The 72,089-nt window shown below is 36.8% G+C and overlaps 4 protein-coding genes and 2 long non-coding RNA genes across 6 annotated transcripts; 2 read left to right on the forward strand and 4 right to left on the reverse strand.

Moving 5' to 3' along the window:
* Positions 1-3,649: 3,649 nt before the first annotated feature.
* On the reverse strand, positions 3,650-4,626 carry LOC104232836 (uncharacterized protein At4g13230-like). The gene is made up of 3 exons (XM_009786117.2): positions 4,462-4,626; positions 4,196-4,321; positions 3,650-4,121 (listed from the first exon to the last, which is right to left on the reverse strand). The coding sequence occupies exons 1-3, from the start codon at positions 4,576-4,578 to the stop codon at positions 3,915-3,917; spliced, it is 450 nt and encodes a 149-aa protein (XP_009784419.1). The 5' UTR covers positions 4,579-4,626; the 3' UTR covers positions 3,650-3,914.
* Positions 4,627-12,972: 8,346 nt separating this feature from the next.
* Positions 12,973-17,865, forward strand: LOC104232833 (uncharacterized). The gene is made up of 4 exons (XR_712459.2): positions 12,973-13,147; positions 14,026-14,097; positions 14,925-14,983; positions 17,226-17,865. It is a non-coding gene; the product is annotated as an uncharacterized lncRNA (long non-coding RNA).
* Positions 17,866-22,189: 4,324 nt separating this feature from the next.
* On the reverse strand, positions 22,190-23,851 carry LOC138876832 (uncharacterized). The gene is made up of 2 exons (XR_011402095.1): positions 23,767-23,851; positions 22,190-22,486 (listed from the first exon to the last, which is right to left on the reverse strand). It is a non-coding gene; the product is annotated as an uncharacterized lncRNA (long non-coding RNA).
* A 14,931-nt stretch (positions 23,852-38,782) lies between these two features.
* Positions 38,783-39,163, forward strand: LOC104232837 (glycine-rich protein 5-like). Its single transcript, XM_009786119.1, has one exon. The coding sequence runs from the start codon at positions 38,783-38,785 to the stop codon at positions 39,161-39,163; it is 381 nt and encodes a 126-aa protein (XP_009784421.1).
* A 6,416-nt stretch (positions 39,164-45,579) lies between these two features.
* On the reverse strand, positions 45,580-47,437 carry LOC138877654 (uncharacterized). The gene is made up of 4 exons (XM_070157281.1): positions 47,333-47,437; positions 46,468-46,587; positions 45,960-46,296; positions 45,580-45,845 (listed from the first exon to the last, which is right to left on the reverse strand). Exons 1-4 carry the CDS (start codon positions 47,435-47,437, stop codon positions 45,580-45,582), a joined length of 828 nt encoding a protein of 275 aa, XP_070013382.1.
* A 10,651-nt stretch (positions 47,438-58,088) lies between these two features.
* On the reverse strand, positions 58,089-58,607 carry LOC138877655 (uncharacterized). Its single transcript, XM_070157282.1, has one exon. The coding sequence runs from the start codon at positions 58,605-58,607 to the stop codon at positions 58,089-58,091; it is 519 nt and encodes a 172-aa protein (XP_070013383.1).
* Positions 58,608-72,089: the final 13,482 nt, after the last annotated feature.

Genomic DNA, 72,089 nt, shown 5'->3' on the forward strand with positions numbered 1-72,089 from the left:
GATTTCATTTCTGAGGTCGCTTGAGCTGTTTAAGTTTGAGTGTTCTGGTTTTAACTGGTTTCAAATCCACCTGGGTTTGCTGCATATGTTACTGGGCTGTTGGTGGATTGTTGTTTGTATTGCTGCTCGTATTACTGTTGTGCTGCTGCTGACTGCACTTCCTTCTTTTGTTCTGTTTTTTTTTTTCAATCCAGGTACATATCCTGTAACCTCGAGTTTGTGGACATGAAGTAAAATGCTAAATGAATCTCTGTTGATATGACTTTCGTGATCCATGTAGTATAAAATTCCAGTAGAATTTTCGTTTGTAACTATGGTTGATTTCTCAGGCATGTTATATTTCATATAGGCCTTAGACCTTCACTAGAGTTTATTTGTAACTAAAACTGGACTGTTTGGATTATTGGACTATGGTTATTCATTAGCCTTAGTATAGTTTAGTTTGCTTTTGTGTAGTTTAACTTTTTTTAAAAAAATTAAAAATAGCTAGAACAGGAAACTTCTCTTAGGAGCTATGATTTTCATTCGTATTCACAATTGGAAATTCAAACTATTGTGAGTAATTAGCAGAAAATATCGGTTGTAGTGTTAAGTAGATTCAGACCTGATAAGTAAGTTACTGATTGGAACTTGATTTTAAAATGGATTATGGGCTCCTACTAGTGTAAGATCAGGCATTCTTTGTTTTTTTAAATGAATTAGATAGTTCATTTGCGGATATAAGTCACATACAAAGAAATCCTTAGGATGTAGCGATCTGAAATTGATATGGGTTTTAGGAGTACGAGTTCAGTATGTTTGGTCAACCCTACATAACTCAGGTGACTATGCGTAGGATAATTGAACTCGAAAGTTGGCATGTTAATTTGAATTTAGAATTAATCATTTGTTTGCCAATAATTAGGCCGTTGTGAATAAAATCAGTAGGCCAAGATTCAAATAAAATCAGTGGGAGATCAGGGATCAATTGAGGGCCTAAACGTGACTGCTTCTGCTCAAATCGGACTTGGTCCTGACTCTACTTAAGGCCCAACGTCAGTTAGCCCTCCCCTTTCTTAAAGTTGACAATTTTTCCTTCCTTCGGGCTGCCTTTGAGGCCCAACCTGCTGAAAATCTTAGTGTGCTCACTAAAGCTTTTTATTCGATATTGTGATGTAATACTTTCAATGATGGTTTATTAATAATGCTAATTAATTAGGACCTTTCTTTTATCTTTAGAGACAATAAAGGTAGAAAATCATAGTCTCTTTAGGATTGACCTTTAAATAATAGATGAGACGAGCCTCGCCAAATAAACGCATAAATTGCGGGGACCTCAATAAATGGTAAAAATAAAACATTTAGAATTCGGGATGGGCACATTTATGTGACCCAAATCCAAATTTCAACGGAGTTGAAATGTGTCAATAACCACGGGTGCATTGATGCGACGTGGTTCGAGATGTATTTTCACGACGTTACAATTCTCGTTAAAATAATAATAATAAAAGCGGTAAAAAAGTTAAAATTTGCACATAGGTTCAACATGTATTAAAATCAGATAAATAAGCCGAATATGACAGTTGAGCGACCGTGCTAGAATCACGGAACTCGGGAATGCCTAACACCTTCTCCTTGGTTAACAGAATTCCTTACTCGGATTTCTGGTTCGCGGACTGTAATACATAATCAATCTTTTCCTCTATTCGGGATTCAACCGGTGACTTGGGACACCATAAATATCCCAAGTGGCGACTTTGAATTAAATAATAAATTTCGTTTCAATTGTCCTTTAATTGGTAAAACTCCGCCTACACCCCTTTACGGTGGCGCGGTGAAAAAGGACGTGTGACAATGCGTGATGTTTCGCATTCGAGGATGGTCAACCGGCAGCTGACACGTGTCCGAAGTCAGAACGACACAACTGATGGGATGTTTCATTGTGTATCGACCCGATTACAGCGTATAGAGGAAGGAACTGGTTTCAACTAATCACTTCTCGTCACTTTGATAAATCTGCTCTTCGGAAAGTGAGAAGACTATCCGTGTACGGGTAAAATCCTGAATAATGTTACCCCTGATTTCTCGGTAAAGAAAAGAGAGGGATGTACGATCTAACACAACCTCGGGTAAAGCCGAAGGGTTCTTCGTTTCGAAGCCCGGGGAGGACGAACGGCGCGTCCAGGATCGGACAATACTGAACATCTGGTCTCGGCAGAGTGAAGGTTAGAAACTAAGGACAATGAGAAATGGTTAAGCACGATAAGAGGGGAGACATAATATCCGCCCTCAACCGGATGTTATGCAGTAAATCCTACCCGATATCAACTACAGAGCAACCTTTACTGGGAAAAGAAGATTTTTACCTTGTTTAGACTTGTACTATGATTGAAATTCCCCTACTATATAAAGGAGAGAACTTTTTCATTTTAAAATCACTATTGATATGCATACCAAAGCAATAAAAGTTCACTTTGTTCTCTAGCTACTGTTCATATTGTTTTTCAGCTGTTTAATTATTCGGTTACAACCGAGCCAGTCTCGAGGGCTCGATCGAGGTCGATTTTCAGTGTTCATCCAAAAGGCCAGGTTGAATTGTTTATTATGTTCGGTTTGATTATTTTTCTTATCTTTACTTTAATTAATTTTTGTTCATAAATCGTTCGTGTTAAATTAAATCATGTATTCTTTAATCGCGTATAAATTTAACTGTTACTCCAGGGTAAACATAGTTATAATTCATAATTTAATGTAGAGTGATGAATGTTATTACCTTTTTTTCCAACGAAATTCAAATGATTGATTGTTTTGTTATAAGTCAATTCCAGTGTAAAAATACTCATTGGTGTGAATTTGTTACTACACTAACAGTCCTTTGACTTGACAGCTAAATTTTCAGTTATTCGACAATCATCATCACTACCCTTGAGTCAAAAATGTTTGGTGTACAAATTAGAACTTAACAAAGGGAACTTTTCCTTCCTATCGCATTGAATTTACAAAACAAATATGCGTTCAAGCATCTTTTATTTGCCATTTTCTTACTTTACGGGACATGTACACATTTGTGGTTCCTTTATTCTGATAAACTTGAATTTATTATTGTTTTTTCTTCTTTTCGATAAGTAAGTTTCTCACTCATTTTTTCCTTTATGAGGGAAGTTCCTAAGCTACACAAATTGTAACATTCATGTGATAGCATTTAATTTGCTATATAATTTCTATATATAGATCGGTTACCTGCTAACTTTCTTTTAACCTTATTTTTGGTTTGTTGCCGAAATTATGTGAATGATTGTGGTATTAGATTAGAATTTATCATTTTGTTTAGTATCTAAAAGGAAGAAAACACTGTCGATTAATTAGAGATAATTTCCCTATATTTCCTTATATGTGTAACAATGGGTATGATCTGCATGACATTTCTATATATGTGTAGCAAGGATGGATATGATCTGCCGACATTTCTTATATGTTGCAATTAGAATGAGTTAAAAATCAAAATTGGTGACATTTGATAAATGTCACTAATTAAATAAATGGCACTAATTATTTGCTGACATTAATGTAAATTTCGGGAATTTTCAAAAGTGAAATTTATGATATTGATTTAAGTATCAAATAAATGTCAGCAATTCATTTTGTGACATTTATGTAACTTAAAACTGCATTTAAAAAATATATATCTTCATATCCTAACTTTCTTGTACATCCTTTTGAGATGTGGTGGTATCAAAACTCATGCATATAATAACTAATTAAAATAGTCCGAACACACAGGCATATAGTGACCTACATATGAGGGCACACAAGCCTGAATGAATTATCAAAGAAGCAAAATTCTAATGAATCTACACATTCACTATATATAAAACTCAGCAAACTCGTGTCTGCGGTTTCAACTTTAAGAGATAATGTCTCTGCATAGAAAATTTTCAATTCTTAGTGTTCATGTTGCGGTTGACATTATCTTTGATAGCCTCTTTGGATTCTTCGGCCTTGCCAATCACTGTTTCTTTCATCTTCTGTGTGGTGTCCTTAACAGATCCCCATGCCTCTTGGGCTGTTTCTTTTGCTTTTCCAACCATGTCTTGTGCTGCATCCGCCACCTTATCTCCCATTACCTTCGACTTCCGCATAGCCTTTCATATCAAATTAATGTTTAGCAGATATATAATAAAGGATGATATAGACATTATTAGTAGTAATTAATTACCTCATCAGCAGCATTATCAGTCTCGTTTTTGGCTTCTTGGCCAGCCCATTTGGCCGCATCAGCTCCTTTTCCAGCTGCGTTACGAGCCTCTTCTTTAATTGCCATCGCTAGGTGGCGTTTACCTACCTGTTACCCACATATCAATCCAATTACAAATTGATCTATAATAGGTACAACTTCAATACAAACTATAGTAATAATCGCTGATAATATAAAAATTTATTTATACAATAACTTAAATTAGTATATAAACATTAATTGATCACCTGGAAAGGTCTAGTTGGTGCACCAAGAAAAACTCTAGAGCTCAAAGGGGTATGACCAATAATAGCTCTCGCATTTTGGAGCTTTGAAAGAGTAGGTGTTAGAGCCATGCTTGCCATTTCTTTTGAATTTGTTTATTTCTTTTCGTCAATTTGATTTCGATATTATTTTTATTCTACAGTTGGTAGTTGTATATATAGGGAAGGATCGAGGACAAGGATAACACGCACAAATAGAAAAATAGTGGAGAAAAAGTCCGTTGAGGTTAGTTTCCTGCCTATTTCCCGAATTTTAAGTTGCCAATCACTAAAAACTAATTACAAAGAGTATTGTACGGATCTCTTCCTCCCTCTCACTGCCACTAATCTTTTTTGTTGTCTGCAAAAGGAAACAAAGGGATAATCAATAATGAACGTAATTTTCAAATTAAGTTTTACTGTATTTTGCTGATCTTTTTTTTTAAAGCTAATATATCATTAGGCTGGGTGCTTAGTGATGTTTTTTATTAATAATAATCAAAATAAAATAACATGTGTTTGGAGGTCTCACAAAATGAAAATGTGTAAAAAAAGAAATTACATGGCGCCAATTATCAAAATCATGTGTAAAGAACTCCTTTGATTATACAGAAAGAACTAAGAGACATAATCCTTGAGAAGGCCAATTTGAACATGAATCGCAAAAACTTCTTGAATAGCTGCCTCTCTTGACGCTTGGTTCTGGGCATTTGCATATGTGATCTTGAGCAGTAGGCAACTACATTAGGACAATATGACTGAAATACAAGCTTGATTTGGACTGCCTTACAAGCAAATTGCGCGCAAACCATTCCATTATGCAATTCCATGTCAAGACATTAGGTGTGTAGTTGCCATTTTGCCTACATGTGTTACGCTTCCATACCTTATCGTTCTTATTGAGACCTTGTTATAGCTAGCTTCCTCCTGTGTAGTAGATGCACCATGTACCTGGAAGGTCCTCCAACAGTTGCTAAAACGACCCGCATACAGATGCAGTGGCGGACCCAAGATTTTATGCAAGCGGGTTCAAATAGAAACTAAACCCTCGGTCGCATCTGACAATAGAAACACTACCAGGCTTAACAAATATAGTTTATCTTTTCCTCTTTGTTTCGGTTCATAACAAAACCTCCAAAAAAAAGTTTTGCTCGCTACTTCTTCTTTTTTCCGTATTTTGAGGCCACCTTTTAAAAACATATAAAGATTAATTTTAACAACTTTTTATCTGCTTTCTTAGATTTAACAATTTATTAAATTTAATTTTATTGAACAAACATCGACATTGATACCAAAATACTAATTCTACTTATTTGTTTAAATTAATTCAAAATTATTTTATTTTTATAAGCTAATTATTGCAAACAATAACAAATAGAAGAGAATTATAATCTAAACTAGAATAACTGTTAGGTAAAAAATCTTCGTTCTCTCCTCCCTAAGGATTTGAGTTGGAAGTGTAGTGTAATCTCCATCCCCTATAGTTTGCTTCATTCCTTCATAATACATGCCCTCCTCCTTTTAACTACAAGGTTCTCCCCCTCATTCTTCCTATCTTCCACTTCCATCATCATGTAATATTTGGTTTGACAGTTCTAACCCTTATATAGGGTGTTTGAAGCTTGTCATTATTCAATATCTTTTTCACGTGTGTGTCCAGTTCCCAAAAGAAATATACCTTTACAATGTGTTGCTGATCCAATGTCAAATTAGCTAAATGATCAGTTAACTTGTTACCTTCCCTTAACACGTGAAATATCTTAAAGGCACCCTTAGACAATAGTGTTTTGATTTCATCCACTTGATTAGCAATGCTCCAAGGTGGTTCACAAACTTCATCTAGCACTCTCTGAAAATGTTGGTTTATGTTTAGTTAACAATGGCATGCTGAAAATGTTGGTTTATATTTAGTCAACAATGACATGCCAATTGAAAGAGTTGGTGGAAAGAGTTGGTGTGGATGCTAGGAGGAAGCTTCCTCCTTTGATGTCACCCATGACATCAAGAGGAGGTAGTTTGATGTCAGCAATGACATCAAGAGGAGGTCTTTACCTCTATAAATAGATGCACTCCTTCACTTGTAGAAATCATCCCAAAATAATACAATACATTGTAGTGAGTAGAGAGTTAAGAGAGAAATTCTCTTAAGTGTAATTGGGAAATCTCCCCTTCCTTTGTTAATATTAAAAAGGGCAATTGTTCTCTGGTGGACGTAGGATTATTTTGATCCGAACCACGTTAAATCTTGTGTTCTTTCTTTTACGTTTCCGCTAACAATTGGTATCAGAGCGACAGGATTCTTTAACGATCCAAGGAGAAAGAACAAGCAAATATGAGTTCCATGAAGTTTGAAATTGATAGATTCAATGGACGCAACAACTTCAATATCTGGAAGATCCAGATGATGGCGTTACTGCGGAGGGAAGGTTCAATCCATGCTATTGACGGAAAGTATCCTACGGATATATCAGCTCCCGACAAGGAGAAGATTGAAGGGGATGCATTGAGTGCAATCCAACTATCCCTTGCACCTAACGTGCTTTGTGAAGTGAGTACGGGTACCGAAGAGACGGCCAAACAGTTGTGGGAAAAGCTAGAAGGGCTATACCAAGACCGATCAGTGACAACAAGAATGTTGTTACAACGGCGTCTTCACACATTTAAGATGGGGTCAGGTACTTCGTTACAAGATCATTTAGATGCGTTTAATAAACTTGTCATGGACTTACAGATTGCAGGAATTAAAAGGGAGGAGGAGACGCTTGCATGTGCTTTGCTATTTTCATTGACTTCAGGATATCGTGATATTGAGAATTCAATGATGTATAGCAAGGAGCCTATCAAGCTTGAGCAAGTGCGGCAGGCACTTAACTCTAGTGATGTGCGGAGGCACATTGAAGGAGATAGAGATGACCAGGCAAGTGGCCTCTTTGTAAGAGGCCGGACTAGCCAACAGGGAAAGACCAAATCAAAGCACAGATCAAAGTCTCGTGTGAACAAGAAGAATACAGAGTGTTGGGGTTGTGGCAAGAAGGGGCACTTTGAACGAGATTGCCCAATGTCAAAGTCCAAGGAAAAGGCGAGTGCATCTACAGTTGAACAGGTACATAATTTTGATAATGATTATGTACTAACAACATCGTGTAATAATAATAGTAGTTATGAAAACAAATGGGTGTTAGACTCTGCTTGTACTCTGCATATGACGTTCCGAAAAGACTGGTTTAGCAGCTACGAGAAAAGTGGAGGAACCGTAGTAATGGGCAATAATGCAACTTGTGCAATAGTTGGCATTGGCTCAGTTCGGGTTCGCTGCCATGATGGAATCGTGAGGACTATTACACAAGTCCGTCATGTTCCTGATCTGAAGAAGAATTTGATCTCCTTGGGTACTCTGGATGAACAAGGCTACAGGTACATGAGCGAAGCAGGAACTATGAAGGTGACTAAAGGTTCTTTAGTCATGCTGAAAGGCAAGCTGGAGAACGGCCTTTACACATTGGCCGGAAGCACCATTGTTGGCTCTGCAAATGCATCTACAGTGCAGTTATCTAATGATGACAAGGCAAGACTATGGCACATGAGACTGGGTCATATGAGCGCACGTGGACTGGAGATGTTGAGCAATCGTAAACTTTTGGAAGGTGAGAAGATCAGCACGCTTGACTTCTGTGAGCACTGCGTTCTAGGGAAGCAGAAGAAGGTCAGCTTCAGCACTGGCAAACACAAGACAAGAGGAGTGCTAGACTACATCCATTCAGATTTATGGGGTCCTTCTAAACTTCCATCGAAGGGCGGAAAGAGGTATCTTCTCATTTTTATTGATGATTTCTCACGAAAGGTTTGGGTGTATTTTTTGAAGGCAAAAAGTGATGCTTTTGAAGCATTTAAAGAGTGGAAGATTTTGATTGAAAATCAAATGGAGCGGAAAATCAAGTATCTTCGCACAGACAATGGCTTGGAGTTTTGCAATGAAGAGTTTAATGAATTCTGCAAGGTTCATGGGATCTCAAGACATAGGACTGTCAGGCATACCCCACAGCAGAATGGAGTTGCCGAGAGAATGAACAGAACTCTTCTTGAAAAGGCTCGTTGTATGCTCCTACAAGCCAAAATGTCCAAAGTATTTTGGGCTGAAGCAGTTCACACTGCTGCTCATATTGTCAATCGATCTCCAGCATCGGCAATTGACTTTAAGACTCCGAATGAGGTATGGTCAGGTGAACCCTCTAACTATTCATACTTACGAGTATTTGGGTGTCCAGCTTATTATCACGTTAATGAAGGAAAGCTTGAACCAAGGGCTAAGAAGGCCATATTCGTAGGGTATGTGGATGGAGTAAAAGGGTACAAACTTTGGTGTTTGTCTTTACTCAAATTTATAGTTAGTAGAGATGTCACCTTCGATGAATCCTCTATACTTGATCCCCGTAAAGTTTCCGTGGAGTTTTCAGGAAACAAGAACAACGAGCAGGTGGAGCTTCCGGTGGAGCTTGCCAAGGAAAAGGATCAAGAGACTCAGGTTAAAGATGAGTCAGAAGATGTAGGCGTTGAAGAACTTGCTGTCAATGAACCATACACAATTGCGAAGGGGAGGGAGAAGAGGCAGACACGAGAACCGGAACGCCTTATAAATCAAGCAAACTTGATTGCATATGCGTTCGTAGCTGCACAAGAAGAGATTAAAGATCTGGAGCCCTCCTCGTATATTGAAGCAACTTCTTGCAAGGATGCCGCACAATGGCGGTTAGCCATGACTGAAGAGATGGAGTCTCTTCACAAGAATCAGACATGGGTCTTAGTGAAAAGACAAAAGGGGAAGAGGACAGTTGGATGCAAGTGGGTCTACCGAAAGAAAGAGGGAATTCCTGAAGTGGAAGATGCTAGGTTCAAGGCGAGATTGGTTGCAAAAGGTTTCAGCCAAAAGGAGGGAATTGACTACAATGAGATTTTCTCTCCGGTCGTGAAGCATAGCTCAATTCGCGTGCTACTAGCATTGGTTGCACAATTTGACTTGGAGCTTCAACAGCTTGATGTCAAAACTGCTTTCTTACACGGTGATCTAGAAGAGACAATCTATATGGATCAACCTGAAGGTTTCCTAGCTGAGGGAAAAGAAGATCACGTATGCCAACTAAAGAAGTCTTTGTATGGTTTGAAGCAATCCCCTAGACAGTGGTACAAGAGGTTTGATGCATTCATGACTACACATGAATTCTCAAGGAGTGCATTTGATAGTTGTGTGTATCACAAGAAGATGTCTGGTAACTCAATGATTTATTTATTGTTGTATGTTGATGATATGCTTATTGCTGCTAACAACATTACAGAGATAAATGCTTTGAAGAAACTATTGAGTAAGGAATTTGACATGAAGGATTTAGGAGATGCAAAGAAAATCCTTGGTATGGAGATTTCAAGAGAAGACGATGTTGTACATCTTTCTCAGAAGAGGTATATTGAAAGGGTTCTCGAGAGATTCAATATGCAAACGTGCAAGCCTGTAAGTACACCATTAGCTCCTCATTTTAAACTTTCAGAGTCACAAATGCCTCAGTCCGAGGATGAGGTGGAGCATATGTCAAAGATTCCTTATGCCAGTGCAGTTGGTAGTATTATGTATGCTATGGTATGCACACGTCCAGATATTGCTCAATCTGTAAGTGTGGTAAGTAGATACATGTCCAACCCAGGAAAGAGGCATTGGGAAGCTGTCAAGTGGATATTGAGATATCTCAAAGGAGCTTCTGGTGTTGGTCTTACCTTTCGAAAAAGTGGTACAGGTATTTCAATTCTCGGTTATGTGGATTCTGACTATGCAGGAGATCTTGACAGAAGAAGGTCCACAACTGGATACATCTTTACCCTCGTTGGCAGTGCCGTCAGTTGGAAGTCGACTTTGCAGTCGATTGTCGCTTTGTCTACGACAGAAGCAGAATACATGGCAGCAGCGGAGGCGGTAAAGGAAGCTATCTGGTTGAAAAGTTTAGTAGCGGAATTGAGTTTGGTTCAGCTGGAATCAACTCTTAGATGTGATAGTCAGAGTGCTATTCATCTAATGAAAAATCAGAGATTTCATGAGCGCACTAAACACATTGATGTCAGATTTCATTTTATTCGAGATGTTATTGATGAGGGAACTATCAAGGTCGTGAAGGTTATCACAGACGATAATGCTGCAGACATGTTGACCAAGATAGTCCCGCTCGCTAAGTTTGCACACTGCAAGGACTTGGCGGGGGTGTGCATCAACTGATGCAACTCCGAAGAGAACAGTTGCTAGGTGGAGGTGGTATGTTCAACAATGGTTTGATTCTTCTTGTTTCTTACAACGGGGTTGCCCAGTAAGCTTAGAAGTTTTGGCCAGAGTTGTTCACACGCTCGAAACGCAAACCAAGGTGGAGATTGAAAATGTTGGTTTATGTTTAGTTAACAATGGCATGCTGAAAATGTTGGTTTATGTTTAGTCAACAATGGCATGCCAATTGGAAGAGTTGGTGGAAAGAGTTGGTGTGGATGCTAGGAGGAAGCTTCCTCCTTTGATGTCACCCATGACATCAAGAGGAGGTAGTTTGATGTCAGCAATGACATCAAGAGGAGGTCTTTACCTCTATAAATAGATGCACTCCTTCACTTGTAGAAATCATCCCAAAATAATACAATACATTGTAGTGAGTAGAGAGTTAAGAGAGAAATTCTCTTAAGTGTAATTGGGAAATCTCCCCTTCCTTTGTTAATATTAAAAAGGGCAATTGTTCTCTGGTGGACGTAGGATTATTTTGATCCGAACCACGTTAAATCTTGTGTTCTTTCTTTTACGTTTCCGCTAACACTCTCTTCATAAGTAAAGAGTCAGTTTCAATTATACATGGAGGAAATTGCATTTGAATTATGTACCTTAGAGCCTTCAGAATGGCCTGTGCCTCAACTACATTATTAGTTGCATTCTCAACTGCATCTACCTGTGCATAAATAATTTCTCCTATTCCATTCCTTATACATAAGCCATGCAATGCTCCTCTCTGATCAGTTGGGCGGTTCATCACTTATTTATTTTATTTTTTTCTTGGAAGCCATCATCACTTATTTAGAAGTGTAATTATCTTGCGGGAATTGAACAAAATTTTTTTGAACCATTTAATAAGAGTAGAAATGATGCTTATATCATTTCTAAAAATGATGCTTATATCTCTAATATTTATTAATAATATTAACCAAAAATGATGCTAAAAGAGTAGAAATGATGCTCATATCAGAGAGGATTGGACTATGTATACACCTATCACCTTTTTCTGGATACAATTTAATTATTGAGTTGACGAGTACTAACTACAAAATATTCCCCTCAAACTTTAGTTTTTATAATTCTCTACTTATAAAAACACTAAAAAGAAGCTCTCGAAAATAGGAAAATTGTTATCAAGCTATAAAACAAGTACTGAATAGATACTCTGTTGCTGTGATATATTTTTTTTCTTTATGTCATTTTCGACCTTTTGAAAATGACATTAATAGTAGCTATTAATGACCTTTTTATGCGATATAAACGTTAATTCTAAGATAGAAAAAATTTAACATAGAGGAATTCTCTTATTCATTCGAAAAAAATAAAAAATTAAGGGGAATAATTTTTTCCTAGCTAATTCCAAGAAGGTTAACGGAGTTGACGAGAATTTACTAGTACAAACGACACTAGACTACGTCTTTTTATTTTTAAAACAAAGGAGTTCAAATTCATAACGATGAGTTTTTTTTTTTTTTTAAATCTATTGGAAATTTAAACAACGACTATCTCTTTTTTGTCATTGACTTTAATATTAAAAGAGGTTTCTAATTCTACTATTCAATTAAAGGCGAATGGGTGTTTAAATTTTCTCAACGAAATGTTGAAAATCCTTTAACCAATTGTGCAAAATCCTAAATTAGATGTTCGAAACGAATTCAACAATAGAAGACGTATCATAATTAGACTAATTTTATCCTGGACGTCGGCGTATTTCAACCATTCTCCTTTAGCGGACTTGAAACCCGTTATGTTTGCAAATAAAACACATTGGTACGAGAAGTTTTATTTTGTGTCTCATACAACTTACACTAGTTATATGAGGCTCTTTTTTGTCTCACAAATTTGTGGATCACAATCTTACACTTTTGGGTCCACAGAAATCTGGGTCCACAAAACTGTGAGATAAAAAAGTTACCCCATACAACTAGTGTCAGTTGTATGAGACACAAAATAATTTTTTTTCATTTGTACTCATACTAAACAAAATTTTCTATTATTTTTCTATTATATAGAAGAGGCAATGAGGTCGACCAAGGGCATAAATGTAATTTCGCTCCGCCATAAAGTGTTGTGTTCCATTCGACACACTAAATTGGTCTAGAACCATCTCCTCTATTCCATTTCAGATCTTCAGACTTTCAAGAATTCTTTTATGTCTCTTGATCTTTTCTTCTATCTCTTGCAATTTCAGGTATGATTGTCTCTCCATCCTCTCTCTATACTTTTTTTCTTTGCCTTTTCGAGATCTCTTAACAATTTTCAATTTCATGGCTGATTTTTTTTTTGGTTCTATGGTGACATAATTATTCTATTTTTTTCTATAGAAAAGGCTTGTTTGGTCGATCAAGGGCATAAATGACATTTGCTCTGCCATTAATTATTTAGGTATAAAACTGTTTTATTTCCTTCACCATATATCTGAACAAATTCTAGAACTCTCCCTATCTTTCTGAAGCACTGTTCTCTTAGTATATCCGTTCTTCTTCTCTAATTTTAGGTAAGCCCTCAATTTTGATTTAATCTTTTTCTGCTTCTTTTCAAAAATTTGTCGGTGTTATTATTCATTTTAACTTTCTCTTCTATATCCTTGTTCATCCCATATTCTAAAGAAAAGTGAATTAGTAAAGGTCTTATTTTGGGCAAAATAGTTTCTAGGTCTTGTGCAATTTCTCGAATTTCAGACTGCTTTGCGAATTTCTGGTTACTATTCGGTAAAGAATATCTGGTATTGTGCAAGACTGAATTTGCTAAATTTCATGTCACTCTCTTCAAATATTTGCTGCTCATCGGGTATCTGTTTTAGGCCTTGTTTTCTGGTGATACGTTTATTGCTCAACTTCAGAGTTCTCCTTCTCTTCTTACAAGTATCATCTCTCTATTTTGGAGTATTTCTCAACTATCTTATGTACTTTTTTCTGTTCTTTAGGTCGCTTAGTTGATTTAATGGTAAATATTTTTAGGATTCTCACCTTAAGGTATTTTTAAATTAGAAATTAAAATCTATAGTCTCTAGATTTCTCATATATTTTCATTTAAACCATATAAAAATTTGTCTTTATTGGACACATGTGACATACTAAATCTTATCCGAAAGAATGAAAGTGGACGACGAGCAGTTAATGGAAGTGGTATAGGTGAGCATTATAATGTCTGTAATCTGTGCAAAAATATGAATACTTGTTGGCATGTGTTCTTCTATCTTTTAGTATTATATGAATGCGCATATGGCTGTGACTCTTTTAAACTATTCTTTGTATTTAAAGGAGTTACACTTCCCATGCATTTGGTGTATCATTATGCTACCATCAAAACAAGTGATGTCCGGAATCTTAGTGGTAGGTATATTTTTATTAGTTTGCAAAACCTTGATTATTAGTGTTGTGGCTTACTAAAACGATCAATTGTTGTATTGGTAATCCCCATCAAACCAATGCTGCTTTCCTTGCCTTTTTTTTTCTAATGTATTTATCTAGGACTACCTCTATTGCTTGTTTGCTTGAGTTCTTTCTTTCTTTCTTGTTCTTTGTTTTTTGTACATTGGACCCATATTATAGGTTGCTAAATATGTTAAGTTTGCTAATGAAATCTTGCATGACTTCTTCTAATATCTTATGGTGTAATGCTATTTAGAGGTGTGACATATACCTTGCTACAAGTCTAACCTCAATGGGTTAATAAACATCATATAATGACTTTTAGTTGATTTCCTAAGACACACATGTGACAAATGTTGGAACTAATTCTCTATGTTGAATATGAATATGTTAATATAGGAGTTTGTTCATCAATATTGTAGTGACATGGTTGAAAACACTGACCATATAGACATTTTAATCGGACAATATTTATCAATGTTTACATTTAGCCAACTGTTAGTTTTATTTACCGCAGTGTTTAATTAACATATCATCCCTAAATAAAATGGACTAAGCTCCCGGATCATGAGAAAAAAAGAAAAGTGCTTATTGTTAGCTCTAGGTTTAATCTTTTTTATTTAGTGTCCGTTATCTTTGAGACATGAGATGTTGTGATCGTTATAAATGAGTTGCGAGTGTATGGTGAATTTCATTAAAGTGCTCTTTAGTTTTAATATTTTTTTTTGACCCATGAAAGACTTTGGTCATTTTAAATGAGTAGTTAGCTGTGATATTTTTTGTTGCAGATATCAAGGATGTTGCTATATTATTCCTGTAGAGCCATGCTGGGATAATAGTAGTTAAGGTAAATTTTGAAGCTTTGTTAAATAAAATTAGAAATCTTTGTTTACTTTTTTAAGTTTCAAGAAGAAATACGTACTATCTTTTCTGTTTTATTAGGAAATAGTTTATGATCCCAAATGGATAGCTGCACATATTCATGCTATCTGTTTTAACTATTTTCTTGGTCTATTTTAACTATCAATCTTCAATCAACACATAAAGAGAGACTGGCATGCGAAGAAATACAAGAACTCTGTAATGTGTTTGTGCAATATTAAGATGCTAGCTCAGTAAGATGATTCGATATTTGTTACTTTTGTACCGATATATTTATGTTGTTTTAGTCACCATGTGCCATTCTACAAGCAAGACATCATGTAGTGTCTTTGTTTCAGGTCTTTAACCATATTTGGAGGGTAATTTATTCCGTTTACCGCATGTGAAAGTAAATATTGCTTTAATTATGACTTCATGCTGATGCATTGTATAGTACTTCACAGTCCCGACCCTATAATAGTTTTTTTCATAGATTTTTTTGTAGATTGCTATTTTATTAAATTTTACTGTAACAGAAAAATTAGCATTCTTTCTGATTTCTAAAATATTTATTATTGGCAGATTTTAACTTTCTCTCAATGCCTATAAAACCCTCGCCATTTCAAAATGAAATAACTAAATTTTGGATATGATGCTACAAATTAAGCAAATAAACTAAGAAATTCTGTAATATTTTTTATGTTTGTGTGTACCCAGCAACATTTAATATTTAGATAGAAAGACCAAATTTGCATATGAAGAAAAGAGTAGTACATCCTGAATCTTTGTATTTGAGTGTGAAACAACTTTTGTCATGAAACTTGAAGGTACCAAACCATGATTTGATAGGAATTCAGGTTTATATTTTCCAATTTATAAAAATTTATGCTTGATTTCAAGAGTTAGCGTCCTCTCTCATCTGAGGTAAAATGTGGATAGCAGCAATCTAGGGAAAACACTTTTAATAATATTTGTGGCACTTTGCTTGGTTGACTTACACGTCTGTCTAAGGAGCATTTCTCCTTGGCTATTGTTTTAAGCCTGTCTATTATTTTAAGCTCTTAGCTACAAAGCATTTTTCCTTGGTTGTACAATATTTTCCAAGTGTCTTTAAATGAGTTCCATCGATAACTTTCTATCCCCAGAGGTGTCGAAGAACATAACAGTCATAGCTATCTTTCTTAAAACTCTTTCTATCGTATTCTTTCCTCCCTTTGTATCATTTTCTCTTCTAGGAAAAGCTTTAAAAACACACACTACGAATTTTCAGTATGGCATTGTCAGAAAAATCCGTTTAGGGGATGATTACTCATTAAAAAATAAGAGAAAGTGCCTTTTCCTTATTTTTTCTTGAAGGAGTTTATCGTTGTCTATTCTGTTTTTCTACCATTCCTTGCTATTTTGGTGTCTCTACAGAAATGCTTTTATTTCTGGATCAATTATGCTATGTGTGGTTTTCTTTTTAGTTCAACTGGAGATTCGCTTCATACTTCATGAACACAAATACGATGTTGCTTGCATTGTTGTTTAATTTATAAATGAACTTATGACTTCTTAAAAGAAATTAAGTTGCCTAAATTGGTAAACATTGCAAGTACATGAAACTTTTGTCAAATGCGGACTTGACAAATGTAGGCAAAATTCGCAGAAGACTGTATTCCTAAAATCTTCGGTCCTTCCTTTCAATCAAATGAAGTAAAAATTCTCTTTTAACTACCATTTTCAATTTTATGCAAGTTGTATTTGCATCTTATCCTTCTTGATGTACATGGTTGAAATTTGATAAGTGCTTCTATATATTTGGCATAACCTAGAGGTTTTTGCATCTCATGTAATGCTACCAAAGCTTCTTTCTTAAAACCTGGATTTGATTATTTCTTGCTTTTTAACTCCTTTCTTTTATCTACACTTTTTTGTCCTCTGATTGGTCATATCATGTTTCTCTTGTTTTAATTGTCCCTCATGTTCCTGGTCCTTTTTTTTCATAGAAAAGTATTCTGAATTTATTTATTCAACCTTTTATCCTTTTCTACTAAGAATTCTCTCTTTCAGTTCTACTTTCAACTTTACAGCTTTACATATTTCTATGTTATATAGTAGTGAGAAATCTTCTAAATCTTTATTATTTCAAACATAAAATGTAAAAGCATTCTTACATGGAATTGTTGCTGAGATGGATTTTTTAATCCAGAATTACTTATTGATCTTGTTACGAGAAATGATTACAGATCTAGATGGAACCATTGCTCAATGCAAGATTAATCAGGGTAGGAGCTTGCTTTCAAGAGAAACTGCAGTAAATGGAGAATAGAAAGAACTTTCTCTCTTACACAAATTCTTGAAGAAGTCCGCCCATGTACCCGATTCTGTTAAATAGAATAGAAGTACCTATGGTTTTTTCTCAGTTGTTGAAGTCCGTTCTTTTCAAAAAGTACTGGCGCATCTGGAACAAGAATTTTGAGGTGTATTTGGAAGAGCAAAACAACACCAAAGTTAATTTTCTTGGAGTGGACTACATGTCATAATGACCTAACTCGAGCAAACCTTTCACATGCTGGTGAAATCATATGCTTAAGATGTTAGGTGTGCTTAAAGGAAGCTGAAGTCCATTTGTTCTTCCATGTATCATTGTTTCTTAGCTTTATTGCATGTTCTTGGATTATAGAAGTAACAATAGCTGGATGGGCAAGAAAGTAAAGACCATGTCAAAAACATATGGAATACAATTCCGACCTGCATTTTTTAAGTAGTTTTATGTGCAATAAAACTTTGTATTTACCTACCAAAAGAAAATCATGAAACTCTTAAGAATGTGTTGAACACATGATTATATTTTTTCAAGGAAGTTGACCCATCACATATTTCCTACACTTTGTTGTTGTAAATTTTCAATTTTTGTAGGTTCTTATCACCGTAAGATATTAGAAATTATCTCCCATTTGCAATGTGAATATTTTGTTAAATCCTTCTACTCTATTGTAGTTTTTCAGTTTGGTATCTTTTGTTGGGCAAAAGAAGCCAAATGACCATCCCAAAGAACAGTTCTAAAATCTTATTCAAGATTTGCAACGTTGGGCCCGCGAGTGCCTCATCTAGTATATATTTTATATATAGAAAGGGCAAGTGTAGTCGACCAAGGGTAAAATTGTCTTTATACTCTCAGTCAAGAATTGCATTTTGGATTTCCTTATCTTTTCAATCTGTCTTTTTAGCTTCATTTGCCATAAAACACAGTACTCCTACTCAGCAAGCCTAAGGTAAATATGACGGAGATTTTCGTGTATGTTTCTCTTAAGCTTTTTCCTTCTCTTTTTCGGTCTCTTCTTTCCTAAGTTTCAAGGAATTTGGGTCAACTTATGAATTTGATCCTAATTAATTAGTTGCCTTTTGAATATATGTGCTTTCCACTTTCATATCCCAGATTTGCACTCCGTATACTCTGTTTCTTTTGTTACACTTGTTTTTTGAGTTCCCTTTCAAATTTCTCTAATTTTCCTTCAGTGTGTGCTCTATTTCGTTCGGAGGTTTGCAGAACTTTTCTTCAGTCTTTCTTTGTTTATACCGCCAATTAGTATCCCTCAAATTATGATTTGTTTTCTTTAGACTATGTAACTTTGGATGCAGGACCCCGAACTAATAACTGCATCAATACATAGCAGGAAAAGGGAAGCCCTCATACTGGAGCTTTCCTTCTGGATGATGAACAAGGCTGATCCTAATGTTGGGTCTGCTCAGATAAAGAAAAGACCTTTGCGAGCTCAAAAGAAAAGATTTGTTCAAAAGTATTCACGAAATTGTGTGAATTTGCTACTGCTTTGTTTATAGTGTTTCTTTAAGCAAACTTAAGGAATCGGTTTGGGAGAGGAGGGGGGGGGGGGTACTTTGTTGAGTAATTGAATTGATCTATTTAAAGGTATTTTGTACTGCAATTGTAATAAAAAAGTAAAGTCATATGACAGAACTATTTTTTTAAAATAAAATAGTGTAGGACCTATATAGAATGCTCTAAATTGTAGTTGAAGTATGTATAATTTTTGCATAATGAAGTGTCAAACTTCGACAAGAATTACAAAGTGATTGATATAATAATACGATTTTAGAAAAATTAAAATATACATGACGCAAAAGATAAATGACAATACAGGTATAATGGTTCTATACGTTATTACACAAAAGCATTTTCTTTCTTCTTTCCCTAAAGGAGAATAAAGTGTGCAATTAGCAATAGACCAATAAAGTGTGCAATTAGCAATAGACCAAGAAATATTAAAAGGAAGAAAACAAGAAAAAAGAGCTAAGTCAAATAGGATGCAAAATGACTAGGTTTATCTATCTTTTACTTGATTGAAGAATTTATGGGATAGAATGCTGAAAAGGAAAAAAGAAAGAGAATGTAGGTGAGAAGTACAATAATAGAGAATTAAGAGATGAAGAGGAACAATGATGGATATGTGTTCAAATGGGTAGGGAAATGACTATTGAAACGAAAACTAAAACATAGAGCTGATATGTTTAGTTTTTCCCTTTTCCATTAATTGGCCCAGGTAATATACAAGTCAGTCAATCATATTTCTGTTCTACTATTTGAATAAAATAAATACTGTCTATTTCTTGCTGCTTGAGGTTTATACATATTTTTAGCTTTTGCTATTTTTTTATGTTTGATAATTAATCTACTATGTCGTCGGCTTGTTGCTTTCATGATTTTCTTGATAATTTCTTTCTTTCTCTGTTGCTTTTTTACTTTCTTTCTTCACTTCATTTTCTTGAAGGTAGGAGGTGGATTTTTACTGAGTCTCTTATATAAATAGGTATTCTATGAGTGACTTGGATAGAAAGTGAGTTTCTAATATAAATAGGTATTCCATGAATAACTTGGACAGGAAATAATTTTGTCTATTTACCTTTATTTTCTCTGGAATCTGATAATTTTTTTCTTTATTACTATACTTCTGTTTTTCCCCTTCATTTTCTTGTAGTTCATGGAAGTTGAATTTTAATGAGTTCCTCATACAAATAGATAGCTTTTTATGTATGACTAACCTGGATAAAAATAATTTTTATCCTGACCTTAGTTATCGGGTCTTGGTTTCTTTTTGAGGCAATGTTAATTAGGCTTCCGCAATGCGGTGTCGTTTGAAAGTTTTCTTTAATATGAGTTGGAACTCTGATTATCTGTTATAAATTCTTTCTTATTTTTGCAATACTTTATTTCTATTTGCTGTAATTTAGTGCAAGATGAATAACTTACTCACAGAAAATATAGAAATTAAAAAAATAAATTAGTATCTAGATCAAGCATTTGACTTACCAGAGATGTCAGATTGATGTTACAATTCTTTTTTTTTCTTTTTTTTGAAAGCTTGTAAAGTTAAGAGCCACAAAAATGAATCTTTGAATTTGTGAATTGATATATAATGAAAAGCTTCGGTTCTAATACTGAAGCATGTCATTTATAAATATTAATATATTTTCTTTATGCTTTTTTCCTTGGATAAATATTTTCTCTATATATGGTTAGTCACATTGGAGAGTATAGAATTACATAACAGACTTTGGTTAGCTTTTCAATAGTGTAGACTATTTTCTTCTGCTATTATATTCATATGTATTATATGATATATATTGCTAGCATTGCAGTTAAAAGGAAAACTAAAATATTGGGATTCTGCTTGGTCGAATGAAGAAAAAAGCTGTTATTGCAAAGGTAATATACTTTTCAAGGATATGCTGCCTTAGACAAGACTTTTCTGTCGTATGGACCTGTTTACAGTGATGGAAGAGTTTAACATTCGATATCGTATGCCTTACGTAGAAATTGCACGGGGCGCCCTATTTGGTCGCTCCCATTTAACCTATACCCATTTTTTTTTAAACTTTTAACTTGTACCCACTTTTTAAATAACTTTAGCCCTCTTTCTCCTCCTCCTCTCAGTGATCTCCATATCTTTCCGGAACTTAACATTGATATAACAATATCTCTCATTTTGTGACTTCACTCAATTCCTCAGAAGCCATCTTACTATACATAAGGACCATTTATATTGAGAAATATATACGAAGGACTAAAAATAATCCCATCCTTAAAACTTAAGGACTATTTGGACCATCTTGTTTATTCAGCTACTTGCATCTAATCAAATGGCGAAGCAAATAACCCAAAGTGCAGGGTGACGCGACGATTTCAAATCATGGCTTCAGGCGACTGCTCCAAAGACGAGGGCTTCAGTCAAGGGTTTTAAAAACTTCCTCCCCCAAAAATAGAAACTTCAGCAGTACATACTCAAGGGTTTTAAAAACTTCAGCTCTAGAGCTGAAATTCGACAGTTACAAAACAAAAACTTTAGCTCTGGAGTTGAAGTTCGCCAGTTACAAAACAAAAACTTCAGCTCTAGAGCTGAACTTCAGGCCCGGCTACTAGAATGTTGAAGTTTTGCATGATTGTCTTTGCTACTTCAGCCCCGTATGTTGAAGTTATGCGAAAAAGCGGGTACGCTTGCAATTTTTTTTGCAAAGCGGGCACAAGTTAAAACGTGACACAAAAAACGTGTATATATGCAAATGCCCCATGCCTTTTGCGCTAAAGTCATACTATGATAACACTAACACATATTGAGATTCAAACTCCTCTACTTATGTAACATAGACTCGATGATAAGTTCCTCTATTAGTTATTTTGTGTAGACTATCTTTTTGTGTGTTCTTTGGCTGAATTTGTAGTCTGATGCATTTCAACTTCAAAGCGTTCTACATTTGTCTCTCATTCACTGAAATTATTAAGTAGGAGTAACAAGATATTGAAACAACCTCTTTCCCATTTTATATAGCATCAACAACAAATGTTAGCAGATAGTGATGAATCATGGGTTTAGCTACGCATGTCACATTATTCGTTTGTCAAGACTTCATTAATGACAACGTTGTGGCATACAATACCTTTGTTTTTTCCTCCTTTTCTAATTCTAGATCCATTACATTGGTCGATATTCTCTGCTAATGATTTGTAATACAAAGATTTTGTGTCTTGATTCAATTGATTTTCAGCAATTATAATACTCTCAAGCTTTGTCATATACAAAACACCAAAAAGCTCACCGCTTAAAAATGGTGAATGTTGGGCCCGTGCAGGCACGGGCCATATCCATCTAGTCATAAATAGAAACAGCAACATTAACAGTCGATTCCAAAGAACTTCTTTCAAATAAAAGATGTTAATTAAACCAGGAATCAGGATTATTTCAGTTGGCTAAATATTTGTTTCCCCAACAATATTGTCTCTAGGTTCTAAACTTTAAACTAGACGATTAACCATTGTGGCCGCAGCAGCAAGCATAGCCAGTCCCAGGTCCAGATTTGATGGGAAGACAAACACCGCCTTGAAATCCTTCATATTGGCAACCTTTGTCGCAAACCTCTGGTGGCGTATTTGGTTTGCAGCCTCCCATGCACCATACTGGTTTCATTTTGTTATCCGCCTCTGTCACTGAACCTGTACATCAAGTTAAACAAAAGAAAACATTACTTCAAACAATATATATATATATGGACCGGGTTAGTTCGGTTTTGTCGGATTTCTCGAATTTTTCATGTTTTTTGTTGCTTAAATATTATTTTAAGTAACAAATCTTATTTTTATTAATTTTTTGATAAATAAATATATGTTTAATAAAAATATAAAAAATTGACAATCATATTATCTATTAAAATATTCTTATGAGAGAATTTCTTTAGTGACACATAATAGTGATTTTTTTTTAGTCGTTTGACAATAATGTTTCGTTGATGTATACTTTCAAGGTTAACCGAATTTAGTAATTAAACATAAAAATCAATACGATACCTAAATAATAATAATCACTTCACATTCGAAAAAGATATAACAATTTAATAGATCTTAACATATGATATGAATATGGAAGAACAAAAAGAGTTGATGCATTTCAGTAACACTTAATGAGAAAAGTGATCATACAACTTATTATTTAAGGTTAATAAATATGGAACACTTCATATACTATTAAATATTATATCCCGCAAGATAATCCCAAATATTTCTAGACATTTTTTAAAGAAAATTCTATATAAAATCTTAAAAGTATATATAAAAATTATATATTTATACGTCAGTTTGGTTCGGATTTTTTTACTCAATACCAAACCAAATCAAACCAAACCTAGTCGAATTTTTTAATCGGTTTGGTTTGACTTTTCGATTTGGTGCAGTTTTCCGGTTCGGTTTGTACACCCCTATACGTTTACATAGAAACTTTACCTCATCGACCTAGTTTTGTTCTTAACCACATTAATTTACTATGGCAATTAGAAGGTGTGTAAGTACCATAGTTAAGTGATAAAAATATTCGTAAATCATAAATGACTGGTGTTTACACCAAAGGAAATTGGTTGACATGGTTAAGTAAATCATACATGACTGGTGTTTACACCAAATGAAATTGATTGACATGGTTAAGTGGTTGAGGTAAAAGTACATATACGAATTAACTATAAATAGCGATGAAAGATTATATAAAAGACATGCATGATACATTTATTGATTTAGTATAAAAACGGGTATGAACGAATCCATATTATATATAACGATCTTGTGTGCGGGGCATTAATGGACAAAATCTACACCTAATCCGATCCTCCATTTTTTCCCTCTTTTGTGGGATAAATATATTAAACATGATGCTGCAACAGCCTAAATTTTTCTAATTCTTGTAAATTGATAAGAAAGCATCATCTAATATTGTATTGAAATGTTACCTGAATTCAAGAAAGAAAAAATGAACAAAACCATCATTAGTCTGATGGTAAGAGTATTGTTGATAGCCTCCATTTCAGATTCTTCTTTTCTTTTTTGTTCATTGGAGAATAAGGACTTGAGTATCTATTTATATATTGAGACAAGCAAGAGAAATTGTTTTTTTTAAATTAGTACTTACTCCAACTCCATCATGATTAGGCAAATCCACATTAAAACCAAATCCATATAAATCAGATTATTTTCATCTCATAATATCTCAAACTGATAAATAAACTGAAATTTTTTACTACTTTTCCACCGGAGCAGATCAGCAAATCTAGCCGCGCATCTCACCATTAACCTGATCTCCTTAAGGATATATTTTCATTAAAAGATGGAGCAATACGCTTGATTACTCTATCATCTTCCAATTTTCTCATCACCTTTCATTATTTACCTCACGTAAAGAGATTTCATAAAGTATTTGACTGGTATCAATTTAACCGGTTATAACATATTAATTCACACAATTTATTTTGTGTTATGATCTATCTTTTTTTCGGGTTTCCTATTTGATACTCGGTTTGGGACCGATTAAATCCGAATTCACATCGGAAAGTCCTACATTGGGGGATAAAGCTATCTCTAACAAAGACCACTTTATATCCAGAGCTTGAACCCCAGACATCTAATTAAGGATGAAGGAATAATAAATGAAGAACATAATTTACCACGATACACATATTTTTGATGCATATTTTATTGGATTTGAGAAAATGATTTGAAATGATATAAAAATTGTGTGCATAACAAGAATTTTTTTTGTCTTCTCTTGAAATGCGTAAAGTGTCAAGTAAAAATAAAAATTCATTTTTAATATACATGCCAAGTAAAAGTGAACAGACGAAGTACTTTAATTTTTTCTCTCACAAAGTGACAGTCGATCTCTACATGCTTTGTTCTCTCATGATAAACTGGATTAGCTGCTATTTGCATAGCTGCCTTGCTGTCACAATACAATATCACTGGCTCCTTCACAGTTAATCCTAACTCCTTCAGCAGTCCTACCATCCACACCAACTCTGAAGTCACTGCTGCCATGCTTCTATATTCTGCCTCAGCAGAACTCCAGCGCACAGTTGGTTGCTTCTTGGATTTCCACGAAATCAATGACTCTCCTAGTTTTATCACATATCCAGTTACAGACCTTCTTGTGTTTGGGCAAGCTGCCCAATTTGCATCACAATAGGCTGTAACATCTTATAATGATCCTTTCTTCAACAATATTCCCATCCCTGGTGATCCTTTAATGTATCTCACAACACTTAATGCAGCATATAAATGTGATTGCTTTGGATTCTGCATGAATTGACTTAAGACTTGAACTGTAAAGCATATATTTGGTCTGGTAATAGTAAGGTAAATGAGTTTTTCTATTAGTTTCTGATAACTCAAAATGTCTTGCAATTCCTCATCCCTATTGATTCCTGCCTGTTTATCATATTCAACGGTTGCCAACTTGAGGTTTTGTTCCAATGGTGAACTAGCTAGCTTTGCCCCATTTAGCCCAACTTCTTAAATTAGTTGAAGAGCATACTTCCTTTGATTAAGCACAACACCTGTTGCTGACCTCATGAGCTCAATCCCAAGGAAATACCTGAGTTCACCTAAATCTTTCAACTTGAAGTGTTTGTGTAGGGTTGATTTTGCTTCTTCTACAAATGTATTGTTGCTCCTAGTAATCAATAGATCATCTATATACATAAGGATGATCACCAGGTCTGCATTTGTCTTCTTTATGAATAGGGAATGATCATAGGCACTCTGAGAATACCATTCACCTATCAGTGCATTAGTCAACTTAGTGTTCCATTGCCTTGATGCCTGTTTGAGACCATAAATGGACTTAAGTAGTCTGCAAACCTTAGACTCCCCCTGCCTATGGTATCCTTAAAGCAAGTCCATGTAGACCTCCTCATACAAATCCCCTTGTAGGAAGGCATTGTTGACATCCATTCGAGATAAAACCCAACCTTTAGAGACTGCTAGGTTTATTACAGTTCTGACTGTTACCATCTTGGCAACTGGTGAAAAGGTTTCATGATAGTCTAACCCTCCTGTTGTGTGTATCCTTTTGCAACAAGCCTGGCTTTGAATATCTTTACTTCACCATTGGCTTTGTGTTTGATTTTGTACACCCACTTTGAGCCAATAGTTTGCTTCCCTAGAGGAAGATCCACTATCTCCCATGTTTTGTTTTCTTCAAGTGCCAAAATCTCTTGCTTTATTGCTTCTATCCATATATCATCTTGCTCTGCCTTCTGGAAAGACCTTGGTTCTATTTAGGCTAAGAATGCACTCAAGTAGCATATATAGTGTTCTGAAAGATGATCATATCTCACATAATTTGAAACTGAATAGAGACTATTTCCTTTAGGTTTGCAAGTAGTCACATAATCTTTGAGCCACACTGCTGGTTTTGTTGTTCTTGTGGATTTTCTGGTCCCTATAGGCTGTTGTACAACTGATGGTACTTGCTCATGCATTACCTCTTCAGGTTCCTGTTGTTGTAAGGAATTCAGCTCATTGCTTTCATCTGAACCAAGTTCCCCCCATGTCATTTGTTGTTTTAGCAAGTGACATATGTGGCACCACATATGGGCTGGAGTTGTCAGCTTCAGCTTCAGGTGTGTTCTGAGAAGCCATTCCCAAATCATAATCTTCTGCAGGTGCTAAAGTAGGTTGATTTCTTGCAATTGTTAAGCAATCAGTATCAGGAATGAATAAATTTTCAGGTTGACTGGGCAGGGACTTGAAGGGAAAGATATATTCTCTGAACTTCACATCCCTGCTCACTAGAAATCTATTGGATTCCAAGTCATATACCCTATATCCCTTCTGCACTGCTGAATAGCCAATGAATACTGATTTCATTGCCCTAGCTGCAAATTTATCTTCCTTTGGCAATGTGCTGGCATAACATAGACACCCAAATACTCTAAGGTGATCTATTTTTGGTGGTTTCCCATAGAACTTTCATATGGGGATTTTTCATTCAGCACTGTTGTGGGTAGCTTATTAATTAGGTAAACTGCAGTTTTGACATAGTCTCCCCACAACCTATCAAGTATATTGCTTTGAATCTTCAATGCCCTTGCCACCTCCAATATGTGTCTATGTTTCGTCCCTACTACTCCATTCTGTTGTGGAGTATAAGAACAACTACTTTGATATAGTACACCCAAGGATGAAAGCAAATCATTGTAGCTTTTATTGAAAACTTCTTTACCATTATCAGATCTCAGCACTTTTACAGCAGCATTAAACTGGTTCTTCACAAGAGAAAAGAAATCCTTTAACACTACTATTACTTCACATTTAGATTGCAACAAACAAATCCAAGTATACCTACTGTAGTCATCTACTATGGTTACAAAATAATGCTTCTTGTCATAAGTAGCAACTTTGTATGGTACCCAGACATCTGTATGCACAAGTTGAAATATGCAATCAGATTGATGGTTACTAACAGGAAACTTTAGTCTGCTCTGCTTAGCTAATGAGCAAATCTCACAATTCTTTTGCACATCATCTTTATTCACTTTATTCTTCAAAGCTGGCAGACATTGTAGGGAACCTATGGAGGCATGTCCTATCCTTTGATGCCATAATGCTACAATTATTCTTCCTTCTTGATTGATCCAGCTACCACTTCATCCTCTTCACTCCTAATTATGTACAGTCCTTCATCTTCTTTACCAATCCTTACTACCCTACCGTTGTAAAGTCCCTGAAACACACAAAAACTAGGGTAGAAGCAGGCTGAACAACATAAATCTCTAGTCAGCTTTGATACTGAAATGAGATTGAACTTACCAGGCACATGTAAGACATTCCTAATCTTCTGCCCTTCTAGTATTGTTGCATCTCCTGTATGTACTATTTCTGACCTGCCTCCTGTAGGTATTTGAACTCCTCTACTATTTCCTTTATTGATTCTCCTTAATTTTTCTAAAACCTCTTTGCAAAAAGTGATATGGTGTGATGCTCCTAAATCTACTATCCAATCATATGATTGTGCATTAGATAGAAATGACTTTATACCTATCATGTTTGCTGAGCTTGATATGTTTTTGGAACTCCCTTCCATAGATGACTTTGTCAACAGGCTCACTAGATATTTGTACTGATCCTCAGTCATGTAGTTTCCCTGTGGTTGATTGTTCATTGTCACTTCCTTGTCTTCATTGGCATTATTAGCATAGGATTTAGCAGGAATTGACCTTTCTTATTTCTTTTGAAGTCTGCAGGGTACCCAATGATTTTATAGCAATTTTCTTTCAAATTCCCTTTGTACCCACAGTGTTCACATACAAGACCTGGCTTCTTTCCTTTTAGGAACTGATTTCCTTTCCCAGCTAACATAGTCATCGACTCCCTATTTGTGTCAACTACTCCTAGTTCCCTCTGACTCTCCTTCTGCACTACAACTGCATAAGCTTGATTCACAGTAAGGACTGGTCTCTTAAGCAGCACTGCACTCCTCACATGACTATAACTATCATTTAGCCCATTAAGAATTGTAGAAGCCTTTGTCTCGCTAAGTGATCTACATATGGGCGCGATTCTTAACAGTCACATGATGGTAAAGGTGCTAAAATGTCCAGTTCATTCCATAGGTCTTTCAATTTTGAGAAGTAAGAGGTCACATATTCTGTACCTTGCTTTAGAGCTGCAATGTCAGCAAAAATTTGATAAACTTTGGTTAGGCCATCTTTATCAAACCTTTACTTGAACTCGTCCCAGATTTTTCTCACACTTGACGCGTACATGATGCTTGGAACCAATTCTGCCGCTACTGTGCTACTAAGCCATGAGACGACCACTGCATTACACCTTTTCCATTGTGTTGCTAATTCACCTCTATATGAAGCTTTGACATAGGTTCCATCCACAGACCCTAACTTGTTCTTCACCAGGAGAGCTACTCTTATAGATCTACTCCACAAGGCATAGTTTTCTGGCCCTGTGAGTTTGAGAGCTATCAATGTTGTTCCCGATGAGTCTGAATCTTTAAGGTATAGTGGATGATTGTGAGGAAGCTTCCCGATTTCATCATCCGTCGTTGTTGCACCTTCGTGAGCTCTGAACTTGATAATTTTTCAGATCTTGTACTGGAAACAACTCAATTGATCGATTGCTGCTCTGATACCATGTTAAGTTGCACTAATTGAACACATAATCAATTCACACATGCAATAACTTCTTAATTGGAACCCAGAATTCAGAGAGAAGAAGAAGAAGAGAGAGGAAATGAGCTGAAGCTCATATTTTTCAGTTAGAACATTAATAACCGACTTAGTCTTATTTTATTGACTAAGTTGGTTATTTATCTTTTATACCTCATAGTTTTTCTATTTACATTTTAGTCCTAATAACACTAACTTGTTATTTTCACAGTTATTATTTTTTCCTGAGTGCTTGTCTGCATATGATATGGTTATTATGTAATTACTAATTTTAGTGGGGTTTTTGAGAGGAGAAATGTACAACCCAGATAATACACCAAATCAACTGATTGTATTAACTCAACATTAACTGAAATTACAAAAGCAAATACTAACTTTAGTAGGGACATTTCAACAGAAAGCTAAACAGAAAAGGAGGATGGGAATTAAATTGATACAGAACTGGAGATGAGGAAATCAGAAATGCAGAGCAGAGATGAGGGAGAGAACACTATACATAGCAATTCACATATTCTAACCCTAGTCCCTTTTTAACCATTTGCTAAATGGCATTGGATCCTAAATAAACGCCGACAAAATATATATTTTTTATATATTTATGTATTTTATACATAATCAACATATAATATTTTGTATATTTGGCTAGCAGATCATGTAATTATTGCTGGCCAACTGGCCAAATGTATAACTTACCCGGTAAAACTTTCCAACATTTTACAACCCAATAACCAATCAACCTCATCCACCTTTTCTAGCCCATATGCCCTTATAGAGTCAAGATAGTTCACAACCAAAAAAAGTTTTCAAGATGGCGAATTAGAAGAATTTGTTCAAGTAGGAATCGCAAAGTAAATAAAAGAGAGAGCGCAGATAGCGAATCTAAATTCCGAGTGAATATATGTATTCCAAGATCCAAAAGAAACGCATTTTCAGATGGAAAATTCTTCATCAAATTTATACATTGGTTCTATCTTCTTCAAAGTGCTTTGTCACAATATATATACTTAACAATTTGGAGAACCAAAGTAATACTTTTGGTTTGTTCTTCAGATCACTCGGGAAAAGTATGTATTAGTCTCCCTTAATGTCTGCAGTTCAGAAATAAGTGAGCTTGAGTATGCTTAAGTTGTTAAGCGAGAGAAACTTAATACATCAAAAAATCTTCTTGAAAAAATCACAAGTGAACGAAGAAGGGATTTGCTTATTTCAAATGCTTTGACGTAGGGAAGAAGTGTATTAGTGTAGCTTTTTAGTGAGATCATGTAAAGGAGAAAATAAGACGATTCGGTAACACATGCTTCTAACTTCTACAAGTGATTTTTATATAATATTTTAAAAAATATCGAAAATTAATCAAACTATATATATCGATGTAATAGAGAAATCGAGATAATAGGTATGGTTTTGAAAAGTTAATTAATCTTGGTTATACAAAATAAAGTAACCGAATAATTGATATGGTATAAATTTTATAAAATTACGGATCGAACCAAACATCCGACACCCCTAACCTTAAGAATCTTTATCACCTTTCCACTTATGTCATGTCGCATCTGGCCAATTTCACAAGATAATCATATTATATGCTAAATATCTAACTAATTCTGTCACCTCAGCTTATTATGTCCGAGGATATGTTGTGCTAGATTCATCATAAGTTAGACCTTAGTGACTAATAAATTAATCACTAAAAAATATTAAGAGTTGGAGACTAAATTAAGGAGGTCTAGAGTTATTATTTCTCCAATTATCGGAATCCTTCCCGTTACATCTTCTATAATTTTGCCTAAGTATTCTCTACCGATCGTGAGTACTTTGGATGTCGTAGGTCTCTCTCGAGAAACTACCACAATTTACTAGACGTATTCTCTCGAACTATACTAGCCAGGGGCGGATCTACATGTTGATTTTGGGTGCTCAAGCACCCATTATCTTTGACAAGATTTAGTAAATTTGTATAGGTAATTATAAAAAAATATATAGATAAATATTGATTGAGCACCCATAACTAAACTCGTTTTTCCTCTTCTTTCAAAATTTTTATCAGTGAGCACCCACGACTTTAAAATCCTGGATCCGCCACTGAATTAGCTCGCACTAATTCACTGCTCGCTACGGTCACACCAAGATAATCTCACGTTTAAACCTTACGTAATGATCTCTCACATACGTTAGAAGTGATGTTGTTCAACAACAACCTAAATGTATACTCTCTCTCTCTCGAGCAATATACACACTAAATAGGCACAGTCAATTGATGGTCATATATTCAATCAACAACAATAAACACATAGAGAAATCCAATTGCTCAATTATACAAAAATGTCACAAGAATTTATCCTACAAAAGGTTCCATCAAAACCTTATATAACAAATTAGTTATTCATAATAGTATACAAAACTAAAATACGAAAATTCATAACCAATAATGAAAATAGGAAAAAGGAAGTGAAAAACTCGTAAAAGAATTCTCCGCCTTGCTCCTAGCGTGTTCTTACCTCCTTGGGTCGAATCCCCTCTCCGTAAAGGTCTCTCCTTTTTGGTCGATCCTCCTCCTAGGTCGTCTTCCTTTCAAAAGTGAGTTTTAAGGACTATTTATATGGGATAGGGTTAGCATGGGGCGAAATAATACAAGCCAACTTTGGAAAACACTTTTTAGGTTAGCTCGTTCACTCGCTCGTGCGCACGCGAGAGTAAATGAGCAAAGTTCTTCTCTTTTTGTTTTCCTTCCAAGTCTCTCGTGCATTTCCATGCCTTTTTGCCATAATTCACTGTTTTTTAAGCTCTCCTCAGCTGGCTCGTCACTCTCTCGTGTGCACGGAAGAGTGAACGAGCGAAGTACTTCTCATGTCATTTGGTCCCAAATCAACTTCTTTTGCTCATCTTTCCTCCAGCTTGCTCCTACACATAAGAATGCACATAATGAACATAATTCAATACAAAAACTCATATAAACGCCCGTAACCACACAAGTTATGAGATAAAAGTACACCGAAAAATACGCATTTTAAGCCGTTTATTAATACCCCACAGTTAAACCCTTGCTTGTCCTCGAGCAACAATCAAAATTAAGCACAATGGCATGAAACACATTTTCAAAATATACTCAAACATCGTACCAATGAAAATGGCTTATACCAGCACACATAACTCAACATAAGAACTATTGACATCTTTCTTCAAAAGTAGACCCATGCCAAGACTATTTAAAATATTTGTGCGACTTCTTCTAACATCCTAACCTCAAGAGATGAATCCAATACATTCCTTACTATGACTCACTTTTTGTGTCAACTCAAAATGCCTGGACTTTACCAACTCTTTGTAAATCATGTGCTCTCACCACAATCAAAGAGAGAAATTAGTCCAGACACTCAAATATGCATTTAAGTATAATTTAAGGACTTATAAATCGAAAAATAAACTCATTCTCACAAATAAATTCATGTGCATCCAAAGGTCGTATAATAGGCTTGCCCGTAGTGTATGTCTCTACTAATCTAAGTTTGCGAAGTCTAGGATCAATTAGGTCTTTACAGGTTGTAATGTAGGCGAAGTGATGGGTAGGATATATTTGGGTATAGTGACTAACCCTCCTAAACACTTTAATACACTACATTTAACTTTCCAATACACACTCTTCATGGCCAATTCAAGCAATACCACAAAACCATATACAATTTGGCCCTTCTTCTTTAAGCACAACTACACATTCACTAGCTCGGATAAGAGGAATAGGAGGTGTATTTTTTATTTTTTTTTATTTTTATTTTCTATGATTCTGATTTTTTCTCTCTTTTTTTTCAACACTCTCCAAACTTGGTTTGTCCGGCTAATGATCTTTCAAACATACGTGCACCTTTTGGCCTTTCTGTGGTTCCACTCAAAAGCTACCCATACTCTCACCTTACTCATCTAGCGACTAAGTGCTTTCGTAGGTAAAAAATTCAAAAAGATCTAATTAAGAACAAAAAGGGAATCGACTTGTAATATGGGTGCTAAAACAAGGTTTATAGGGTCAAATGGGCTATCTAAGGATAATTTTATACTGTCATACTAGCTCAATGGACAATCAAAAAAACGCCAACACCATCTCCTAAACTCACAAAGCTAATTTATTTCGTTTCGACTAACACACGGGGCAAGTTCTAGACTAAGACATGATAGTACAAAATGTAATCAAAACTCACATCACACAATATACATGATTCACTCCGGACGGTTCAGACCCGACACTCAAGTTAAACAACTAAGCATAGTCATCATATTAACTCAACACATGGAAAGTAATCACATGAGTCAACAAATAAACTTAAGCATCAAATAAAAGTCATATATATTCTCAAGGCATGCGGGCAAATAGAGCACGAAGAAGATAATCAATTCAAATATTACAACTCTAAGTCCCGGCATAAAACATGTCAAAGAAAACACAGATACTCAAGTTCTTCTCATTCCATTATCGGTTCTAAAAAGAAAAGGAAAATATTTTTGTATTTTTTTCTTTTAGACTTTACCCCCTCAAGAAAACTATCTAAGAAGTTTAGCGTCGGGAAAAGTCCAAAATTTTTGAAAATTTTACCTACAAAATAAAATTACTATCCGGTTCAAAGAGTCATCCCTTGGAAAAGAACCGTGGCCATAAGAAAAACCAAGAGAGATTATTTCTACCTAATTTTTTTTTAACATACATAACATAGCACAAGAAATTATCTAGACAGTCTTCTCCCACCCCGCCCTTAAAATTGTGCATTGTCCCTAATGCACACCATAACTAACAAGATGGTAAAAGAAACTCCCTGGTAGGCCAAAGGGCGAAGTATTAACAACTCATGGGGTACTCAGACTTCTTCCTGGCATTGGTCTTTTATGCGAGCACCCTACACTTAGTTCCAGCCATCTTGCTTTCTTTTTCTTCATTCCAATGGCTTTACTTCTCATGCTCCTATAAAATCAAAACCTTTACTAAAAAATATTAACACAATAAAAATATTTTTAAAAAACCTTAAAAAAAATCAATGAAAGCAGTAAAGTTGGGTTCCCTCCCAACAAACGTCTGATTTAACGTCGCGGCACGACATGAACCACTTTTGCCTCCACTTCGAACTTATGAATTGGACCCCAGTTTTGCTTCAAGCTTATAATTATGTTCCTGGGGTGGTGGAACGAATCTAGCTGGCCCAAGGAAACAACGTAGTATTCTGCACTTCTTGGCCTTTAGATGAGGTATGTAATCCTGACTTTCTATCAAGAAGAATTCTAAGAATGTAGGCACCTTGTTCCTTGTTCCTTGACTCCTCAATTGGCTCGGATGACTCTATTTCCATATCATCATCCAAACACAGTGTGGAAATATACTTGGAGGGTGGACCAATGAGCTCAACTATATGAACTTTGGGACTGTCAACATCCTTAATACCAATGACACTAGAGTCAACTAAATATGCATCCTCAATATCCTTGGATGACTCTAGTATTACTTCTTCAACATCGGCATCCTCAAATTCAAGTTGGATAGATTGTTGGTGTTCTACTCTAACCTCCTCCATTAGCATCTCAATTTCTAGATTTATGCATGCTCTTTTTGGCTACTATCCACAATATCAGTTTGTTGAGCATTAAATGCTTCAACTAATTGACTCACTTGTGCCTCCAGGTTATGAATAGTTGCCTCTTGCATTTGGATAGTATCACATAGCCTTTGGATCTGTAGTTGTTTCTCATTACATTTTTTTCCATGAAAAACTTTAACATATCTTTGAACTCCTTCAGGGCCTGGGTTCTTTGTTCCTATTAACTTCACCAGAAAAAGTAGAACCATCATAATAAGGGGTTGGGGGAGGATAAGACATATAAGCACAACCATAAAAGTGACCATCTTGGCCACGACACATACCACACACATAAGATTGAGTTAGTGTTCGCTCTCGGGAATATTTTGATAATTTTGGCATGAGTGGTTTCCTCCACAATATGCATAAGGAGGAATAAAAGTAGAATTACCAATACCAAAATTCTCATAATTCCACGATGCCATGTTTCTCAAATTAATAAGTAAAACTAAAAAAGAATCAAGTACTAGAAAACAAGATAAAAGATCAAATTTGAAACCTAGCAATATGTACATCTACAACTACACCTTTAGTTCCCCGGCAACGACGCCAAAATTTGATCACGCCCAACTCTAGTCCTAAAAAGGATAAGCGGTCGCTGCAAATATAATCCGGTCTAAGAGTCCGGAGCCGAATTCCACAGAGAATTAAGGTTTCGCTATAACTGTTCCATATCACTAAGAAAACAAGCTCGAATAATTTCTAAGTTTTAAATATTAAGATTCTTATGCCTAACTAATTAACTAAAAAATTAAAATAGTAAATAATAACTTAAGATATTAAGGGTTGTAGACTAAATTAAGGAGGTTTAGAGTTATAATTTTTTCAATTATCAGAATCCTTCGTGCTATGTCTTCTATAATTTTGCATAAGTATTCTCTACCGATCGTGAGTACTTTGGGTGTCGTAGCTCTCTCACTCGAGCAACTAACACAATTTACTAGACGTATTCTCTCGAACTATGCTAGCTGACACTAATTCACCGCTCACTACAATCGCACCAAGGTTTCGTTATCTCTAATCTCGCCTTTAAACCCTCCGTATTGATCTCTCACATACGTTAGGAGTGATGTTGTTCAACAACAACCTAAATGCATACTCTCTCTCTCGACCAATATAATTGGAACAATCAATTGATGGCCATTCAATCAACAACAATAAACACGTAGTTGAACAAGTGGAGAAATTCAACAACTCAATTACATAAAAATGTCACAAGAATTTGTTCTGCAAAAGGTTCCATCAAAACCCTAAATAACAAATTAGCTATTCATAATAGTATGCAAAACTACAACATTAGAATTCATAACCAATAATGAAAATAGGAAGAAGGAAGTGAAAAACTCGTAGAAGAATTCTTCGCCTTACTCCTGGCGTGTTCTTGCCTCCTTGGGTCGAATCCTCTCTCCAAAAAGGTCTCTCCTTTTTGGTCGATCCTCCTCCTAGGTCGTCTTCCTTTCAAAAGTAAGTTTTAAGGACTATTTATATGGGACAAGGTTAGCATGGGGCGAAATAATACCTGCCAACTTTGGAAAAGAATTTTCAGGTTAGCCCGTTCACTCTCTCGTGCCACGCGGGAGTGAACGAGCAAAGTTCTTCTCGTTTTCTTTTCCTTCCAAGTCCCTCGTGCACTTCCATGCCTTTTTTCCATAATTCGTTTTTTTAAGCTCTCCTCAGCTAGCTCGTTCACTCTCTCATGTGCACGCGAGAGTGAACAGCGAAGTACTTCTCTTGTCTTTTGGTCCTAAATTAACTTCTTTTGCTCATCTTTCGTCCAACTTGCTCCTACACATAAGAATGCACGTAATGAGCATAATTCAATACAAAAACTCATTATAACCGACCGTAACCACACAAATTAAGAGATAAAAGTACACCGAAAAATATGCATTTTAGTCGTTTATCAAAGACTCTCACCTGGGTCCTTTAATTAGAAGACCTTTTTTAAATCTTCAAATAGTTAAATGATTATTTTTAGTTGGATGGATAACCCTTTAATTAGATTAAAGAATATTTTAAGAAATCGTCTTGTTCTTTTTTTTTTTTTTCTATTTCGATTAAATCAACCAATGGTTGTTTTTTTTATCAACTTCCTTCCTGGTCGATTATCAATTACTTTTGATAAAAAAAAAAAAAATTACTTATTGATAGTCAGCCTCTTCTTGGTCGTTATCAACCTATGGTCGCTAATCCAACCTACTTTTCGATAGTTCATCTATTACTTTTTGGAAGACTATCAACCTATGGTCTCGCTAATTAATCAACCTCATTCTTGATCGATGGAGGTCATTTACAACCTCCTTTTGGGTCGATGGAGGTCATTTTCAACCTCATTTTCTTAACTCAAATATTATGTTCGGTTAAATCTTCTCTTCTCACGATAGATACTTATGGGACAACAACAACAACCCAGTATAAGCCCACTTAGTGAGGTCTGGGGAGGGTAGTGTGTACGCGGACTTTACTAGAGAGGTTGTTTCCAAATAGACCCCCGGCATCCTTCCCTCCAAGAACTTCCCACCTTGCTCTTGGGGAGAGTTCTTGGTTGGAAGTGGAGGTTGCTTACCATGAGAGCAACCCCTCTTGTCCAAAAGAAAAAGAAAAAAGGAGTGGCCGAAACGTTTGTTTGAATTTGTTTGGTGTATGTGGTTGGGCCATGATGAATGGAAAGAGTAATAATTCACATAGAATTCATGTGCAGAGCGGGAAAAATGAATGCAATTTTAACAACAGCCAGCAACTTACTGACAAAGCATTTACTACTACTACTAAGTTTGAAGATTTCCTTCACTCCTCAGATGCATTGCTGTCCATTGGCTGGTGAGAGCAAAGCTGTCGACAACAGCACACTGTGACTTATTTCTTAGCGCGCTCTCTGCAAACGAAGAAATGTCATCTGATGAACTGCTTCCCTCTGCAACACATAGTGGAGTAATAAATTTCAAATAAATGACTCTTTGTTTATCTCTCCAATATTCAATGCAATTCACCAGTTCGACATGGTTAGCTTAGCGTTCCTTGTTACGCAAAAAATGTGTTTTAATATCCTCCATTGAAATCGTTCCAATGGAGTTTGGTTTCAAAAATCAAATGCTCCTCCCGTTTTTATTAGGTGAAGCTGGTGTACTAAATTCTCATTAGGGACACATTGAATTTACCGCACAGGTGGAGCTACTTATTCTCTAATCCATATTTTATTTTTCTTTTCAAGATTTTCATCCAAACTAATAATGATATTTCGAGTATCTCTCTCATTATCCATACCTTATTTCCTTTTTTTTTTCTTTTCTTATAATCTCATGCAGAATACTTCAAGAAAGAAGAACTATTACTTTGGAAAGCATACAATATATATGTTAACCACTTGTGACATTTTGGCTTACCAAGTAATTTCAACACCCGGTTCACAGCACACAATTTCATAAACTTCTTTCTTATAAAATTCCTTTGAATATAAAGTTCTTCCATTAAAATGTATGAATTTGTTGATTCGGATGGGTCGGGTTGGGTCGTCTCTCTTAATTGGGTTAATATTTGTTAGGTGAAAATAAAAAAATTAAAGATTTGAAGTAAAATCATATTGCATCGGAAAGTCGAGTTTTCATAGTACTCCTCTGACTTTTGGGTCAGAAAATATAATTATATGACTTTTCTGAAAAGAAAATTATACTTATGTAACCATAGTGAAATTTACCCAATTTTAAACTATTGTGTCACAGTTAGGACACGCAGCCCTGTAAATGCAAGGGTGAGTACTGTATACATTTGATATGTCTATTCATTTTTCGAGCTCCTCTCTAGCATCGGTATTTTGGTGTAACTTTAGGTTCCAGTTGACTGAGGGTCCGTAGGCCGGTGGCTTAGTAAATAATCAATTGACCATCTATATAGCACTATTCATTCTATTGACCCAACCAATCTAAAAACACTACAGGAAAAAGGGTTATTAGGGACCAAGAATTAGCAACAAAAAAACAAATACAGTACCTGAAGTTCCTCCAAAGACCCAATGGATACAAGCGAGAGTTATAAAGAGGCATTGAATTCCATTTAATGTTTTCTTCTCTTCTCCACCAACCCATATCTGCCTATAAAAAGAGACTCAAGGAGACACTACTTCATCACTCAGGTGTAAAGGTAGGAGAAAGATAGAAAAAAAGAAAAGAGAGGAAGTGATGGCGAAGTTGTCCATAGTTATCCTTTGTCTTGCTTTGGTAGTGGTTCAAACCACAGCAGCAAGAGAAATGCCAAGTGACAAAGGTCTTGCTGATCAAAAGAATGTCTTTGGAGGCACTGGAGGTTTTGGTGGCATTGGAAGCAATGGCTTGCCTTTTGCCGGAGTTATTAGCGGAGTAGGTGGCGACGTTGCTGGAATTGGTGGCGGAGTTGGTGCTGGAGCTGGAATTGGTGGAGGACTTGGGGGTGGTTCATTAGGTGGACTAGGTGGTGGAATAGGGAATGTTGGAGGTCTTGGTGGTGTAGGTGGGTTGGGGGGTCTAGGTGGTGGGTTTGGTGGAGGTGCTGGTGGTGGTGCAGGGAACCTTCCACTTCCTTGAAGATTTAGCAGTTTCATATAATTAGTTCATTACTATCTTTATAATTTCAAGTTTGTTTCATGCATGTACTCAAGTTTGCTAGCTAGTGTGAGAAAAGGGTGATTTTTTTCCTTTTTCTGTTTTGTTTTTGTTGTTCTTGCATGTTTGGTTTCATTCATAGTGTAATGTTACGTGATGTTCCCTAGTTCAATGATGTGTACGCTAGCTTTTGTACTTTTTGTTTTAATGGAAGGTGTTACAGGTCAGTTATTAAACGTTCAAATTGTTTTGGCTCTTCGTTTCTTTCGTTTACTTATCAATTGATATAATTAAGTACTCTAGCAAGCTTGGAATCTTAATGCAAAGAATGCCAAAGAGTGAAGAGTGTACTAGTGGGCTTTCTATGTCGTAACGACCAATGATCCGAGAAAATCCAAGATATGTAGAGGATACTACTAACATACTATTAATACTCCATAAGTTAAAATACAAGGATAAGGCAAAATCCATCTAACTTAAGGAGTGGTTAACCAAAAAATGGGATTTCGGTCAAAGCTTTAATTTAGAAGAACTCGGGTTACTGATAATCAAAAGAATATATGAAAGAAAGTAATTTGGCTAGCAATAATATAATCAGAAGAAAAACAAGTAAATCAATATATTCAGATAGTATTTCGTGTCCCTACAATTGATCAGTTATCTCCCTTTTATATTTGAGAGATATGCGTTTTGCCCTTGTCATAATTAGGCTATTATGAGTAATTAAAGACATTGAATGCTACGTTACACAATCATTGTATTTAATACAGATTCTCTAATGTATTCAGTATTTAATGCTCATTAAATACTGTATCTGTACTCTCATATATTGTCAGATTCATTCCCCTTGATTCCTGGACCTAAATGACTTAAATAGATACGGGCGCCGAGTCCTTTGAATATCTGCCCGTGCCTCTTCCTTTGCCTTTGCTCGTATCTGTTGCAATTCGTGTCTCTTTGCCAGCTGTAACTCTTTGACTAGTCTACGTGTCTTGACACGTCATCTTTATTCCACTTTAATATGTAAACTCAATTTTTTCCAATACAGATAGTCCATCCACTTACCACTTATTCATCAATTGAATATTTGGGAAGTGGATTTCATTAAAAAGAGAATTTTTGTCACCATTAATGCTATGACAAAATTGACGTTTCAATTGTCACTTCCATTTAATGCTCTTCACACGTGTCACCTTTTCATTAGTTCTGCAGTTTTGCAACCCCTTTTAAGGCTTTTTCACATATCCACTATTCACGAAGCGTCAATTATCATTATTATAGTACTTCCATCATTACATTTTTTCCTTCAGTGGTTGCTTATCAGTATAAATATAATTTCTTTCTTTGTCTTTTCCACATAAAGTTTACTGGATATTCAATCTCTCAAATCCCTGTTTGCTTCTTCATCGTATCATCCTCCTTCGTCATGTCTTCTTCAAATTCTAACCCTAGAAGGGTTTCCATAGTTGATACCTTCCCTAATGCCCCCATTAGAAGTAGAAGGAGAGGTAGGCTCCGTAATTTAGGATTTGTTCGTGGTTCTTCCACTCCTTTACCTAGTTCTGGTCCTTCTTCTAGAACTAGGGGTTCACTTTCACAAAGATCTTCTTCAAGAGGTAAAGAACCTTCTGAACCTCTTCGTGAGCCTAAATTAGAGGAGATAGTTCCTACGGAACTATCTTCTCTTAGGAACCAAGTCTCTAGTTTAGATCGTGTTGATATTTATCCCACTCAAATTACAAAAGGTTTGATTTCTGTAGTTCGTAGAGACTGTCATTGGAGTAGTGATTTCCCTATTATTATCCCTAATCCAAATCAAAGAATCACCTCTTACATGACAGGGTTTTCTTTAATTTATACATACCCTTTCACCTTAGGGTTTAGACCATCTATTGACCATGTTATTCTTGAGTTCTGTCGTTTCTTCGATGTTTGTTTGGGGTCAAATTGGCCCAATCATATGGAGGGTTATTGCCTGTTTGAGGCATTTGATCAACACAACTGGTGTTCCCTTTACTTTCCCTTATTTGATTCACCTTTACTCCCCTAGACTCTTCCGCAATTATGTTTTCACACAAGTAACCAGGAGCAAGAGAGTTTTGGTGAGCCTTGAGGATGACAAAGACCATGGCTGGTATGCCAGGTTTGTTGCTGCCCCCACTGTTGGTTTAGTGGGTGATGATAATGTTCCCTTCCCTGAGAAGTGAAATTTTGCACGTAAGTCTTTTTAACTTTCTCGTATCTTTTTTTTCTTCAAGTTTGTCAACTTTTCTAATTTTGCTTTTTTTAACAACCATGGGAGTTGTGGAAGACGTTTCTAATTTTCGTGATTGGGTAGACAAGTTATTGAGGACCGCACCAATGGATGGTAGGTCTTGGAAGACACTTTCTAACCGTTTTGGTTGGAAAGTAAAAACTCATGGTAAAAGATTTTATTTTATTTCATCTTTTCGTGTATTTTTTTTATTGCACTAATTTCAATACATCTTTTTATCAAGATTTGCTATTCGTGGAGTCACTACCGAGGCAGTCGCGGCTTCCCGCATCTCTTTGGAAAGGGCTCAAGAAATAATCTTGGGTTCTTCTGCAAAAAAGAAAAGTCGTTGCCGTTGAGGAACAAGACTCTGAAGAGGAGGAAGACGGGGGCTCTTTGGTGACAAGGCCACGAGCTCGAAGACGCATCATTTCTGATGATGAAGCAGAGGTATCCCCCCGTCGTTCTGTTCCTCTTACCGAGTCTTCTGAGACTCCGGTACTGATTCCTGATGATGACGTTGCTCCTGTTGCTGCTCATGACTCTGTTGAGCAGCTTTGTATTAGCGGGTTTGGTAGTGAAGGATTAGGCCCTGTTTTAGATGAAGTACCCTTGGCTTCTTCTTCGACACCCGTGTCTGTAACTCATTCTTTGCCAGTCTCGATTGTTCCCATTCCTCCCCAGACTATTTTTACTAACTCTTATGTTCCTCCTTCGACAATTCCTCATCCAAACATTCATCGCACTGAAGTTGGCTCCTTAAGTAGGAGTGCTGCTATGAGGCGAGTAGTCATTGAAGTCCCTGCTGAGGGCAGTCTCTTAAGGAAATCAGGTCAAGCGATGTATGGCTAGAGCCTTTAATGGGCCCAATTGAGAAAGCTAAGCTAGAGAGCCATAGTTCCGTGACCCTGATGAATGATATTGTGCACGCCACTTTGAAGGTATTCCCTTTCTCTTTTTTCTTTTATTTTGTAATTTTTCTATCTTTGAGGATTCTTATTTCCTTTTCCTCTTTTTAGGCCAACCTTATCGGCACAGAGATGATGAAAAGAGTTGCCCACTAAGATCAATTAGTGCGTGATTCTCAGTTAGAGGTGTGCAATTGGAGGGAACAATTTGAGAGCTTGAAAATTCATGTGGAGTATTTAGAAGAGTGTAAGAGTATCTTGGAGCAGCAGGTACGAGCTTTGACTTCGGAGTTGGCGGTTGAAAAGGCTTCCTCAAGCCAAGCAGATAAAGAAAAAACTCACCTTGAAGCTTCATTCTCAGAGCAGCTGTCCAAGGCTAGTGAAGAAATCAGAGAGTTGAATGCTCTTTTGAGTAAACAAGAAGCTTACACTGGGGATCTCGTACAAAATTTGACTCAGGCACAAGAAAGCCTTCGAGCTTCTTCTGATAAGGTGCTGCTTTAGAAAGCTCCCATGCCTCTCTCCTGACTTCTTACACATCTGCCTTGGCTGAAAATGAGAAGTTAACAAACAAGATTGCTGACTGGGAAAGGGATTATGAGATCCTTGAAGATAAATCTGCTATTGAAGTAAGTTGAGAGTTTTTGAATTCACGCAGTGATACCCTAATTGAAGCTGGCCAAGAAAATTTCAACTTGGAATCTGAGTTGGCTAAAATCAATGAAACTATTGAGAAAGCTCAGCAAACTCAAGATTTTCCTTCTCCCATGGCCGAAGCTTCCACGAATGTTGAAGTCGATATGGGTATCCCAACTATTTCAAGCCCAGTTGAGCCTGTTGCTGCAAGTCAAGTTGAGCCCGCAACTATTAATACTCCTACCTGAGTTGAACCCGTTGCTGTTGATGCTCCTGCTTCAGTACCTTCAACTTCTCAATGACCAGCTTTAGTTGTTTGAATATCTTTGTTTTTGTTTTATTCGGAAAATTGTGATCAAACCCTTGGTTTCATTTGAGGGTTTATTTTGGAAACGCAAGTCCCCAGACCTTTTCATGGGGCAATTTGTATAAACAATTCGTAGCTTTATAACTTAGTTCGTACTTAGTCTTAAGTTTTTTTTAAAAAAAAAATATTAAGAAGTTTTTTCGTTATTATCTTGAACTTCTGTTTACTTTATTCTTGCCTTTATTTATAAGGACTTACAAAATAATTTGCATTTTTATTCTTCAAAAATGCTTCTGTTAACCTCATGACTAATTAATTTGAACATGAGTTTTATAAAAGAGGGCCCTTTTATATTCGACACTTAATGAAGAAGACGTCTCAACTTCATAATGGTGTTTAACATACGATAAAAGAATAGGAACACACATGTTTCTTTGAAAAAACTTTGACAAGTTTTTATTTGAACCTTGTCTAGTTTTGAATAACTCTTTACATGTATTTGAATTACATCTATAACTTTCTCGTAACTGCTTTTCTTGTAACAGATTTAAAAAAGTAAAAATAATAAACACGAGGTTTTTATTTATAACCCATTTCAGTACATAGCCTTTACCCTAACTATAATAAGGTTTTCTTTGGCCTTAGTTCGTGACTTCATGATTTTTACTCTGCACTTGACTTTTTCAGGCTGAACTTTGGTTTTTCTCAATCTTCTTTGCCTTCTTTATACACATGCTTGTGTATATTATGTAGTCCCCCAAGTGTTTGAGTGTTGACGTATGAAGCCTCGAGCACTTGATTATTCCTCTTATTTGGTCCTTTCCCTGAAAAAGGAAAAACATACGAGACTCGAAGATACGATTACAGATGAAGACTACTTAACCCGTTTTGAATTTCTATCAGAATATTTGTAACCCTCGGCCGGAAAGTTTAATTCCACGTGCTTTGAAAGTCGTGACTCATCATTTAGTACGGGTTAGCTTTTTGCCTATCATCTAAAATCATTAGTAAAATTTTAGCAATTCGAAAATAGAATTTTAAAACATAGATACCTGACCGTGGATATTCCTTAGAAGTAGTATCTCTTCAAATGAACAACATTCCAATGTGAAGGTAGTATTTTGTCATCCATTGTTTCCAGTTCGTATGGTCCTTTACCTGCAATATCATGAATTCTATAGGGTCCCTCCTATGTTGGACTTAATTTACACGCATTAGCTGCCTTCATAGATTGGAAAGCCTTTTTGAGCACGAAGTCCCCAATTTTGAAGAATCTGAGGCGTGCTCTTCGGTTGTAGTACCGTTCTATGACTTGCTTCTGTGCTGCCATTCTTATTAATGTAGCTTCCCGTCTTCCTTCAAGTAAATCAAGATTTACACGCATTTCTTCATCATTAGACTCTTCTGTTGCCTTCGTAAACCTCGTACTTGGCTCTCCTATCTTAACGTGAATTAAAGCTTCTGCTCCATAAACCAACAAAAATGGTGTTTCTCCTGTACTTGTTTTTGCGATTGTGCGATATGCCCATAAAACACCAGGTAACACTTCTAGCCAATTACTTTTTTATTCCTCTAAATGCTTCTTCAAATTGTTGATAATGACTTTATTTGTTGATTCTACTTGCCCATTATCCACCGGATGATAAGGCGTAGACGTAATCCTTTTAATCTGCCAACTTTGAAAGAATTCCGTGTTTTGAGCTCCTATAAACTGAGGGCCATTATCGCACACGATCTCCTTTGGTACACCGAATCGGCATATGATATTCTGTCAAATGAAATCTTTCACTTCCTTTTCTCGTACCTGTTTGAATGCTCCTGCCTCTACCCATTTAGTAAAATAATCAGTGAGTACGAGCAAAAATTTTACCTGTCCTTTTGCTTGTGGTAATGGACCCACGATATCCATTCCCCATTTCATAAAAGCAATGACCATATGTAGTAACTCCACAGGTCTATGCATATTGTTACCGTATCTTTGACATTTATCGTATTTAGCCACGACACTCTTTGCTTCTTCTTCCGTTTTAGGCCAATAATACCCTGCCCTAATTAGGGTTCTTACCAATGATCTTCCTCCTGCGTGGTTCCCACAATGCCCCTCGTGTATTTCCCTCATTACATACTCCGTTTGAGAAGGTCCGAGGCATCTTGCTAAGGGACCACCAAATATTTTTCGATAAAGATTGCCTTGCTTTAAGCAATACTAGGCAACCTTTTTTCGAATCTCATGAGATTTTTTCTTATCACCAGAGACGGTACCATACTACAAAAAATCAACAATCTCGTTCCTCTAATCCCACATTAAGTTATTAAAATTTATCTCATTCTTGTCGGGGTCTAGAACTGAATGAAATAAATGAATAACTGAAGCATTTGCATCACTTGCCATGTTAGCCGCAGATACGAGATTAGCTAGGGCATCTGCTTCAACATTTTCATCCCTTGGTGTTTGTGTAACTTTCCAATTTTGAAATTGTTTTGTCAAATCTCGTACCTTTTCCAAGTACTGCTGCATCCTTGCTTCCCTGGCTGTATAAGTCCCCAGCATTTGATTAACTGCGAGTTGTGAATCACTCTTGATTATAATCTAATTTATGCCAAGTTCTCGTGCCAGTTCTAAACCTGCAATCATAGCCTCATATTCTGCCTCATTGTTAGTTATAGAATGACATTTGATAGCTTGTCGAATGGTTTCACCCATAGGTGGTACCAATATGATCCCTAAACCTACACCTTTTACGTCAGATGAACCATCAGTGAATAACGTCCAAGTTCCTAGGTTAGCTCCATTGAACACCTGTAATTCTTTTTCTGCTTCTAATTTCATCCCTTGGCTAAAATCAACCACGAAATCAGCTAACACTTGAGATTTTATAGCAGTTCTAGGTTGGTATGTGATTTCGTATTCACTCAATTCTATAGCCCACATAGCCAATCTACCTGATAACTCATGCTTATGCAATATATTACGTAAGGGATAAGCAGTTACTACGGCAATAGGGTGACACTGAAAGTAAGGTCTTAATTTCCTAGATGCCATGATTAATGCAAGTGCAAGCTTTTCTAATTGAGGATATTGTGTCTCTGCATCTAACAAAGATTTACTAACATAATAGATCGGATATTGTTTACCTTGGTCTTCTCGGACTAAAACAACACTTACCGCTACTTCAAAAACAGCAAGGTAAATGAGAAGTTTTTCCTCAGCCTTTGGTTTTGCCAGCAATGGTGGATTTGATAAGTACATTTTCAAATTTCTGAGCACTTGCTGACATTCCTCATTCCATTCAAAATGATCCTGCTTTTTAAGAGCTGAAAAGAATTTAGAGCATTTTTCTGATGATTTGGAAATGAATCTTCCCAAGGCTGCAATTCTTCCAATTAATCTCTGAACTTTTTTTTTTACTTGAAAGCATATCAGGGATTTCTTCAATGGCCTTAATTTGTGCGGGATTCACTTCAATACCACGGTTAGAAACAAGAAAAACTAAAAACTTACCTGATCCAACACCAAATGCACATTTCTCGGGATTTAACTTCATATTAATTTGCGCAGAATTTGGAAAGTATCAGACAAGTGTGATATGTGATCTCTCGAATGCTGAGTTTTAACGAGCATATCATCTATATAAACCTCCATAGTTTTTCCCAAATGTTCTTGAAACATTTTAGTAACCAGCCTCTGATATGTTGCACCAGCATTTTTGACACCAAAAGGCATTACTTTAAAGCAGTAAGTCCCTCTATCTGTTATAAATTAAGTTTTTTCTTCATCTCCCGGATCCATTTTGATCTGATTATAACCTGAATATGCATCTAAAAAGCTTAATAGTTCATGCCCTGCAGTTGCATCAATCAGCTGATATATATGTGGTGGGGGAAATGAATCTTTAGGGCAAGTTTTATTAAGGTCTGTGTAATCTACACAAACTCGCCACTTACCATTCTTCTTTGGAACTACGACAGTATTGGCTAACAATTAGGATACTTTACCTCGCAGATGGATCCAATCATTAGCAATTTTGAACCTCTTCTTGAATCACCTGATTCTTGAAAGTTCCTTGCTTTCTTTTCTTTTGCTTGACAAGAGGGTATGATGGGTCTTCATTTAATTTGTGAGTCATCACCTCCGGTGGTATCCCTGTCATGTCAGAGTGGGACCAAGCAAAATAGTCTACATTAGTTTTTAAAAATTCAATTAACTTACCTTTCATGCCTTGGCTAAGATTGGCCCCTACGTAGACTTTTTTATCAGGCCATTAAGCAAATAACACAACAAGCTCCAATTCCTCAATTTTTGTTTTGATATTTTCATTTTCTTCTGGTTCTCTAATGGTGTCAGGCCCTGAATCCACACCTGTTCGTCCCTGTTCAGTTGAAGTTTGTGTTGTGGTGCCCTCAACTGTCTTTTGTGTTTGCTATTTTCCTTCATTTTTCGTACTTGAATTTTCTATAGAATTGATGCTCCTAGATGTATGTTGATCTCCACGAATTTGACATACTCCTAGGGTGATGGAAATTTAATGACTTGATGCAAGGTTGAAAGAACAACATCCATTTCATGGATCCATGGTCTCCCAAGGATCATATTGTAAGCCATGTCCATATGTACTACTTGAAACTTTGTATCTTTGATGACTCCTTCTGTGAATGTGGTGAGTGTTACCTCTCCTTTCGTTACAACACTAGAATTGTCAAATCCAGATAGAGTATGTGCCTTTGGTATTATTCTATCTTCTGCTTGCATCTCACATAATACTCTTAGCAAAATAATGTTCACGGAACTACCTGTATCCATCAAAACTCATTTTACATTAGTATAATGTACATTTAGAGTTATTACCAGTGCATCGTTATGAGGGGTTAATACACCATCTGCATCTGCATCTGCACCATCAAATGTAATTCTTTCTTCCTCTATGACATGCCGCACCCATTTCCCTTGGGTAATTGTAACTTTGGAAATTTTGTTAGCTGCAGTGTATGATATGCCATTGATATCTTCACCTCTGCTTATAACATTGACGGTTCTTTTGGGAGAAGGTGGCTTCGGAGGCTCCTGCCTATTCTTCATGTAAGCTTGCTTACCTTTCTTACTGAACAACTCAGTGAGATATCCCTGTTTTAATAAATGATCAACTTCACTTTGTAAAAACCTACAATCTGTCGTTTTATGCTCATGGTCATTATGAAACTCGCACCAATGATTAGGGTTGCACCTGTTTGGATTCGATCTCATCTCTTTTTACCATCGTACCTTATCTCCCATGCTTCTCTAAACAGCTAGGAGCTCAGAAGTGCTCACGTTGAAACTATAACCGCCAAATCTCGCCTTCAAATTTCTATCATCATCTCGTGACTCATAGGTATTTCGATCATTTATAAATCTTGATGAAGAACCTGACTCTCTATTCCTTGATCTGTGATCATACCTTTGATTGTCCTGCTTTAATCGTGAGTCTTTTCCCGCAGGTCCCATGTATGGATCGTACCTGTTTTTACCGGATCTTTTTCAGTCTCCGCACGTCTCAAACTTACCTTTTCTTCTTTTTGAAGTCGTGGAATAGTATCTTCTTCTATCCTCAGCTTCGTGCTATACATGTTGTAAACGTCATTCCATGCTGTGGCTGGGAATTCACGAAGGCTTTCTTTGAGTCGCCTCGTAGCTTCTGAGTTTTTTTCATTCAAATTGCTTGTGAAAGCTATAGCTGTCCAATTATCTAGTACACGTGGTAATGCCATTCTTTCACATTGGAATCTGTCCACGAACTATCTAAGCAATTCTAAGTCCCCTTGCTTGATCTTGAAAATATCTTCCATTCTTTTTTCGACTTTTTGAGCTCTCGAGTGTGATTTGATGAAAGAATCTGTAAGCTCAGCAAAAGAATTTATAGAATTTTTGGGTAAAAGAGAATACCAAGTTAATGCTCCCTTGATGAGTGTTTCATCGAATTTTTTGACTAATACTGATTCAATCTCCTGCTTAGTCAAATCGTTGCCCTTCATGCCTGTTGTGAATGCAGTCACGTGGTCTCGTGGGTTTGTTGTTCCATCATATTTTGGAATATCAGGCATTTTGAATTTCTTTGGAATTGGGAGGGGAGCACCACTTGGCTTCCAGGGTTGCTGTGAATATTTATCCATGTCTATCCCTTTCATTACGGGAGGCACCCCGGGTATTTGTTCTATGCGGTCACTTTGCTCCTTGGGCTGTTTCTGCAATGTTAGTACTGAATTTTGTAAATTAGAATTGACTAAGTTACCTGGTTCTCCCTCCTGTGATTCGCTGGGGGTTCCACCACTACCTGAATTAACGAGCCCGGACCGAGGGTTCTCCAAAGTGTTGTTATTTGGAGTGGGTGTGGCTGGTGCAACAGGTAACTGGCTAGCAAAAGCCTCAAGAGCTTTATTGACCTGAGCAGCAATTAGTTTTTGCAAAGCTTCATCGATAACTTCAACATTTTCAAATTGAGTGGTTCCATTTGTATGAGATCCATCAGGAGTGCCGTCACGAGACCGCCGAGGAGAGCCTCGTGGAGAAGGGACCGGGGTGCGAGTACCCTGTGGATCTCCCTGAAGTAGTTGGTTTCCTTGATTTCCTTGGTTTCCTTGATTTCCTTGGATGTTGTCATTATTATTCGACATGATTGATGCAACAAGGAAAGTTAAGCCAAAAGAGAGTAGATTATCAAATTTCCGGTAACGGAACCAATTTGTTTAACCAAAAAATGGGATTTCGGTCAAAGCTTTAATTTAGAAGAACTCGGGTTACTGATAATCAAAAGAATATATGAAAGAAAGTAATTTGGCTAGAAATAATATAATCAGAAGAAAAACAAGTAAATTAATATATTCAAATAGTATTTCGTGTCCCTACAATTGATCAGTTATCTCCCTTTTATATTTGAGAGATATGCGTTTTGCCCTTGTCATAATTATGCTATTATGAGTAATTAAAGACATTGAATGCTACGTTACACAATCATTGTATTTAATACAAATTCTCTAATGTATTCAGTATTTAATGCTCATTAAATACTGTATCTGTACTCTCATATATTGTCAGATTCATTCCCCTTGATTCCTGGACCTAAATGACTTAAATAGGTACGGGAGCCGAGTCCTTTGAATATCTGCCCGTGCCTCTTCCTTTGTCTTTGCTCGTATCTGTTGCAACTCGTGTCTCTTTGCCAGCTGAAACTCTTTGACTAGTCTACGTGTTTTGACACGTCATCTTTATTCCACTTTAATATATAAACTCAATTTTTCCCAATACAAGGAGTTCCTTTTCTTGTTAAAATTTACAACTAGCTGCAAAAAGCAGAATTTTTATTAAGGAATTTAAAAAAAAACGTAAAGAAGCTAAGAGAATTCCACATCTAATATATATACATGAAAAAATATTTTATTTGGTATAATTTTCTGATGTAGAAGCTTCGGCTGAAGCCCTTTCGCCACCAAGCTTCGTCCCTAATTACAACAAGAGGAGTATACAGTATGAAAAGCTCATTTTAGTTAATTAGGAAAATGTCATATTATTGAATTATCTTCACCTTATGCGTCGATCCCACCCTTTGCCATCTTGATGTCGTCCAAACTTCCTCATATAAGTTTTAAAAATCAGTTATTTTTAATATCATGGGTTGGAAAGGGGGGGGGGGGGGAACAAATTAAATGGTAACAAGTTAGCAAATGTTAATCAGAAAAGATGCCTTACCTTTTTTACTCTAAAGATGATGAAAGCTTTGGTGTGTCTGTGGTCTGGCATAATTTCTTTTCCTAGAAAATATTATCCCGAATAAAACCATTCTCCATTGCGTGATTTCAATGAATTATTGAAATCCTTTCTCAAATAAAAATATTTTTCACTTAGAAAGAGGAACATGGCTTCCGTTGCCTATGGGTATAATACATCTACATTTTTCTTACACACATCTCAAACCCTTATCTATCTCACTTATTTCAAGCCGCACTTAAATACTATTTTCATCCTTTTAGTATATATATATATATCACCAAACTACTCTCATACCCTACCATGATCCACCTCCTATTATTATTACCATATATGTCATCTACTTTTACATTTACGAATCATGCATTTTGACAATAATCTAAAGCCTTTCTCCAAGATTGATGCATTTTTCACAGAATATATTTTCCAAACATACGTTTTTCATCACAATTTTTGAGAAAACAATAACACCTATTCACCTCAGTGTATAACACCCAACTAGATCTAGAAGACCCATGGTCAAGTGGCTCCAAATTAAAAGCTTAAAAAGTGGTGTACGTTAAGGTGTGGAAACAAATTAAACTTCATGTGTTACAAGCTGAAAGAGGCGTTAACATATGCAAAATCCATAGTATCATACTAAAATTCTTGCCTTAGAACAATTTAATTTGGAATACAATCTTGCGTTATGAGAGACTGGTAGCGAATAAATATTGGGTTGAAAGTTCCACCAACAAGTTCATATATAGATTCCATTTACTCCTCACACCAGAAGTTCATAAATGGGTTCAACGACCACCAGTTAGTTTGAACCTTTTATCACACATGCATCTTTCTCTATAATATTTGAATTTTTTGTGATTAATTATTACTCCTATTTCCTTTTTAAAAATTCAAAATTTTAAAGTATAAGATGCTTTTATTTGTGAAGAGTAAACAATCAAAAATAAGGGTTGAGATGGATGCGACTTGAGATGAAGTTGAAGTCCCATTTACTTTAGGTATCTTAGATATTGGATCCTTATATTAATTTGAGTGCCTTTATGGATTACTAAAGAACTTGATTTTTTACCTGTTCCTTGAGCGTAAATTAAATAAGCAATAAAATAAACACAACGATTTTCTTACTAGAAAGAGGATGTTGTACCTGATCAGTAATGACTGGCACTGATTCCCCCTGAACCATAGATTCCTTGGCTACTGTGTCTACTTGTGTTGCAGCATCAGGCACTTTCTTGACAGATTTTCTTGGAGTGGCCTTGACCTTTGTTGACTTAGAGGCATTTTTCACAGTAAGCTTAGGTGCATGGGTGGTTGGTTGGTTTTGGAGGAGGGGGTATAGTGGAGGTGGGGATGGTAGGAGCAACAGGAACAAGGGATGATGATGTAGGTATTATGGTGGATTTCGAAGGAGAAGGAGCAGGTGTGGGTGTGGGTTCCTTTGATGACTTGGCACTTTTCTTTGATTTGGGCTTCATGATTTTGGGTTTTGCTTCAACCTTAGGTGATGATTTGGCTTTATAGGGGATTTGACTGGTTTTAGGCATGGTGATCAGATGAGAGACTCGAAGAAGAGAAAGGGAGAATTAGTTCTTGATTTTTGCTTAGGGTTTGAGAAAAACAGTGAGGTCTGAGAAGCTGATCATAAGAGCATTTTAAATATGTTACTCCTAATTTGACTGGAAGAGAGAAGGTGAGATTTGAGTTCTAACGGGACTCTTATAACGGTTACTTTGACTGTTAGGATTTCAGGAGTAATTAAACTCTAATTGCAGTAGGATTCCCCCTTACTCTTTGACTAGAAGACGAGTGGAAATGATGCCAACGGAATTAGAAGTCCTCACATAGCAATAATTTTAGGATATTGAGTCCTAGTAATTTAGGACGGTATGACACGTACCTGAGTCAAAGAACCAACTCCTTAGTAACTCACTAGTTGTTTCTGTAATAAGGCTTCAGCACTTCATATTAGTACCATACACCACAGTTATCAGCCAGATTTTCCAAGCAAGTGTGTGAGCTTAATACAAGCACGAATCTGAATCAAACACATTGTACTTAATTATCTACATCTAATTATGCCTTTTCTAGCCAATCAGTAGGATTCAACTTAGTGGGAAGAGTTGATTAGACCTAGTTCTAATTTATTCCTTTCAAAGTGATCCCTACTTAGAGCTTTAGTAAAAATATTAGCAATTTGATCTTCAATTTTACAAAAGTTAATTGAGATATTCCCATTTTCAACATTGTCTCTGAGAAAGTGAAATCTAATATCAATGTGCTTGGTTCTTTTGTGCTGACATGGATTTTTAGCAATGTTTATGGCACTGGTGTTATCACAGAAAATGGGAACACAATCAACAAATATACCATAGTCCCTTAGCTGTTGTCTTATCCATAGTAACTAAGCATAGCAGGATGATGCTACCACATATTCAGCCTCAGTTGTAGATAAGGCCACTAAGTTTTGCTTCTTGTTTCCCCAAGACACCAGACAAGAAACCTAAAAGCCGAGCTGTTCCTGAAGAGATTTTCCTATCAACATGAAAACCTGCATAGTCAGCATCAGCATAACTAACTAGATCAAAGCTATACCCTCTAGGATACCATAGACAAAGGTTAAGGGTCCTTTTGAGATATCTTAGTATCCTTTTAACAGCCTTCAGGTGTGATTCTTTGGGGTTTTCTTGAAATCTTGCACATAACCCCACACTGAACACTATATCTGGCCTACTTGATATGAGGTACAATAGTGACCCAATTATTCCTCTATATATTTTCTGTTCCACACTTTTCCCTTCTTCATCAAGGTCCAGCTTTGTTGCAGTTGCAATGGGAGTGACAATGGACTTAGAGAAGTCCATGTTGAACTTCTTCAGTAGTTCATTGATATATTTCCGCTGATGTATCATGGTTTCAGTAGGTGTTTTCTTGATTTGCAGTCCCAAAAAGAAGTCTAGTTCACCCATCATGCTCATTTCAAACTCATTTTCCATCATCTTAGCAAATTCCTTGCACATTGCTTCATTGGTAGCCCCAAAGATAATGCCATCCACATATACTTGCACAATTAGAATATTCTTCCCTCTGCTCCTTAAAAATAGAGTGTTGTCTACCTTTCCTCTTACAAAGTTGTTGGCTAAGAGGAACTTTGAGAGTCTTTCATACCAAGCTCTTGGAGTCTGTTTCAGTCCATAAAGAGCTTTATCCAGTTTGAAGACATAGTCAGGAGATTCTTCACTTTCAAATCCAAGAGGTTGTTTGACAAACATTTTCTCCTTCAGATAACCATTCAAAAAGGCACTCTTTATATCCATCTGATATAAGGTGAACTCCATGTGGGTAGCTAAGGCTATCAACATTCTTATAGCTTCCATTCTAGCTATAGGTGCAAATGTCTTATCATAGTCAATGCCCTCCTCTTGATTGTATCTCTGAACCACCAGTCTGGCCTTGTTCATTATGATATTTTCTTGTTCATCCAGCTTGTTTCTGAACACCCATCTGGTACCTATGATAGTTCTATTCTATGGTTTTTATACCAAGTGCCAGACCTTTCTTTTTTCAAAGTGATTTAGCTCCTCTTGCATGGCTATGATCTAGTCTGGATCCTTTAGAGCTTCTTTGATGGTCTTAGGTTCAACCTGTGAGAGAAATGATGTGAGTGCACATAGATTTCTTAGAGAAGACATAGTCTGCACCCCTGCATTTGGATCAGAGATGATATTCTCAAGAGGATGTGAACTTTGATGCTTCCATGGTCTGATCTGTATTCCTAGAGAAGATTCACCCAATGAGTGACCCAAAGGAACAGGTTCAATGGGTCAGCAATTAGAGTAGTTCTTTCTTCTTCATGTTCCTCATGATCACCGTCAATTTACTTGTGGTCTTTGGATCCATCTTCATACTAAAGTTCAGATTCCTTTGTAAATCCATCACCAGCGAATCCTATGTTATAATCTTCATCCTGTAGACCTTTCTCAGCCACATTATTAAATTTATCAAAGATAACATGAATATTTTCTTCTACACACATAGTTCTTTTATTAAAAACTTTATAGGACTTACTATGTGGAGAGTAACCCAAAAAAATTCCCTCATCACTTCTGTCATCAAACTTACCTGGAGCTTTTTTCCTATTATTATGCACAAAATATTTTCACCCAAATGCTCTCAAGTGAGTGATGTTGGTTTTTCTTCCTCGAAGTAACTCATAGGGAGTTTTATCAAGAATGGGTGTGACCATGCATCTATTTAGTAGGTAGCAAGCAACATTGATTGCCTCAGCCTGGAAACTCTTAGGCAGTCTACTAGCAATCAACATGGTCCTCCCCATGTCTTCTAAAGATCTATTCTTTCTTTCTACAACCCCATTTTGTCATGGAGTTCTAGGTGCAGGGGAATTATGGCCAATACCATGTAAGCCACAGAACTCAAGGAATTTTGAATTTTCAAATTCAGTTCCATGGTTAGTTATGATGCTTAATACATTGCACCCTAGCTTTTGTTGAATCATTTTAACAAGTATACAGAAAACATTAAAGGTTTCATATTTGGATCCCAAAAACAAAGTCCAGGTATACTTAGAGAAGTCATCAACAATCACAAACACATACCTCTTACCCCCTGGATCCTTATTCTCATTGGTCCACATATGTCCATGTGAAGGAGTTCCAGGGGTTTAGAAGTACTGAATTTTTTTTAAGATTTAAAGGATAACCTTACATGTTTCCCTCAAACACAGACATCACATACTTTGTCAAAGGTGAACTCAACTTTAGGTAGCCCAAGGACCAAGTCCTTTGCTGCCAACTTGTTAAGTTGAGAGAGACTAGCATGTCCCAGTTTTCTATTCCATAGCAGTGGATCATCTTCCACTACACTCAATCATATGTGCTCACTCTGAGGAAGTTACATAATCAATATCTTGTAGACATTGTTATGTCTCTTACCTTTTAACACAATTTCATCAGTATCAAGCTTAGTGACTGTGCAAATTTTGGAATTGAATTTTACCTCATTTCATTTGTCGCACATTGCTAAGAAGATTGTGTTTAAGAGCTACCACATAATACACATATCCTATATCATGAGAGAGTGACTTACCAACTTAGCCAATACCTGTTATCTTGCCCTTTTTCTCATTTCCAAATGACACACTCCCTCCTTAGAAGGCTGTCAGTGACAGGAAGTTTTTCTTTTCTCCAGTCATATGTCTTGAGCATCCATTGTCTAGATATCCGTCCTGATTGTTTCCTCTCACCTTAGCCTGCACAAAAATTCACAAGTAAGTTTTTGGAAGCCAGACAAGCTTGGGTCCCTTTTTTTTGGAAAAGGATGAATCAGATCCCTTCTTGCCAAGAAGGGGAGAGGATTTTAATCTATTTTCTTGTTAACCTTAATACACTTAGTATGGACATGAGGATTAACTTTTAGATCCTCTTTCTTCTTCACATTTTTAGCAATACCAAAGGTGCTTCTAAACTGAGCATGAATTTAGGCAAGACAAATGTCTCTAAAGTTTCCTACTTTTCTAGAATGAGTGCACATGTTATTATAAGAAATTCCTACATACTTTGGGTCAAACTTAGGGACAGGTTTTCTGTAGCCAATTCTAGATTTGTTAGAGCTACAATTTTTATTCATCCAATTCAAGGCAGCAGAAGATCTATTCCATTTGCTTAGTCTACTGAGTTCATAATTAGCCTTTTCTAGGTTTTCGTGGAGGACTTTATTTTTACATTCAACATCACAAAGAATATCTTTAGCAATTTTTAATTCCTTTTCAATCTTAACCTACAAATCACTCATTTTTCCTTTGCCGTGTATATCAAGAAACTTCTTGTTTTTAGAAATAAGCTCAAGAAACTGGTTCTTAAGGTCCTAGACCTATTTTTCTAAATTAGTTTTGTCAAATTCAAGCTCTTTGATATCAAGTTTAACACATGAAAGGTTGCTTATTAGCTAATCATTTCTAATACTCATTTTATCCATTTCATTCATTAAGGTCACAATTATGGCCATCAGTTATTTTTTGGATATAACATGATTGTTCTCTTTCAATTTAGACTTACCTGGTTTGCTTCATCTTCAGTTTCTAAATCGCTCATGGCCATCATCCTTATCACTTCTTCTTCTATTTGGGATTCTTCAATCGCCATCAAGTCCACTTCAATGTTTTCATTTTCAAAGTCAGTTTCCAAGGTCCTCCATATATCATGAGCAGAGATGCAAGAGGACACTCTGGGAGAGTGTTGCTAGACAAGCTTCTATAGAGCAGGTCTTTTGCTTTAGCATTTTTCAGAACTAGCTGATGATTTTCCTCATCGTATTCCTCTTCTCTTTGTTGCACTTGTTACCTTCACTATCCATTTTAGTTGGGATAATTGGTCCATGACTGACAATTACCCATAAGTCAGTAGCCTGAAGAAATGTTTCCATACGCAGCTTCCATTTATAATGGTGGTGTTCATCAAACAGAGGAGGACTTCCAATGAGCATTCCAAGCTATACTGGGGGTTCTATCTCCAGCGCTTGGTGTTCATCAATCACATCATTTATACTTATGGCCTCAACCTCTCTTTTTTCCTCTTGATCACTTCTACTGTCCTTATATGCTGGCAAGAAGGCCTACTTCATTGCTTCAGTAAATCCTTTGCCAGGGATTTTTCCTTTGTTGGAACTTTTTTTCCTCATCTTCTCCCATTTCTCTTTTTCAGCTCGTTCTTTTCTCCACTCAATTTCCCACATTGGGCAGTCCTAGACCATATGATCTAGCGTGCCACACTTGTAGCACCCATCATAGTTATCTTTGTCGATCTGCTTTGGCTTACTACCGGTCTCTCTCTTCGATTCATTTTTGGAATTCTTCATGAACCTTTTGAACTTGGCAAACATTGCTAGATAAGGATCATCATAGTCAGATTCATCATCCTCTAACACTTTAAGGACCAAGGCTTATCCTTCTTTGGTTCTTCCTTGTGCAGTTCTATCTTACTAATTTCATGAGGTTTTAAATTTCCAACCAACTCATCAAGTGAGATTTTGTCCAATTCCTTGGCTTCCTAGATTGCAGTGACTTTTGATTCCCAAGAAGCCAGAAGGATTCTTAGAACTTTGCTGACCAACTCTTCTGAGATAAACACCTTTCCAAATAATTTCACTTTATTGGTTATTATAGTGAACCTAGTCATCATTTCTTGGACGGGCTCAAACTCCTTTATGGAGAAGAGCTCATAGTTTCTCTTGAGTAGCTCTATACTTGATCTTTTTACTTGGTTTGTTCCTTCATGAGTAGTTTTGAATGCATCCCATATCTGCTTCGCTTTAGAGCACACAGAAATCATATTGTACTCATAAGGACTAAGTCTACATATAAGGATTTTCTTAGCCTTTGCATTCTTCTCCATCATTTTGAAATCTGTTGTCACAATTTCGGAGAGGTCCTTAGGAACTGTTTCATTTTGTGCATTTTGTTTAGTAGGAATCAAAGGACCTTGGTTCACTATGGTCCATAGTTCATAGTCTTGAGCTGTCATGATTTCTTCCCTTCTTGCTTTCCACCAACTGTAAATATTTTCCATTGAACAGGGGTGGCCTGGTAGTTGATTGTCCTTCTTTAATTCCGAGTGGAGCACTCATCTTGCTTCCAAGATATCTCTAGGTGTTAGCCGTGTAAATAAAGGAACATGCTCTAATACCAATTGTTAATTTGAGGTGCCTCGTATGGATTACTAAAGAACATGGTTCTTTATTGTGTTCCTTGAGCGTAAAGTAAATAAGCAATAAAATGAACTTAGCAATTTTTACATGGAAAATCACCCGGCTCTAAAGGTGCAAAATCACGACCTACTATGTAGGATTTTCAACTCCAACTCCACTAGAACAATGAGCCAAAATATATCAATTACAAGATTGTAATTCAATACTCTCTATTACTCCTACTACTCATAGTTGATTCACAAGTTACTTTAACTTGAAAAGCAAACACTCACTCCAACTCAATAATTGTTAATGACACTTGATTACAACTCAATTTCCTAAAATACATTCACTAGACTGGCTCAAGAAGAATACGATGTAAGTACTCGACTCAAGTACACGACTTATGACTATTTTAGTTGATATGTAAAAGGATAATTCAGAAGTCCAAAGTTGATCATATTTAAACGCTTCAACTTAAGTTCTTCTAGGAGTTGTATTCATAGTTAGCTTCCTATTTGATAGACTCTTACTGTTGCGAGAATTCCACAAGCTTTGGGAGTTTTGTCTCTGACTAAATTATCCGTATCTTCTTGAGCAACGACCCTTATCACATATAGTAGCCTTCATCAACCTAACCCAGACCTGGATAACTTTATGATAAAGTTACTGTCTTTTACAGATGTATAAGTATTAATATGAGGAATTGGCCCTTTATCCTGAGAAGCTGGATCTTTAGAACAATTAAGCAGCTACATTGAGAATCTGGTTCTTTGAACATTTAGTCAAACTTTGTTAATAATCAAAACTTCAAAACTCAACACCTTAGCTCAAGCTTTCATCTCATTTCCAAATCCCCCTAGATTACCATACAAACTACTGTGAGGTATTAACTAAAGGTTTTTTTTGAGTGTCCATGCAACCAGAGGCGAAACTATGTGCGGCCAAGGGTGATCATCTGAACACGCTTCGCCGAAAATGTATATTGCGTATAGGATAACATATTACTTGTTATTGATAAAAATATAGACTTTGAACACCCTTACTGAATTTCCTGGATTCCCCACTCCATGCAACCACCAAACGCCTATGTAACAACCTCACCTTGCATATTTAGACACCAAGAGCTGCAGATCATTAAAAAGGTTGCTCCTCTTTTTGGGCGGTTGGGGGGGGTATTATTTTGCATACTCTTTGCTTTTAATTAGCTGATCTCAGAAGCAAAGTTTAATGACTGAATTTATGGCTGTTAGGGAAGCAACATTGGGAGGAAAAGAGCCCGTATAAATGCAATTAATCATATATACTTATCTGATTAATGTTGGAAAGCTGCAACTAAGCAAATCCTCCTAGGTAGTGCAAAAGATTTTGAAGATACAGAATTATGCCTAGCAATTAAGCTGGGATGAGGGAAGAAGACTTAAAAGGCATAACAATATTTTCTACTAAGAAGATGTAGGGATGAATTTTCAAAAGTGCAGTGAGGCAAAATGGTCTTCAACAATCTTGGATCTCCTAAATGGATCTTCATCTTGAGATTTGCAGCCCTTAGTAGATTACCCACCAGGGATAGGTTGATGCATTGGGGAGTTGCCGATAATCAAATATGTCCTATATATGTGTGTTTCTCAGACGGAAAGTGTCTCCCATCTCCTTTTCCAATGTTATTATATCTACACTAGTGTGGAATAAGCTTTTGCATTGTAAAGAGTTGCTAGAACAACTATGACTTGGCCAGATGAACTGACATGTGCTGAAGTTAATACCTAAGGAATAAGTCCAAGTTCTATCTCTATAGGATGACTTGGTTGCACATGTTCATTAATCTCTAGATTAAGAGAAATAAGAGGCCTTTAGGCTAAACAAGCTGATCCCAAGACCATTATGAGGAGAGTCATTCTGGAAGTATTCTACGGAGGATCCCAGAGGAGTAGACTTGCTATAGAGCATGTCAAACTAAATTTTTATCCAGTTTAGTATAGTGTTACAGCCCGCCACATCACCATGCCACGTAGGTGCCACTTGGCATATATTTTTGTTATATGGAAAGCTTACATAGGAAATAGGCTAGAACTTATGAGAAGGTTCTAGAGAAATATAGAGGTTTCCCTAGGAAGACCATAGAAACCTATGGATTTGCTAGGAAACTCTCTAGAAGATTCTATTTATGTAGAGAATTCTAGAGAAGGGACTTACTTGTAAATAATAAGGCACTTATGTACCCATTAATATTTACATACTAGCCCCTACGAGAATAGTATATAAGTGGGGCCACTTATTTGTAAGTTCACCAAGTAAAACAATCAACTTCTCTCTAATCCAAAAGCTTCCTTTGGCAATTCTCACGTGTTCTAGCATTCTTTAGCGATCTTGAGTGTAGTAAGGCTGACTTGGCATGGCAAGAACGTGATAAAGTTGTGCAAGATTGTGAGCGAGTTGTCAATTGTTGCACGTGTACCAGGATGCTGCTGGCAAGAATGGCTGTAAAAAATAGTGGAATGCCACCAACAAGAGCCAGGAGGTGCCAACCGAGGTTGAGCCAAATGAGGGCTTTACGTCCCAAGAACCATAACGTCCATAACACACATCAATAAGATACATGATACGGTCGTATGCAATATAAATTATACAACTATGAGTCGGGGTCGAATCCACAGGGAGTTATAAGGCGTGTTAGCAGTATATACTTGATGAGAGTGAATGGACTAATTAAATTTGCACTTCCACAACAAAGTTTTGATTTCTGCTTCTACTATTACTCTAATAATTATAAGCTAAGGAAAATAAATTAGGAGTGAACGATTTTTTTTATGTTTTTCCAAATAGTTTAAAAGCCTAGGGATGTGACCATAAGTTAGGTGCTCACCTAATGAGATAAATACGTTAATACTTGTTTTGTTGATTGGGGTGTATTATAACTCTCAACTCTACATTACCCACTCGATACCTCTCGGTTAAAGAGTAATTTTGCCCAATTTGGCTTTCTCAAGTCCAATTGGTTTTCTGCACACTCTCTGAACTTGGAGATACTTGTTAGTGCAGACCCTGTTTTGAAGCCTCACAATTGATGTGCGGTCCACACATTAGTCAAAATCCTATTTGTTAGTTTGTGTGATTCCACCAAATAGTAGAGTACCTGGCTCTTTAGAGATTCTGCTGAGAATGCTAATAAAACCGTACGTAAAAAAAAGCTGAGAATTTTTACGTGGAAAAATCCCACACAAGGGGATAAAAAACCACGACCTATACCTGTAGGCTTTCAACTTCACTAACTTGTAAAAACATATTACAAGACACTATGTAATGACTCCATTACAAAGAATTTACTCAACTAACTTGTGGTACTCTTACCACAAGCCACTTTGTGACTTCTTAGTTACAAAGACTTTTACTAACTTTTGATACTCTCACCACAAGCCACTTTGTCACTCTACAGCTACAAAGGCTTTTGCTTATGACTAAACCTAGTCACAACATAAACTCAAGGAGTTTACGAATTTACAAGAGGATTCCTAATCAACGCTTCTAGCTAAGCAATTTAGGAGATACAATAAGTACAATCACAAAGTTACAACTCAACTAGTACAACAACAAGCTAACTTTAGGAACTGGTCCTTAGTTGCATTCAACTTTATTCTTCAAGCTCGTGAGGATTGATTTCTCTATTTTTGGCAAGAAGCTTGAATGAGAATCTGAAACCTTCAAGTGATGTTACAATATAAACTCATGTTGGTACACCTTGATTACATCACTTGAAATGATGTGAGCATTTTAGTTGGTCAGGAATGAGTGGGCGCTAGAAACAGTGCAGTGCGGCAGAAACAATACAGGCAGTCACTTCATTTCCAGCTGTGTCCGACTGACTTTGTACTACTATGAGGGAACCACAAGGGTAGCAGGTCCTTGTATAGTTTCCTAGCTCTTGAAGGTGTAGCAGTTCACATTTGGCTGGAATCCGTTAAATGCAGTATAGTCCAAGTGAGTCAGGTTCCCTATCTGGTTCTTGACATAAAGTTTGTTAGATCATCAAAACACCAGGAAAAGATATTGAAAACCTATCAATTTCCCCCTTTTTGATGATGACAAACTTAATATTGAAAACGAGGATTTAGAGAGCTCAGAGAACTAGATTAAGTAACAAGAGAACACAGGTTCCCCCTGACTCTATGCCCTGTCGTACACATATGTTCCACCTTAGTTGATGGTCATCTTATACTATTATTTTCCCCTTTTTGGCATCATTAAAAAAACAAAAACAGAAGAACAACACAAAGAAGTCTAGCTAAGCTAACGCTTGCCACAAATATGCACACAAACATGATAGAGTATAGAAACACAGAAGTAAAGCACTGATATAATAAAAGAGGATAGAATTGATATTAATAAAACTTTAATATGCCTTTGCTTTAAAAGGCAAAAGGCAACATTGGACTATTAAAACGGGAGGAGTAGTGTTTCATCCCAACCATATAAAAAAACAAAAACATCTGCCAAAACAATAAAAAAACATAACATTTCAAGAAACTGGTCACTGAATGGGGTACTTAGGGGGCACTAGGAGTAAAGGGCTTTGAAGCTACAGCAAGTGTTTGGAGAACAAGGTATATTCGGGCATTTCCCAACTTTTGCTCATTGAGCAATTCTGCTTTCAGGTTCTCTACTTGCGCCCTGAGATCAACATTCTCTTTGTCAAGCGAGCTACTTCATCATTTGACACCGGAAGCCCTTGTGCTTGCTGACCTTCCAGGATAGCATTCTTGGCCTTCAACCGACGAATTTCCTCATCTGCACTGTTCTGAGCATTAATAAGCTGTGAGACGGTTGATGTACTTCCTACCCCCCATTCTTTTCTATGTACTCGCATTCTTCCAAAATAGGCTATGAGAAAGTCTACTTCTTAGACCCCACCTTGCCTGTCCCCAGTGGTACTTCAAAGAATTTAAACACTCGAGTAAGTAGGAACCTGTAGGAAAGGCCATGATTACCATCTTTGAAGGTGGCAACCTTTTGCATATGTTCAATTATAATAGCAGGCAGACTCACAGGAGTAAAACTGTCCAATTACTCCATCAAGAACAGGTCAGATTTAGAAGTCACTAACCTCCTCTCAACTCGAGACAATAGAACTTTGTTAACCAATTCGAACAGCTGATAGACAGGGAGTAGCGCTTTCTTACGGATCTGGTCCCCCTTTGGGTTTGCACTGTCTTTTACCACAACATTTGTAAAGTTAAACTGACACACATCTTTTACACTGGACACACCAGCTGTAGGAACTTTAAGAATCACTCCAAGTAACTTTACATCGAACACGATGTCTACTCCATTGACCAAAGCACAAATGTGGTCAGTCTCAATGGGAAAGAGGCTAGCAAAGAAGCTTTGTACCTCATCCTCATATACCTTAGGTGTATCTATTTGTAATAGATACACCCAACATTGAAACTTGACCATTTCCAAAATTTGGTGCATACCAGCCATCTCAGAGATTCTTGGGTCAAACGTATGACCCAACAGAACAATTTGATGCCTCAGGCATTCAGAGCCAAGGCTGACATCACTTCTCATTCTCTTCATAGAACCAGGTTCTTCAAAAATTTCAGACTTGTGTTTGCCACTTCTCACCACTTAATTTTCCTTTTCCTTTAGATTTGACTAATACATCCTCATCAGACATCGAGAACTCACTCACCACCTCTTTCAACTTGGACCTAGAGGTTGACCCCGTCTCTATTGAAACAAGCTTCTCCTTTTTCGAAGACCATTTAATAAGTGAACCAGGTTCATCCAGGGTTTCCTCTTCCACCTCTACTACAGGGATCGCCTCATCACTTACAGGTACATTGTCTTTCACCAACTTTCTCCTTTTTTTCTTACTACTTTTCTTGATCTTTTGAAGGGTAGAATCGTAGGACACCTTAGCTTGAAGCCTGGTAGTAGGTCGTTTGGTTTCAGACTCAAGAGTAGACACAACCCTCAACTTAACTATGAACGCATCAAGAGCCATATTATCTAGGTCCTCCTCATCACTGGATCTCATTTCAAGTACTTGTATTTCCAAGGGCACAATAACAAACGCAAGAATAGAACTGTCCTGGGAATGAGAGCCCTGACCTGGGTTCTCCGGAGAGAGATCAGGTTCCTCATGTGATGGCCTAGTAGTATCTGCTGGTGCATCCCCTTCAATAGTTACAATGGCCCTTTCGTCCCCCACACCTTGTACCTCATTTTTTTGAGAGATGATCTCATGCAGTACACTATCAGCAGACACCACAAAGACAATTACAACATCTTTTTCTTCCTCAAATGGTACTACTGCCACCATGGAATCGGTAGCAATAATGGCAGAACTCTCTGTGACCTCAGGGTTTTGACCTTGTTCTCTACTTGGTATTTGACTGGTGGGATCCTCAGAAGATAGAGAGGACGGAGCCACAATTTTAGGGGTTTTTGAAATAGAGAGAGACTGGAAAACTGGGTGAGGTGTGACCTGAGCGGGAAGAGTAAGAGTGGGTAAGGAAGGCTCAGTAGGAGCGGAAGTCTCCATAGGTTTATCAGTAGTAGTTATGACTGAGGTAGGGAGGTCAGAGTTTGTCTCAACCATTGAAAAAGTGATGTGACAATGCTTTTGGGAAATTCTAATGGAGGACTTATGGTTAGGGAGAACAGAAAAGGGTTTTTATGAGGAGAGGATAATTATGAAGAGAGAGAGGAAGAGACACCGATTTTGAAACAGTGGTTGGGCATGGAGAAGTGCAATGTTTCAGAGGGAGATGGAACAATTTGAAGTGAAGAGACGTGATAGCAGGATCTGAAAAGTTGAATGACATGGTAGTTGTGTTTTGTACCCTTTTTAAGACGTGTACTAAAGGATGCATAGAACTACTAACCTTTGGTACAAGAACCAGGTTCTTGACCTTTTATTTAAAAGAATCAAACCTCTTTTATCATTCATGCACTGCATCTACAGCTTCCATACTCATCCTGCGTGTTTACCTACAATAGTATTAAAGTGAGTTAGACATGGCCAAAAAAAAACTTTTCGCCAGTTATTTCTTGAAGGTGATTTTTATAGCCAGATAAAGAGGAATCAGGTTCTCAATTGGGCTTTAAAAGCCCCAACTTCACTCTATTTCTTTCAAACTGTTCCCTACTTAGTGCCTTGGTAAAAATGTATGCAATTTGATCTTCTATGCTGCAGAACTTCATACATATCATCCCTTTCTCCACATTGTCCTTCAGAAAGTGATGCCTCACATCAATATGTTTTGTCCTTTGTGTTGAACTGGATTCTTGGCCATGTTGAGAGCATTGGTGTTGTCACATAGAAGGGACACACTCTTAGTGCGTACCCCAAAGTCCTCCAGTTACTGCTTGATCCATAAACGTTGAGCACAATAGGATGCTGCGGCTACATATTCAGCTTCAGCTGTTGAAAGAGCCACTAAATTTTGCTTCCTTGTGCCCTAAGAGATAAGACATGAACCTAAGAAGTGAGCCATTCCAGAAATGCTTTTTCTGTCCACAAGGTAACCTGCGTAATCTACATCAGCATAACCAATGAGATTAAAACTGTCACCTGAGGGATAATAAAGCACCAGGTCCTGTGTTCCTTTGAGATATCTCAGTATTCTTTTGGCAGCCTTCAAGTGAGATTCCTTAGGATTTGATTGAAACCTTGCACACAGCCCCACAATAAAAACAATATCAGGTCTGCTGGCAGTGAGATAGAGGAGAGACCCAATAATATCTCTATACATGGTTTGATTCACAAGAGATCTAGTTTCATCCATGTCCAGTCGAGTGGCCGTAGCAATGGAAGTGTCTCACCTTTGATGCTTCCATGTCAAATCTCTTCAAGAGCTCCGTGATGTATTTTTGTTGACAAATGGATATACCCTTTAGGGACTGTTTTACTTGAAGACCCAAGAAGAAGTTCAATTCCCCCATCATGCTTATTTCAAATTCACTTCCCATGAGTTTTGCAAATTCTTCACACAGAGAATTAGTTGTTGCTCCAAAAATGATATCATCAACATAGACCTGAACAATGATCAGGTTCCTTCCTCGTTTCTTTAAGAAAAGAGTGTTTCCAATTTTCCATCTTTTAAAGCCATTCTCCAAGAGGAACTTTGACAGCCTTTCATACCAAGCTCGAGGAGCCTTCTTCAGTCCGTATAAGGCTTTGTCCAGTTTAAAAACATATTCAGGGTACTCATGACATTCAAACCCTGGAGGTTGCTTCACATAGACTTCTTCCTTAAGAAGTCCATTCAAAAATTCACTCTTGACATCCATTTGGAACAAGGTGAATTCCATATGAGATGCAAAAGCGATTAGGATTCTAATATCTTCCATGCAAGCCACTGGAGCAAACATTTCATCATAGTCAATCCCTTCCTCCTGATTGTAGCCTTGAACCACTAGCCTGGCCTTGTTCCTTGTGGTAATTCCATGTTCATCGAGCTTGTTTCTAAATACCCACATGGTTCCTATAAAGGTTTGATATGAGGGTCTAGGTACCAGGTGCCACACATTGTTTTTCTCAAACGGATGTAGCTCGTCTTGCATGGCTGTAATCCAATCTGCATCTTTCAAGGTTTCTTTGATATTCTTGGGTTCTATCTAGGAGAGAAAGCTGAGAAGGCAAGTGAATTTCTGGCTCTTGAACTGGTTTGTACTCCGGAATCTAAAGGAGTAATAACTTTGTCCATTGTATGAGAGCTTTGGTGTCTTCAGTTAGACGTCTGAGGTTCATTTTGAGAGAAAGAGGGTATGTTTGGCTGGTTTTCCTCTATTCTTCTCTCAGGTGCTAGTGGAGTTCCCTGAACTACATCAACCACTCTTTCTTTAGCTTCAGTGGTTGTAATTGAAGTGCTTGGTTCTATTGAAGATGAGGCAGTATTGTCTTCACTTAGCTCCTTTATTTGACTCATCATATCTGCCTTTCCGTTTATCATGTTAATGACTTCACCAGGGACTAATAAGGGTTTTCCATCTTGATCTTCCTCAGCACTCTTCCCACATGATGGATAAGACACATAAAAAATAACATGAACACTTTCCTCAACATATTGGGTCCGTTTATGATATATCTTGTAAGCCTTGCTTTGAGAAGAGTAGCCCAGAAATTCCTTTATCACTCTTGGAATCATATTTATAATCAAGCTGATCCTTTCTATTGTTGAGAACATAGCATTTGCACCCAAATGTTCTTAGGTGAGTCAACTTGGGTTTCCTTCCATTCAACAATTCATAGGGGGTTTTGTTCAAAAGTGATCTGATCACGCACCTATTCACCAAGTAGCAGGCAGTGTTGACAACTTTAGCCCAAAAGTTCTTTACTATTCCACTATCGATCAGCATTGTTCTTACCATCTCTTCCAGAGTTTTGTTCTTCCTTTCTACTACTCCATTTTGATGGGGAGTTCTAGGAGCTGAGAAGTTGTGAGTGATGCCATTTTCATTGCAGAATTCATCAAATTTGACATTGTCAAATTCTGTCCCATGATCTTATCTAATGCATGCGACTCTTGACTCCATCTTCACCTTGCTTTTCTTCACAAAAGCCACAAACACCTCAACCGTTTCATCTTTGGTTCTGAGAAACAGAGTCCATGTGAATCTGGAGTAGTCATCCACTATCACAAAAATGTATCTTTTTTGTCCTCTGCTTTGCACTCTCATAGGTCCACATAGATCCATATGCAGAATCTCTACTGGCTTTGAGGTGCTCACATCTCTTTTAGACTTAAAGGAGGAATTCACATGTTTTCCTCTAGCACAGGCATCACAGACCTTTTGCATCTTGAATTTTGACATAGGCAGACCATGGACCAGGTCCTTCTGAATTAGTTTGTTCAGAAGAGAGAAACTTGTGTGGCCCAGTTTTCTGTGCCATAGTTCAGCATCATCATTAACAGCTTTCAGACAACTCAAATCACCACTCTGTAAGGACTCGAAATCAGCAACATAGATGTTTTTATATCTTTTGGCCATAAGTACTACTTCACCAGTCACAAGATCAGTGACTATACATATTTTGGACAAGAATTCCACCTTGTTTCCTTTATCACAGATTTGAGAGACACTCAATAGACTGTACTTAAGGCTATTGACATAGTACACATTTTCAATAGAATGAGTGAATGACTTCCCGACTTTTCCAACTCAAAGAATGTACCCTTTTTTCCATTACCAAAGGATACACTCCCTCCTTGCAGGGATTTTAGTGAAAGAAAGTCCATGGTATTCCTAGTCATGTGCTTTGAACATCCACTATCCATGAACCATTGTTGATCGCTTCCCTTCATTGTTCCCTGCACAAGAGATTAAGATTTAGTTTTAGGAACCCAAGCAAGTTTAGGTCCCTTGTAGTAGGTAAGAGGACGAATAAAAGTTCTCTTAGTCCATGTAGGTAATGTGCGTTTTTTGTGAGTGGAACCTGGTCCCTCTTTTGTAGTCACCTTTTCAGCAAACACTTTGTTTTTCTGAAGAGATTGATTCATGCCTGGAGATCTTCTTTGAAGTGCCTAGTGTTCCCACATTGGGTACAAGCCAGTTATCAGAGACAGTGATGTATTTGCTGTGAGGGTTGTGAGGAGTTTCTCCCTTTGGAACCCTATTCCCTGCCTGTTTTCACAATCATTAGTTGTGAGCACGTGATTTTTGCCATGCATGAAATACTCCCATAAATTCAAAACAAAGTAATTTCGTTTCATTATTTGCAATTTTGTGGATTTTGTGGCATTTGCTGTTAATTATTTGCATTTTTGTCTGTGCATTTCGTTTGTTAATTAATGGAAAATACAAATATGCTGCATTTGCATTAAGGATTTAATTTTTTGCATGTTTGAAATAATTAGTAATTTAGTGTTTTATAAAACTGGAAAAATCACAAAAAATAGTTCATTTTTGCATTTTAATTTTAATTTCTCGAATTTTGTTAACTTTCTTTAATTTGGTATTTAATTAGTATGGTAATTATTTTAGAGGTTAATTAGTTTAATTTAATAGGATAATATTAGTTTTAATAATTAATTTAGGATTTATTAATTTTAAAAAGAAAAAGAAATTTGGAAATTGAAAAAAGAAGAAAAGATTCAAAAAAAAAACAAAGGGAAATTCGGATTTGGGCCATTTATTTAAACCCCCCTTCAACCCAATTGCCCCCCCTCGTACCCGCCCAACATAGCTTAATACCCGCCTCTACCCGGTCTAGATCCCCCTTCAGGCGAAACGACGTCGTTTCGACTAGTGTCAATCTGAGCCGTTGATCTCCACCTGATCGAACGGCTCAGAACTGAAGCTTGGGGAGTATTTATATGTCCAAATCCGATCCCCCCCTCAAAACCCCTCTGCTCAGCACCCCACCAGGACCCCAGTCCTAACCCTAACAGAGCCGCCTCAAAACTCCACCGCCTCCCCCGGCGGCGCCACCGTGAACCGCCACCATACTTACACCAAACACCCCCCTCCTTCTCCTATCTCCGAATCTACAAGTCCCCGCCCTCGAATCAACCCATAATGACTCGAATCTAGCTTTGAAAGAAAACCCTAGCTGAGCCGCCCCCCAAATCCCCGGCCTCTGGTGGCAGCGCCTACCTCGACCCTACCCAAAATCACACCCTATAACCACCCCAATCCCCTTTTTCTAAATCCCGGACTGATTTCCTTCAAATCTGCCCAAAACTTCTCGAATCTTGGAGTGTGCTGAAGGTTTCAGATCGCAACAGACTTTATTCGTGTATTCTCACATGAAAATATACGATTAAGGGCTATTCCGGTCAGAAATTTGAAAAGCCCTGCAAAGTTTGTGGGATCGGCTTTCTGGTTAATGTTCAGGTATGATCTTTGTCCTCTTTATTTAGTTGTTTATCTTTTTATTCTTTGTTTCTGCTTCATCTCCCCTTCTGGGTTTTGTCATGCATGAATGATTAGTTTAGGGTCCTCTCTTAATTAGTCTAGCAGTTCAGTTAATTCCCTCTATTTTGTGTCAGATAATAGTAATTTAGTTTAGGGTCTTAGATTTAAGAAATTGGGCTTTGGTCTGTTGTTGATTTGTCCCGCAAATGTAGCCCATTTAATTTGGTCCATATCCTTGGGTCAATTTGACCAGTTTGGATTTCTGAAGTAAATATCAGAGGTCTGAGGGGTAATTTGGGGTAGCCGGTAGAGAGAATCTTTGCATAACAGAACAGGAAGCTTCTAGGAAGCTGAGGGAAGGGGGTATTCTATAAATCTGATATGTGAACTGAGGTTATTTGAGCAAAATCAAAAATTGAATAAGGGCCTAAGCTAAAATCAGAATAAAAAAGGGTCTTATTTGTAAAAATCTGATTCTAGAATAGGTTTGCCCTAATGTCTTGCCTATAAAGGCATCTCTATCTTGCCTTTCAAGTCAAGGATGGAAGAGCTGAAAACATACAGAAAAAACTAAAAATGGCTGGGATTTTTTTGAAGAATTCTGAATTCCTTGCATGGTCGGTTGTAAAAAAGTTGTTCAAACTTTGCTGATTTTGAGTTTTCTGATTGCATTCGGTGAATAAAACTCTTGGAAACAATAACTTCTCACTTTGGGATTTGAAATGAATTGAAAGTGTGTTGTGAAATATTTTGGTTCAAACTTTGTTGAGGGTTACTGTTCCATTGGATTTTTGAGCTGATTTCACTGTTCTGATTACTTAATCTGGGTTAACTGCTACTGCCTACTGCCGAGCTTCTCACTTTTGCTAACATTTTGCTTTCCAGGTACATGACTATGAGCTTTATTTAATGTAAGGTTGGATTTGAAGAAATGAAATGGACATGGAACCTCGAAGCAATGCATTGAATCTGCTCATTCCTATAGCTTAGTCGTACTTTTGTCTTGTTCATAAAAGGTCACTCATGTCTTTGAGAAACTAGCAAAATGTGTAGAGTAGTCTGATCTTCCCTTTATCATGTTCTCTCTTAATTGTTTAGCTGAAAATGAGCCTGTTTCGCACTGTGCAAGCAGTACATCTACTCATTCTTCTGAGTGCAAGTTCTGATTGTTGGTTCTCATTTGTTTGATCTGCTGGTTAGTCTCGTTGGGTCTGATTTCTTGTGCTCGTTTAACCTTTCCAAGATGTGAAAGTGTGGTTCAGTCCATGCTCCTCATGGTATAGGTCTGGTTGCTGAAATGAATTTGCCCAAGACCTATCTGCATTTTCATAGACTATGCATTTGTTTTAATATGTTCATCGTAGGTTTGGCTTAGTTATTTTAATGGGTGAATGGTTAGATGAGGTCCACCTTAAAGTTGCAGTTTTGTTTTGTTTTCTTTGTCCGTTCTTATATCGAGATTTTTTTTGTTTCGCTAAAGTTTGCTGGATTCAGACTGT

This window comes from Nicotiana sylvestris, chromosome 9 (genome assembly GCF_000393655.2).
Source record: "Nicotiana sylvestris chromosome 9, ASM39365v2, whole genome shotgun sequence".
Lineage (NCBI taxonomy): Eukaryota > Viridiplantae > Streptophyta > Magnoliopsida > Solanales > Solanaceae > Nicotiana > Nicotiana sylvestris.

What these genes read in the sequence shown, in the direction of transcription:
- LOC104232836 (XM_009786117.2), bottom strand. Translation starts at nt 4,578, where the DNA reads ATGGCAAGCATGGCTCTAACACCTACTCTTTCAAAGCTCCAAAATGCG. An exon ending in CACCAACTAGACCTTTCCAG is followed by an intron (nt 4,322 to 4,461) that starts GTGATCAATTAA and finishes TGTGGGTAACAG; the next exon opens with GTAGGTAAACGCCACCTAGC. An exon ending in CTGATAATGCTGCTGATGAG is followed by an intron (nt 4,122 to 4,195) that starts GTAATTAATTAC and finishes TTGATATGAAAG; the next exon opens with GCTATGCGGAAGTCGAAGGT.
- LOC104232837 (XM_009786119.1), top strand. Translation starts at nt 38,783, where the DNA reads ATGGCGAAGTTGTCCATAGTTATCCTTTGTCTTGCTTTGGTAGTGGTT.
- LOC138877654 (XM_070157281.1), bottom strand. Translation starts at nt 47,437, where the DNA reads ATGACAGGGATACCACCGGAGGTGATGACTCACAAATTAAATGAAGAC. An exon ending in AACTTCTCATTTACCTTGCT is followed by an intron (nt 46,297 to 46,467) that starts GTTTTTGAAGTA and finishes CCTTACTTTCAG; the next exon opens with TGTCACCCTATTGCCGTAGT. An exon ending in CATTCGACAAGCTATCAAAT is followed by an intron (nt 45,846 to 45,959) that starts GTCATTCTATAA and finishes CACAACTCGCAG; the next exon opens with TTAATCAAATGCTGGGGACT.
- LOC138877655 (XM_070157282.1), bottom strand. Translation starts at nt 58,607, where the DNA reads ATGGAAAATATTTACAGTTGGTGGAAAGCAAGAAGGGAAGAAATCATG.